Source organism: Malaclemys terrapin, chromosome 9, assembly GCF_027887155.1.
Source record: "Malaclemys terrapin pileata isolate rMalTer1 chromosome 9, rMalTer1.hap1, whole genome shotgun sequence".
NCBI lineage: Eukaryota > Metazoa > Chordata > Testudines > Emydidae > Malaclemys > Malaclemys terrapin.
The window spans coordinates 24403661-24475749 of NC_071513.1; the positions used below are offsets into that span (position 1 = coordinate 24403661).

General features: G+C 45.7%; 1 long non-coding RNA gene across 1 annotated transcript; it reads right to left on the reverse strand.

The window, feature by feature from the left end:
• Positions 1-5062: 5062 nt before the first annotated feature.
• On the reverse strand, positions 5063-57243 carry LOC128843501 (uncharacterized). The gene is made up of 3 exons (XR_008446280.1): positions 57136-57243; positions 6588-7608; positions 5063-5231 (listed from the first exon to the last, which is right to left on the reverse strand). It is a non-coding gene; the product is annotated as an uncharacterized LOC128843501 (long non-coding RNA).
• Positions 57244-72089: the final 14846 nt, after the last annotated feature.

A 72089-nucleotide genomic window follows, 5' to 3' on the forward strand; every position in this document is an offset into this window, starting at 1 on the left:
TGCTAGAACAAAGAATTACTGTGACATGGTGCCCACAGAGAACTCCTGGTGAAGGCAAATTTAAGATTGACAGTATGTAGCAATAATTAAAGGGGAAAAATCCTTACAAGAAAGTTTTCAGACCCAGTCCTTTAACTGAGTCCACACATGTGGATTCCTGCACCCACTTGAAGCCCTAGCTGAAATCAGTGGAGTTAGTTGCAGAATTAGGGCCAGAGTAATTTGAAGATTATAAAAAAAGGCCAGGAAATCCAGAGTTAACTTACAAGAAACCCAGACCTTTGAAAGTATGGAAATTCACAGCTTAAGGTACCCAAACAGTGTGAAATCTGCTCTTGTATACACATCACTGTGACAGAAAGTACCCGTGTCCACACCCCACACACTATTGTAATAATCTTTGTACAAAGTATGCCTTGTAAGGTATTATTTGAAAACTCATACATTGCTGGTCAATACCGTCCTGATAAAATATGGGTGGCACCTTTGTATGTGAAGTGATAAGATACCACTCTGGGGAGTTATTAAGATATGTTCCAAACTGAGGTTGGAGAACAGGTCTGTCTCAAACAAAGGAATGTGTGCTCTGCTTAATTTGCATTTAAGCAGTAGCAGAGTCATCATGCAGAAAGGGGAGGTAAAGGAAGCTCAAACAAGTGAGAACAAAGCATCAGGGAACATCTTTCTCCATAGACTTTTTGTCTCCTGGTACCCAGCTGGAAATGTTTTTCAAGAGGGGGACTGAAGCTATAAAAAGGAGAGAGAAACACCCCAAGGCAACCCCCTTCTCTGTCCTTGCCAATCGCATTCTCTGCATTTGAAGCAACAGAGGTAGCCTCCATTGTATTCTGGGGGAAGGGACGGCTTGGTCAGTAAGACTGCTGAAAGCATATGGTGGGAAACTTTGCTTGCATCTGATACAATTTGTTAAGTTAGGCTCCAGTAGTGTTTGAACTTTATTTTCTTGTAACCATTTCTGACTTTTATGCCTCATTACTTGTACTCACTTAAAAAAATCTCTCTCGTAGTTAATAAACTTGTTTTATTGTTTTGTCTAATCTGGTAAATTCAAACGGAAGTGTTTGGGAAACTCCATTTGGGGTGGTAACTTGTATGCATAGTATTTCTATTAAAGAAATAATAGACTTTATAAACTTGTACTGTCCAGGAGAGGGCTGAGCAATACAGGACATACGTTTTTGTGGGGGGAAATCTAGGACTGGGAGGATGTTGGGGTTACCCTGCAGTATAACCACAGCTGGTAAGAGCCAAGGTGCAGCTGGCTGGATCCAGCACACGCAGACGTAGCTGGGATTGACTTGCACGCTGGAGGCTGGTTGTGAGCAATCCATGTTGAAGGCTACAGCAGCAGGACATTGTAAAGGGCACCCCGGGTTAGAGGATAGGGGTGACACAGCCTCCACTAGTATGGATTGTGCCCTGGTATATCACAACCACCCTTCTTTGGCTGGAGGGTTAAAAATATGCACCAAAGAACATCAGTTTCATACATACAAGTCTCTAGTACCAAGCATGATGCTTTGCCACCCTTTTCATGCATGCACTCTGATTTCATGATGTGAACCATGGAGACCAAATAGATGTTTCTAAAGACACCTGGATAACTGGCTGGCACGTGGAATAATGGAACACAATCCTATGAGATGATGAGCACATTGCTTGCCTTCAGCACCTCCCAAGACACTGCGTTTAATGAAGAGTGGGGTGTGACTGCCTTCAGGATACTGTATTTTATCAGGAATGTGCAGAGTATTTATTTCTGTGTACAGTGCGTCACAAAGTTACCAGGCCAACTGCGTCTCTGGCCCCTCCTGGTTTCTCTGAACTACCCCCTCTAGTCTGAGGGTGTCATCTCTCTCTTGGCATAGAATCACCTGATTCTCCCACTTAGAGACTGGGTGATGGGTTGCAGTCCCTTAGGTATCAACCATGACACTTTAGCAGGTTTGGCTTAGGCTCAGACCCTGCAGTTTTCTTCCTTCCTGGGTGGGGTCAGTGGCATCCAGTAACCAAACAGCCTTTGTAGAGCAAAGTGTCGTTTCTTTAGAACAAAAGGATTTCAGGAAAAAAAAAACCTTAAACACAATAAAGCAGCCGAAATGCAATGCTTGCTTTCCCCTAATGTTTACCATTTCCTGGATCTGGGAAGGCCTGTTTTCTTTAGACTCCTCTACAGAGCCTGCTGCTCTCTGTGTTAGCCTGTCCCTCTCGACAACTTCTGGCAAGTGCTTCACCTGCACAGGAATCAACGCACTCTTTTATTGTTTGTAGCTCTTTGTGCTGATAGACCCCAGCATTGAAGAACAAGGTTTGCAGTACATTGGAGTCGAGATATAGGGCCATTGAAGCTACAGCAGGGCTATTGAAGCTTTCTAGCATGTACCTAGTTCTTATCTGGCAAGCCAGTCTTCTCACAGCTCTCTCATAGATCACATCAATGTGGTCACACAGGAAAGACTTATAACCCAATGCAGAATAATCACCTCTCACTGACCTGATCACATACTGCTTTCATGCCATTATTACACATCAACATTCATAGATTGACAATTCCTGCAGTATTCAGAACATTGTTACATTCCATCCCCATTTCTATCGCATGGTGTATGACCATGAAGATAGCTGGAATTGGGGGCTCCACTCTGTGATTAAGAGATAAAACTACTTGGATAGGGCAGTCAGTTTCTGAAATTTACCAGCTGTTCACTAGGAGGGCAGAGTTAAACTAGTTTTTTTGTAAGCTGTGACTGTCCATACTTTACAGTCTGTGTTTCCTATAAATTTAACTTTGACTCTGAAGTAACTGACTTGCTGAATGATTTGCTGAGTGCTTGATGCTGTATGATACATGGAGAAAAACACAGGCCTGGACAAGTAGTTTACAAGTGATTCTGGACAGACATATAATGCAGCAGTTGATTCAGGGTTGGAAGGTTCAGTCTCAGTGCAGTTCAGGTTATTTTTATGTATACATTTTAAAGGTCACTTCATACATGGATTGTCCTTGAGGGATTTAGAGGAAGAAGATCATTTTAAGGATGTCACCACAATGATGCTAGGCAACCTGAAGAACACAGAGGAATTATCAGACTACAGTCTACCTGAGAACACGACATCTGTGAAGGAAGTTTTGAGAAAATCAAGAATGACTTTGGGGAGTCTTGGGAAAGAACTGGAAACAGTAGGGAGGCAAATCTTCTCAGAGATCCTTGTGGTGCCAAGAATCACTGAAGGAACAAATTAATTCTGGAGACCAACATATGGATGTGCCACTGTTGTACAAAGGAGGTTTCATGGAGCATGGGAATGCCTTCTGTGATGAGACAGAACAATCTTCTCCACTCCATTAGATAGGGGTGCCAACCTCCTGGTTTCTAAAGTGGCAGGGCTTCTGAGGTAGTCTTTAAAATAGAGGAAAGAGAAAGGGGAAGAGAGGGAGGGAATGTGTGTCACTCAAAACAATTTACCAACATACGCAATGGAAAGAAGATGGAGCTATTCCAAAAAGATGAAGCTCCTTGGGACAGGGACCATCATTTTGGTTTGCGTTTGTGCAGCACCTAGCACAGTGGGGACCTATTCCATGAGAGGGGCTCCTGGGAACTACCACAGGATGATGATAGAGAGGAGGAGGAGGAAGAGGAGGAGGAGAAGACTGGAGCTGGACAAATACTATATCAGAAAAGTTAACTGCTTCTTTCTGTTCCTGAACCATCCACAGGCAGTTCACAATTTCTTGAATTTATTCATTAGCAGAAGGGTTTTTTTTTTTTTTTTTTTTTCCAAAACAGTTTTGGTAAAAAAATGGTGCTTGTTTCAAATTGGAGCTGTATGGACTGGGCACATAGGGTCGGTGTGTCTCCATATTGATACCACTCCTCTCATTCTGTTATCTAAACGCATGGAAACATGCTGGTTCTGTTCCATGGCTGGATGAATAAGAGTCGGTTCCTGGGGTGACTACATATGCATTTGAAATTTGCTTTTTGTGGACATGCTCCAACATTCCTTTAGAATTCACCAGTTTTCATTAACATTCCTCCCAGTAAACTAATTCATTAGAATATTCACAAGAAATCAATGCAAGCAAAGCAACTTCATTCCTTAACCCTCTCTCCCGAAACTTAATGATTATTTGAGGAAATCTTTTCCCCCAGGATTTGCCAGCAGTGGTCACACTATTTTGAGACCTAAAAATGGGATACCCCAATGGAAATCTAGCCGGGGTCACAATATTGCAAGACCTAAAAATGGGACAGCCCTAGGAAAATGTAAACCTGCTTAGAGTGTCAGTTCTTTGGGGGAAGGACCATCTTTTTGTTCTGTGTTTGTACATCACCTAGTACAATAGGGACATGGTCCATGACTGGGCTCCTAGATGAGAATAAAGCACAAATAGCCCTTCCTGAGAATCCTGACCTGATTGTTAGAGGGGTCCTGTAAAAGGTATTAGGGGTGCCAAAGACAACCCTGTCTCTGTAGCATTTCTATCCCTCTCGAGATAAGGGTTTGTGTGTGGAAAATGTCTTCTTTACCAGCTCGTCATTCGATCATACTCCTCTCTGGGCTTGATTCTGCCCTCGCCATCTGGAATGAACCCCCTTCCCACATGCCAATCAAAGGGAGCTGTGCTGCACAAGCAGGACTGGACTTTTAGATCATGTAACAGTTGGAAGCGGAGCATGGCAAAAAGCAGACAATTAATTAACAGCAAATGTACAGTTAATGGGGCTTCCCCCCGACCCTTTCCTAAACAATTTGTCAAAATGATTTCATAGAAATTTAGCTGATGGGGCACTAATTGCAGATGGTCCATCTTGCTCTGGATTTTCTTTCCCTTTCAGAACAGAAAGCTGATATTTCATTCTCAGATTTGGAATTAACTGCACATTTGGGGGATAGAGGTTGGGGGAGGGGAATATATTACTGCTCTTGCCCCTGCCCAAAAAATAGGACATCCAAGAACTGTAAGTAAAATAACAACAACATACAGAACTGACATAACACAAACCCGTCTATAAATATTCCTTTATTGCCTTTGTGTTCATCTAAATACACAGCAGAAAGTCCTCTTAGGCTAGGTTAGAGACTGTAATAAAGGCAGGCGAGGGAAGCAGGCCAAGTTGACTATTGGGGATGTAATTGCTGTATGTCATGTTGTTACGGAGTACGCTTGACAAACCCCTGACGTTGCTCTGCTTCCCAAAAAGCTGCAAAATAAGAAAAGGGCTGTTAAATTTTTAGTGTTTTTTTTTTTTTTTTTAAATTGCTCTAATATTAACGGAGGGAAAACAGCTGTTTACAGATTTAAAAGGCATTTTCTTGGTGAGCAGCCTGATTGCTTTCAAAGGTGCAGAGAACTATTAAAAGGCAAACCAGAAGAGAACCTGCTCCAGTGGTGGGCCCGGTGCTGAGTGCTCCTTGTTTGAAGTTAGCTTCTTGGAGGCCCCGGGTCAGCAGAGTATTTGAGCATGTGCTTAACTTTAAATATACGATTATGTCCCAATGAAGTCACATGCCTGGGTGCTTTGCCAAATTGGGGCCAGAAGATGCTCAAGTATCTCACAGAATTGGGCCAACTGTTAAACGCTACAGCATGACCTAAATGCATCCCAAGGGCAATGCAGCATCTCCACTCCTTTGGAAGTGCTCAGCAAAGTTTATCCCAAATCCCACACTTACGTTGTAACCTTAATACTATGTGTTGGATGCCACCACGATTCAGTAACCCAGGGCAGTGGCTTTGTCAGCACATTTCCCATTTGAGCTTACAGTCATTTTTCATTTACAGGTTCTGGCCTAACAGACCTAGTGGAGACAGGCTGCCGGGTGCTGAGAGCTTGCTGAGCCTTTTGGTGTAGACTCTGCTGGAGCAGCCATTAAACAGTGCTAGATCCTGTCTATCAGACACAAGATCAGTGCCCCACTTTTTCCTTCATAACTTGGGGAGTTTCCTGACATTCAAGGCAGTTCAGAAAGTTTGGGAGTGTTTAGACGCTATTATAATGCTAATAAATAACTAGATCAGAATGGTAGAGTCAAGCCCCATTGTGCTAGGCACTTCATAAAAGAAAGTCCCTGCCTTGAAGAGCTTACATTCTAAGAGGTGAAATGACTTGCTAGGTCATGCATCAGGTCAGTGGCAGAACTGGGACCAGACCCCAGTTCCCAATCCAGTGCTCTATCCACTAGACTCTGCTGCCCCCAACATTTGGTAATTGTTCTAGAAATCACACAATAAATACTGAACAGTCAGAGGTGAAAGGCCAGCTTCCCCTAAGCCCATTGCCAGTCTCTGAAAATGGGAATTCTCCAAGCAAAGTAGGATGCATGGCAAGAGGAAGCAGAACCTAGGTCACTGGGTCCAAACCAGCCTAGGTCACGAGTGACCAAAATCTTTACAGGGTGGTGGTTGTTTTGCAGCATGTAAAATGAGTTAGTGGGTCTCAGTGCGGCTCTTAGTAGAGAGACACATACTCCACAAAGCTGCACCACCCCTACTTCATTGGCTGCCTCAGCAGAGAGGCCAAAGACTGAAGGAACCTGCAGACTGAACTCTCTCTCACCCTTCGTGGTGGTCTCTCCAGATCAGGATGGAGGCACCCACGTGAGGCAGTGCACGGAGGAAATTCACCCGACTGCCGCTGCCCATGCTGTACGTGTTTTGAGGACCATGTCATTCTCCAGCGCTGTCAATCTAGCACCTGGCACTAAATACACATCTCAAAATAAATAGATAGTGTAAACAGTAATAATAAAGGGAAACAGTCATGGGCAAACAGAATCCAGCTGTGAGGGGAGCAAATCCTGGAGCTTCACAACTTTCCCATCCATCCATGAAGCAATTCACTAATTTTATTGAAACCAGATCGTCTGCCTCATCTTGTATGGGTTGCTTCAGCCAATTCGTCACGTCTAGCAGGCCTCCGGGGGCTGGCCCAGCATTGGAAGGGGAGCTGAGAAGATGATGGAAATGATGCAGGCCGACTGATTTTCCCAATCAGGGCATTGTCCATGTTCCCTCTTTATTTTTTTATATTGAGCTATTTCCACGAATTGGGAAGAGCATCAGAGACTCAGGGTTTGTGGCCCATTGAGTCCTACAAAAGATGCTCCTACATCTTTGCTTCCTATTCTTTTCTCCATACTATTTAAGTCCTTCCATTTCACTTATACCTGTGTCTGATTTGCAAAGATTGAGATCAGAACCATTCATTTTCTGGTTATGCAATATGACTGTGTGCGCATGCATGGGCATGCGTATTTGCATGGCTGTCTCCTGCAGGATGCAATGTGTATCACACTCCTAGTATGTATTTGTTTCAATTCCCTATGCTTAGCTGATGTGAAAGCCTGTGCTTTATAAAAGTCCTGAATCAGTTCTGACCTGCATGGAGCATGTACAGGCTTAGCAGACAGCTGTGGTATCTGTGAGTAGGCGCAGCCAAGAATTGCTAGTAAATCCATGTGAGTGATGGCAGCTTTCCCGGGAGTTGTCAGGAAGACAGCAATGGCTAGACTTGTTCTGGGACCATGATATTCACTCCCTTGAATCTTCCAGTAGGGACTGGGGAACTGCCCTTAGTGCTGTGAGAACAGAAAGAAAAAAGACATTACCTACTTTAAAACAGAACTAGAGAACAGTGTCCTACTGGGAAGGCAATCATTTTATTAAGTTCTGCCTATAATACATCCTGGTCCTCTCTAGGAAAAAAAGGACCAAGAACTCTGAATTTAACCTAACTCCACAATGAAAGCTGGTCACAAAATACAAGAAGTGATTCATAAATATTTTCATGAATCAAAGTGGTGGCATCTAGGCCACTCTCATATTATGCATGAACATTATTATCTGAATTGTGATGGTACTCAAAAGGCCCAGTCTATATCTGAACCCCATTGTGGGGGGAGGTGTACAAATACATGGACAGATGTGATGCCTGTCTAATCGGGCAAGATGCAACGTGTCAGTGTAAAATACAGTACAAAGGAATGGAGGACATGGTCAGTGATAATAAGATCACAAGTTTATCCAGGTTAGTGACATGCACAACTTCATGGTTTCAGACCACCTGAATTTAAAAATAAGTAGATAAACAAAACCAGCAGGCACAGAGAGTTATTTCCCTTCATTGAAGATTATAAAAACTTTTAATAGTGTTTCATCAAGGACGGTGAGGTAATTTTCACAAATGGCTACATATTTTAGCACGAACAATTATGCACCTCAAAAGTCATACTGGTATGAATCATTTGTGGTTCTCAAGTTTCACTCAGCCAACCAGTAAGCAGAGAAACACCATCATGTGATATAGGTGACCAGTTGTCATATTCCATGAACAAAGGGATCCGTTTACAAAAACCTGCCCCTGCCCCTCCCACCTATCCACACACTGCCATTTGCTTGTATAAACTCTTGGGCAAATGCTAACAAATAAACGCATTTGCAGATAGTTGGATGATTGCCTGAAGGATTCACAAGCAAAGAAATGGGGTAAGTTCACCAGATAAATGATTGGCAATGAATGATGCCTCCAGCGCTAATGACCACATCTGGGCAGGTCTGTGGAAATGCAGAGCACCCAGGGAACAGAAGGAGGAGCAGGATTTCTGCCTTTTGTATTTAAACTTTGCTGCGTTCCTTTCCTGACCCATGACTGCGACTGACATGAAAGTAAATCATTTTTTAAAAAGAAAAGCCAAGCATTGATACACGGCTTTGAGCCTTACGTTCTCTCTCCTGTCTCTGTCCGCAGGGGCAGGATTGTGAGGGCCGAGGACAACAAACACCTCACCTAACTCAATAGCGAGTTTGCTGAGCATCCCGAGAGCGCCACTGCTAGGCTTACATTGGAGTCCTCATCAAAGCTCTTCAGCTGGAAGCAGGCACATGGGCTGTTTCCATCTGCCCCTGCCAATACTCACACAGGGCAGGGCAGGTTGCATAATGGCCTTTCCTGTCCCACTCCTTTGCATTACAGCCATACTGTCACTGCCAGTTTCTTCCTGACAACTCCTTATTGAGGCATGTAGGCTGTGTACTCCTCCCACCTCCCCGCCTATGCTGGAAAGTTCAGCTCAGTTTTGGAGCTGCACTTTAACAGACCAGAGAACATTTCACAATTTATGGAATTGGGCAATTGATTTCAGATTCTTAAAAGCAGCTCAACTAAACGATTAAGCAGAGAAAGCCAGGCACCATGTTTTCTTTCTTCTAGCATGAGCCTCTGAACCCATAGAAGCAGTTCATGGTACTCAATGGGGGTGCAAACCTTTCCTTCCCAGGACAAAAGTTTACCAGAAATAACTTGTTAAAAACTAGTAGAATGTCACTCTAGGCAAAACTTTCACCGAAGAGACAATAGTGATCTCATGAGTGAAACTCTAAGCTATCATATTTCTTTTTAATTCAATGGAAGCAGGGTTTAAAAGTACACATTGTCAGAATAGAGACTATGTAGAGAAAAAAACCACCTATTCTAAAAATCACCTCCCTGCCTGTATTCTAAATTATATCTGCTGACTTTACTGGCTATAAATAGGGATTACTACATTTTCACTCCAGCTGCCTGTAAGCTTCCAAGCAAGCTGAACACTGGAGAGTGAAAATGAGTTCAAACTGTTATGTGAAACTGACAAGCCTAGATTCACTATACCAACTGAAAGAACAAAAAATATCAACCAGTATAAATGGCATAAGTGAGATTAAATTAAAAGAAACCCTCACATCATCAAAGTGATTATTAGTTTAGTTAAGGAGTTTTTACAGTATATATTAGGGCCTTATACAAATCCGGTATAAACCCATTGAAGTCAGAGGAATCAAACCAAGCACAAATGTGACCTGTAATGTATATCTTGATTGCTCCTTTAATTAATGCCCCATTGACCACTTTTTCTTGTTTCCTCAGCTCACTGTGGGGCTGAACTATATTCACACAGTAGTAGTAGTACTCGCCTCGACCAGCTCTGAAGACGATCCAAAGTCCCCCAGAAACACAAACAGCAGCAGACTTGGATTTGATTGACTTTTAAATTTAAATAAATAGAAATCTAGCAGGACTGTGGAGAGAGGGCTGCCACCTGCAGGCCTCTGATGTGTCAGGTTCTCTTCTGAAGCCTCTGTTAAACTGAAGATGATCATGAGAGAAAGCCCATAATCAGGGCAACAGCCTCATGAATACTTCATCAGGCCAGCATCCCTCAGAGTGATTCGTGCATCACTTACCGAAGAGCCTTGGCTTCTTCTCTGAAACCCTCCAGAGACCATCTAGATTCATATTCTTGGACCAGACAGTGGAAGTGAAGTTGAGAAACTTTGACAGTCTTTAGGGGGCATGAAAAAGTTGTTTGACAATTCTGTATGACGGGCTGTCTTCGCTCCAGAGCCGCTCTGTGTTGGGGTACAGCCACGGCAGAGCTGTACAGGCCATTGCAGTTCAGGATTGACGTGCACTGGCGGAGCTGTGGGGAAGCCCTGGATTAGGATACCAGTAGGGGCTTCAGATCAGGATTAAGGGGCATCAGAAGAATGAAGGGATTGGGAAGGAATCCAGGACTGGGATAGACAGTATGCGGTAAGACTGCATTTATACCCACTGCTTTTGGGCTACAAGCAGTCTTCTTCCTAAACATGGAAATTTACCCAAATAACAAAAAACATTTAAAAAGAGAACTGTGAGCAGTAGAAGAAAAATCGTCATTAAAGAACATGGGCTCCCTTTGGTGTTTCTGGCCCCAGGGCTTATAATTCCTGCTGCTGTAGGAGGAGGAAGATGACAAAGAGATATTCACACTGGGTACCCTTAGGGCATCAGACCTGTAAATTCCACAGCAGTGGAACCGGAGCTGTTCCTCATCTATTGTGTGTGGACAGATGTGCAGAGGATGCTATGACAGAAATACTGAGCTTAATCATCTTGTGTGATTCCTGGAGAAATGCAAAGCATTAGCTTATTAGTGTTGCTAAGAAACAAGAGCTAGCACCCAACTTAGTCAAACAAAACAAGCCTGAGACTGATACTTGAAAAATCAACGGCATCTTCAAATGTTGCTCTTGTTTCTTTGCCCCCTGATTGCATATTGAAAGTGTGCCGTCTCTTTTAGAAAGGTTCCTGGGCTTGGTGGAGGGTCCATGCCGTCCTAGCCTCTGGGATTGTCACTGACAATTCCACTTGGTGCTCTCAATCACGTCGCAGGAAAGCAGCTGCCAGGCCCGCGCAGATTTCACTTGAAAGTCAATCTCCCTTTTGCTAAACGAAGAGATCTTAGTATTCATAGAAAATGGGGATTTGTATATTTATTTATTTGTTCACAGGGAGCACAGATCAAGGGGCAGGATGGCTGTCTGGGCCAGGGTGGAGGGAGAGGGACCCAAACCAGCAGGTCTCCTTACATAAGGCACACAAGTAATCTTGTTTCTATAAAAAGAAATTACTCAGCCATATTTGAATAAAGCTCCTGGCAGCAAGATAACAGCTTAATCCTGCCTGCCACTTGCTACACAGCAAAATTTCCAGAATACTAGGCCTAAACCAGTATGCAATCCACGTTCTGCTACTGCTTTCCCCATCCCTGTTGCCCCCAGCTCAGAGACCATTGCTTAGATTGCATGGGGATAGGAGCAATAAAATGATATAAGACGACAGACAGAGCCTTTTGACATCAATGGAGCTGTTGTCACTTATGCCAGGAGTTGAGTCTGAACTAGTGTACCCTCATTTTTCTACCTTCCCAGGCTATTTTTAAGATTAGGGAGATCATTTTTTCATAAATACCCCCTCAAACAATCCTGCAGAAAAATCCCTCCTTTTTTAGGAAACAAATGTAAATGAAAATAAATTATGAATAATGAAAACTGCAATGTGTATCTATTTACATTTGTTTTCATCTCGGCACATGTAAATTAGCTCAGACCTTACTCAATCCTCCCTTTATAGAATCACAGATCTCAGAGCTGGAAGAGAACGATCAGACTACTCATGCGATTTCCTGGGGGGCCAATACAGGTTTCCTTCTGCCCCCTCCCATCCAAAGGGTCGATGTTGCCAGTTTCTCCCTTTGTTCCTATGCATCCAATCCAACCAGCAAACTCAGGGCAGAGCTTGGCTTCTTATTTTTAGTCCCTTATTAAATGAGGCTACATGGGAGGACCCATGTTACCCCTGTGGTGGATATGCTCATATGTGGACATATTTCTTGAGTTTGGGGGGAATGGGGAAGAGCCATGGTCCCCACACCTCCACAATGTACATTTAGTACACCTCTACCCCGATAATGCTGTCCTCGGGAGCCAAAAAATCTTACCGCATTATAGGTGAAACTGCGTTATATCGAACTTGCTTTGATCCGCCGGCGCGCGCAGCCCTGCCCCCCTGGAGTGCTGCTTTATCGTGTTATATCTGAATTCGTGTTATATCGAGTCGCGTTATATTGGGGTAGAGATGTACATAATTCAACAGCGACCTCCCCTCTTACTAAGGAACCCCCTTCCCCTCTCTATTTGATGTGATAATATCCTCATCCAGGTTGCTAACTGACTCCTTCAGGCAACGTGCATCACTTCACCACACTCTCTCTAGCTCCAGGAATAGCTGTCATCTAAGATGGACTCTACTGGGGGAAACCAGCCATGATGAAAATGCTGTTTGAACAGTCCTGGAGACAGGGTGGTGGGCATAAGCATGAATGGCCTGAATAGAATGCAGAGAAGGGCCAATGAGTCATTCATTTCTCCAGAGTGTGTCCCATCTGCGGCCATACAGTAACATTGGGTTAGCCCTTAGTGACAGAACACCTTTAGGGTCCACACTAAGCATATTGATCCCACAGAATCCAGGGATCTTAGCCAGAATGCAATGATAGGTCTGTGATAAGAGGGGGCAATGTGGAGTCACCTGGGGCCTGTTCACAATCTACTCATGTTTTCACTATTTGGCTCAGTCAAGGTTTTATATGAAATCTAGTTGAAACTAATTAGAAATCAGAATGTCTTTGCTGAGTAGAACTGGTTGGGAAACAATTTTCCAGACCCGCGAGAATTTGAGATTTCAACAAAAGTTCCTGTCCCAAATTGGGATGAAAAGTCAAAAATCATGAAAGGTTTTGCAAGCCAAAAATAAAAACAAACCTGCCCCAAAATACAATAAAAATTGGCTTAATCGAACTATTTAGTTTTGATGTAGACTTTTTAGTTGTTTTTACTATACATTAAATTTCAAACCAAAAAGTCATTTCGAACCAAAAACTGGAACTTTTTTGTTTCGACAGTGCTGAAACAGGATGTTCTGCAAACTTCGAAACTTTTCTTCTACATTTTTTCAGTATAGGAAATTCAAGGAAACCGACCCTATCCCACACAAAGTTCTGATTTCAACAAATCAGTGTTTTCTGACCAAAAAAAAGGTTTGCTGAAAGATTCCCGACCAGCTCTATTACCAAGTCTGCTCACGACAGCTGGTGTGGCTCAGTATACTAGTGGTGGGATAGGGAGTTTTTCACATCTAGGGCATCACTGAGTTAAGGTCAGCCCAGGATAGTAGCTTGCCTAATGGCAGTTCTGCTGCTTAGGAGAAATGAATTTGTGGGAGGTAGGGAGGCATCTCCACTCAGTTCCCAGGAAATGGGCACCCTTATCACACAAACCACCACAACTGGCCTTTTCCTTTTGGTCTCAGCAGAGAGGTCCTGGAGCGAATGGGGCACAGAGAATGAGCTCCCCTCTACTTCCAGTTCACAGTTGAAGCAGATTGCAGGGAAGTGTGCGGAAAAACAACTTGCCCAGGTCATCCCTGTTCTGTGGTTAGCTACAGGAGTGAAATTCCCAGAGCTCTTCCTTCCCACATCCACTTTGTCCATTTCCAGTAGAGACCTACCTCTGTCTAATGTTACAAAGCATTTTGCACTAGACTCATGATTCTCCTCTGCTGCCTAGGGACAAGCTGCAATGATACACCACTCTGTACGTGTGGTGGAGAGAGAGCAGCTCGCCTTTCTGGGGCGAGCATTGCGACCCTGGGGTGTATCCGGTGACAGTGAGCACAGCCAGTTTGCTGACTTGAATTATTTATTGGCAGTGCTGTGGCTTTTGTTACTGTCAGGACTCTGGGATTCAGTTACTTGACTGGTTTAGAGTGTCCCCCATGTGGGTAGCAGTAATGGAGGACCGTGTGGCGCTTTTCACAGTAACAGACTATTGAACGCTGCTGAGAGTGAGCCTGTTGATAACTGGGCTTCTGGGCAAGTGGGTGAGGGGCCTACTGCTCCTGCCAGCCCAGAGAATGCATGCAGTGGAACTACCAGAAACAAGACAGAAACCACTGATTCCTTTCACAGAGATCATGGAGGGACCTGTTCTAGGGATTAGCCACAAAGGTTTCAGCGCTGATGGGCACTTAAGGTTGCCAACCCTCCAGGATTGTCCCAGAGTCTTCAAGAATTAAAGACTATGTCATGTGACGAAACCTCCAAGAATACATCCAACAAAAATTGGTGACCCTACCTTTAACAGAAGATAGCCATGGCCAAAAGGATCATGGTGGAGAGGCTCTCAAGCTGCTGCTCTGCACATTACCTAAGAGGAGATGGGTCATCTCTCAATAAATGACTAGTTTAGAAGGTATTTTTTAAGGCCTGCTTACACTTCCAGCCAATGTAACAAATATCAGACAATAACATCTGCTGGCTGTTTGGTGGTTTCTGTGAGATGAATTGGTGGTCCCAGTCCAGTTCCTAGGGAGTGGATGCCTGAAAGTCACACTGTTACTTCTGACACTTAATGGAGACTCTCCTCTAGCTTGCATGGGCAATTTTAGATCTGAAAATCTCTAGTTCAAGATCCAGCAGAGCTGGATTGTGATGACTGTGCCCCCAAAATTCACGCAAAACAGGTGAGGGCCCACCAGAAGTGTCAACCCCCAGGAGATTGCATCATGAGCAATTCTCCAACTTCACCCAGGGCCGACAAGTGGGGGGAAAGCCGGTACAAATTACCAGGCCCGGCAGTCCGGAGGGGGTCCGGGGCCCAGCTTCTCCCCTCTCTCGTCGGCCCTGTTTAGCCAGTGCGGTCTGGAAGGGGGCCCGGGGCCTGGCTTCCCCCGCCCCCTCGTCGGCCCTGTTTAGCCAGTCTGCTCTTGCTGGGGGGCCCGAAAATTTTTTTTCACTGGGGCCCAAACCCGCTCTCGGTGGCCCTGACTTCACCTTGCACAGCATTTCAAGAGATCACCTCTCTCAGACCCATATTTATGTCTGCCCCCATTACGGCCTGGGTTTTTAAACTGGTTGTCAGAGGCTGTGCATCTTCCCTGCTTAATACCCCGCATAAATATTTGACTTTATGCACCAAGTCACATCTCCCTTAAAACAGAGGAGATCGAAAAAAAGCAGCAACACAAAACAAATCCAAAAACCCCAACAAACCAAATCAATTAACAGTCAAACTGGTTCCAGGAGTATTTGTTCAAAAGCCATAAGTAATGTACTTCCCTTGACTTTAGCGATCAATGCCGCTTACCCATATGCACTCTAATTAATAAACCTTTGTTCCCTCGGCCCTGATCCATACTGGCTTTTCAGACTCACTCATCCTGTGGTGCAGCCTCATACTGTACATTTCACGTTCCATTCCCCAGCCATCTGGGCCGGAACAACCTGCACATTTTATAGCCCCCTCACTGAGATCAGAGCGGGGGTGGGGCAGGGACACTTTCTGCTTTTCTTTGGAATATGGATCTGGCCTTTCCTGGGCAGGAAGCAGGCAGGAATACTGCAGAGGCAGCGAGTTTGGTCCCTGGAAGCAGAGGCCTCCTGGTCAGTTCCAGAGTGAGGGGGAGCACATCATATGACTCTCCAGGGACCCTCTGGCTAAATTCCAAAAGGCACTGCTGATCCCTCACCAAGGGACTTGCATCTACTTTTCAGCCATGGGGAGGAGGCAGGGGGGCTTTGAGTGTGTAGTTTGGAGTTGTGAGGAGAAATGCTTTCCATTTATTTCCTGGGAAGTGACTTCTGAACCCGTTCAGTAGCCTCTGGTTGTAGCCCTCTTTCTAGCCGCCACCTCTGGAATGTTCTCATGGGAATGGATGTCATCTCTTTGGCCACCGCATAGGTACAGGCCTGGCAGCAGCAGAGCGAGCTCTCCCTGGGTGCTGCCCTGCTATGTCTCTCACCCGTGCACCTGAGGAGACTCCTGTAAGGGTAGGAGAAGGGAGTTCAGTCTTCGCAGCCCATTCAACCCTTGCCGAGACCGACCAATGTTCCAGTCGTGCCATTCGTTTCTGTGACACGGCCACAAGGAAACGGGCTGGGAATCCCCAGCTCTCTGCATGACAGGCCACTGACACGTCAGATATTACTGGGTTTGGCCAATATTGATCTAGGCTGGGTGAGAACCCACTGACTGTCGCTGAACAAACAATGGGAACATGTAGTCCTGGACGTGTTTCCTGAGTCTGACACGTGGCTTGAGCCAACCATGTTTGTCCCAGCTTCTGCTGTTTTCCCCACGTGTTTCACGAGACCAGGGTTTGCAGACATGAATATTTGGAGAGGAGTTTTAATTCACGAAAAGATGGTTAGTTGTTTACAAATGGGCATATTCCTATGCAAATGAGTGTTATGCTTGAATGATTGTGTTGAGAATGAAGTGCTCTTCCAGTTACTCTGCATATACACTCAGTTGCAGTGTGGGAAAGGAAAATGCTCTGCACCCTTTTTCCCGCAGAGATTCCAGGTTCTAATGTCGTTTATTTCTTTATAAAGAGTACATGTCATCCAATCAGAGAAAAGAAACTTGTGATGTAGGTGACCAATCACATTGAACAAATGCTAAAAATCAAATCAAGGCTCACCAACTGCAAAGCCCATTAGCCAAAGTATTTGCTGAACAATTCTGAACAAGTAATAAAATTGTCAAAATTGTGATAAAGTCATGAACAATTTGCAAACAGAAGAGAGGCCAACCCCAAAGAAGTTGTTCACAGCTTAAAGCTGTGAGCTAGAGATGAAACGCTCTTTATCTTTTTCCCAGTCCCTTGAGCAAACCAGGGCCCGTTCCTCAGATCTCTGGACAAAGAATTACCAGCAGTAGCATGGCCTGAGGACCAAGGGAGATTTATTTCAAGCCAGCTTAATCCCTATTCTGCAATGCTAGGATATTTAACCTTCAGCAGAAGGAATGACCTTTTTCTATTGGATAGTAGATAATAATTAATGTTAGAAAGTCCCAAATTGATCAGACAAATAGAGGGCAATGAGGAGGCAAATTTCCAGATTTATAGAGTGTCTTAAACCACTTCCAACACCCTTGGCTGAGTAAGCAGTGTCCAGATAACAGCATTTCACAAGTGCAATTGCAGGTGCTGAATGGACAATTTAAAAGCAAATCACAAAATCCAACAGCAGCTTCCAAATCACTAAATCAAAAGTGTCTGAATGGATTATTGTGCAATGCACTCTTATGTGGCATTTAAAATGTCATCATTTTCCCTCCTCCCTTCCAGCTGCATTAAGCTCTCTCCTCCCTCCCCCACTCTTCGTAATTACATCTGGGCTGATAACTTGTGTCCTACTTCTTTCTGCGTGGATGAGATAGTATATCTAAAAACAAGGGTTTACAATGGGGATGACGACAAGGTCCGAATACCACCAGCAGCACAGCTGGGTGACACTGTAATAATTCATGCGATGGGGATGCGTGGTGGCTTGTATAGGTGAGACAAGAGGAGAACCCTGTTTTGTCCACAGCTCTCTCCATTTGTCTGTCTCTCTTACTTACCATGTCTCCGGCTGCAGCAGGATAAATTAGTCTTTAGTGTAAATCTGTCTGTAGCGAACAGTCAATGAGTTTTCCTAAGTGCATTTTTTCGTGTATTTTTAATAAAGGTCACTATGTTTACTGGCAAAGGGAATCAATACTGGTTCATAATTTATGAAGGATCCTACTGGTCTGTAATAACCTGGCGTCTGAGTACATAGCACATGAAAAGTACCTTATACAGCCTCTCTCATTAGTTCAGGGTTTGGGCCTGACTTCAGCCTCCATTCAAGCTGGTCCAAAAGCCCCTTGGTCCCACCCCCATGTAACGGGCACAAGTAAGACAAGGGATGTTGTACTTTAGGGGGACGATGTTTAACCTCAGTAATTCAGGCCTGAAACTCTCCCGAACAGTGAGAGAACACATTGCCTAATAACTCCAACAGTGGGACAATTGCAGTTCATGGGCTGACCTCTCCGAGTCTGGCAGCAGTACGTCATTGCCTGAGTCTTTCACTCCTTCTTGGGTAGTAGGACTATATGGAATGGCATGCAATCTCCAACACCCATCCATCAGCTTGAGCAAAGAGGGAGGGATCTCTGAGCCCGACTTCACATTCTGGCAGGTGAAATGGATGGGGAAGCACCTCACAGCATCATTTACCTTCCAGGAGCAGAACAAGATGGCAACTTAGCATCCAGTTTTAGCCTTCCCCCAGCTGCTTAGGGCCCAATAAAATCATATATGCTAGAAACAAAAGTGACCTAGCTCGTCCCATTCAGACCATCCACCTTGTGCTATGCAGAATTACTTCCTAGTGTACATTTTCTGCTATTTTCATCAAGTGAGGAAGTTTCCTGCACTTCCCTTGGGAGTCTATTTCGCAGCCCAAGAAATCTCTCACTATCAGGAAATTTTCCCTATAACTTCATCCCATTCCTCCTATTCACATTGCCATGTAACACAGCAAACAACCCTTCTCCCTCCTTGCTATTAGCATGTTTCATTTGCAGACCATTACCTCCTCTCTCCCGACCCCTTACTCATCACCTCGCCAAGCTCTATGGATTCCACTCTTTTACTCTTTCCTCACACCCATTCCTTCCAGCCTCCTCTGCATTCTTGGTTGAGCTGCTTGGAACTCATTTCAGTTTGTTAATATCAGATAGGTAACATGGAGCCCAGAGAAGCGAGAGAGGGGAACTATCACCTCCCTGATGCCTTCCTGCATGCACCCCAGTGTCACATCGGTCCGTTTTGCAGCATAGCATATCTATTTTAAGCTCAGGTCCGATTTGCTGGCTACTCTCACTTCTAAGCTTCTTACAGCCTTTCTGCTTCACCCTCCCACTCTGGATTGTTTTCTGGACTCAGGGCCCTTTTACCTGACTCAAACAGGCAATAAGTCTGTTCTCACCCTTATACTGAAGCTGATATCTAGCAAATTTCACTCACTTCGACTTTTCCCTCTGTGGGTTTGAGTCTGAAAGAGCCTTAGATTCGGAGCCCAGATCTGGTTTGCTATATGTAGTATTAGTGATAGTTTGTATTCAGGACTATGAACGCCCTAGAACCTTCAAAACAAGAATGCTCCTGTCCTCCCCAACAGTAGGAACACTCACTACACCACCCCTTAAGGCTGTTGTCCAGTAACAAACCCCTAAGAATCTGGCCTCTTTAATAGTCACAGGGTCCTCACCTTGCAGAGGCCAACCCACACAGCACACGTGGCTTTCTCTAACTGCTGCACCCTCCCCGGTACAGACACTAATTTACTTTCAACCTTCCCAACAACTGAGCAGGAAATTCATTAAAGCCATGATTGTAGACAGCCTATGCAGGTCTGAGCTGCACAGGTGTATCCTAGGTGAGCTTCACTTCCCCGTTCAGATGCTGAGCTTTCTGCCTTGGCCGCTGGAGAGCTACCATTAACGCTTTGGCAATTTGCAGCTCATCACATCTTTCCCTCTATTGAACATTTTTAAGTGGCTCTAACAATTACTTTAATACTTTGTTCAGCTTGTTTTAAATTGTGCCTATGTTCCATATGCCCCGTTAGTAAGCATGTATACACAAGCAAATGCTAGCACTACAGCAGCTGGTTTGATAAAACCATAACCAAGCGACTACCCCCAGAGACAGCATTCTGTTTCCTCTCTGCTTTCCATTGCTCTCCATTTCCTCCAAGCTGCTTTTATAGCCTAAGGGGAGCTGCTTCTTTGGCACGCCCCCTCTCTTCACCAATTACAACTTTCACTGGCGTGAGCTCAGTAAAGCTTCCCACCACCACAATCAGGGACTTCAGCAAGTGTAAACTCTCACCAGGTGCAAACCAAGAAGAGTAAGTAGGGAAAGAGAGGGCTGCAAGCAAAAGGACCAAGGGAGGGAGAGAGAGGTGGGATTGGAAAAAAACCCAAGGACACAAGCAAGACTGCTGAAACCACAACATTTCTGACAAAGGTACAACAAACCAGATATTTAAAGATATTTCAGTGCCTACGGATGCAGATAGGCACCTAGTGGGATTTTCAAAAGCATGTAGGTGGGAATACCTTTTAAATGCTGGCTCTATTGTCCCGGAGAGTGAAAAGGAGTCCCACTACAAGGGTGCCCCAGAAACTACAGATGGAGAAGACCAGTGAGCTCCCATTTAGTCCACCTGCAGCCAGTGCAGGACCTTCCAGTACAATCTGCAATTCAGTTGTTTATGGTTCAGGTTTCCTCCCCTTCTCTTGGGGGCCATTCCCCAGCCCGACACATGTCAGCACTGAAACATTTCCCAATCGCCAGCCTAAATCTTCCTTTGCTTAATTTAATTGTACTACTTCGTGGATCACAAACAATTCCTCATCTTCCTTTGTGCTTACCCCTCATGGACCCACGGTGGGCCAAACTTCTTCCTGGTGTAACTCCACTGGGTTACAGCCGGTAATGAGGTGGTTTTGGCTCACTGTGTATCTATCCTTTTGGCACGTAGGAAGTTTCTGGCTATTTGTTGACAAGCCTTGACACCTGTCCTGCCAATAGTCTTGCCCACCTGAACTGCTCCTTTCTATCCTCCAGGGCTCAATGAAAGTCTTTAGGACTTTACAGTGCCCAGGCTATATTTATGCCTAATGTAATTCCATTGTAGTTGATGATGTCCCACCAACGATCAAAATGGTACCACTTCTCTCTCTCTTTTGCATATTCAGTGCCACATATATTTCCTAGATTCTTTCACATCTGCTACACGAGCATAGTTAATTGTGATATTAACTCTTTACTAGCTAGCACTGGCCTCTAATGCTCATTCTGGCTCCTCCAGTCCATCCAATTAGTGTTGTGTTGCATTACTGACAACTATGCCGCTTTCCTTGACCCTCCCCTCTCTCTGCAGCTGCATGACCTTAGAACAAATTTTCCTTTAACCAATAATCTCCATGTTGACTGACCTGCCCAGCCACAGGAGACACCAGACTATATCCAGGGAGTCAGCCAGCTGGTTTGGAGATGGTAATGTGGGGGCACTCAAAATATGCACAAACCAGGGCTGCATCTAACTTGCCTACGATGGAGACAATCACTGCAGCTGCTTCCATCTTTAATATGGTACATGCCATGGAGACTACAGGTTCCAGCATGTGATGCTCCATCTTGAGCCAAGCAGAGACAAGAGATTACTCTGATCACGATGGAACATTGCATGCTAGGACCCATTGTCTGCACCAGCTGCTCCTTGATGTTGCAGGTGCAAGTGGGCACAAGCTGCACTGTAGAACTCCAGAGGGCCACAATTTGCCCACTATTGTAATTTTCTGCACCCCCTTCTCCCCCCGCACTATAATGCAGGGGCCATAGGGACTATGGCAATTGTGTTCTCCCTTGTTTCAGTCAGAGTCCTCTCAGCCTGGAATTTGCTCCCTTTGTTTTATCCTCTGTGGAAAGTGGCTATGATGTCTGCCTGAAAAATAATGTGCATGTGTATATGAGAGAGAGAGAGAGAGAGAGGGAGGGAGAGCCTAATGCTTTAATAGATTTGATTTCAGAGCAAGCTAGACGGCTGCAGTTCCCATTGTGCAGTTATGTTAACCTGGTTTTACATTGTAGGCGGAGATGGAAAGTGCGGTTATTTTTAGATTGGTAATACCACACACACAAAGGCATAAACCTTGCAGTAAACAACTGGGCCTGAGAGGGGCTAGGGCAGACTTTGAAGGGAATATTTGATCCTGTGGTTTTGATGATCAAACTGGCCATTAAAAGTGAAGCTGTGGGAGCTGATGGAAGCACTAGGGTCAAGCCACATAACCTCCTTCTGGAGTCGATTGTTTGGCAGCTAATTAAAGCTACCAATGCACTCTTGCTTCTTTCTTCATCGACATTTTTCTGTTGCTGTAAATTGATTAAACATAATGCAACATGGATGGTTGCTGAACCCACGTTACGTTTGTGCTTGTTAGGGATGAGTGATAACAGAGAGGTTTGAATGGTCTCTGAGCTGTATGGAGACACCAAGACATGGTGTGGGTATTCAGACACCAAGCCAGGCTATGGGTTATGAAGGTGTATAGTGATAGTAAAGTGAAATAATAACAATACTTGGCACTTTTCATCAATAGATTTCAAAGCACTTTTCAAAGGAAGGTAAGTATCATGATTTCCTTTTTGTGGTTGGGGAAACTGAGGCACGGAGCGGCAAAGAGATTTGGCCCTAGGTTACACAGTAGGTTAATTGCACATCCAGCAATAGACTCAGGTCTCTTGAATCTCAGTCCAATACCTTATCCATTAATTACACTGTAAAGTACAGGCGTTGGGTGACACCAAGGCCTGAAGCTAACTGACTATTGGGCTGTGTGGATGTGCCATGTGATATCTGTGGCAAGTTCTGCATTTGTAGGGTATGTTTAACTTTCAGAGAAGGTGAGAATATACAGTAGGGACAACCTGATGGCTTATTCCATTGGTGGAAGTCACTGTGTGCAGTAAGCAGGCATTTCTGAACTGGAGTCAACCTTTGGTTCATCTAATAAAGGATCCTGCTTGTCTCTTCCTAGAATTCAACTCTGCCAATGCATCCTCAACACTGATCTGCAGCACTCCTGCTATTCTGGTCTTGACCATGTCCCACAGCTCTGCCAATGCATCTCAATCCTGATTCACAACACTCTCTGCTATTCCAGTCCTAGAAATTCTCTTGGGCAGCCACTGAGTGTGGGGTGGATTTGTGATCCAGACAAATGGGGATCCCAGGATTTGAACCCAACTTTGCAGACGTGACAGGCTGGTGTGCCCCATGACATCTCTCAACCCCCAATCATTCCATGTTTGTAGAGGATTATTTAGGTACTACTAAGTTGCCCTCAGCTCTTGAAAAATCCTCCCTGCTGTTTCTTCCCCATCTGCTCCTGTCCCCATGCTCTTCATTTGGTGCAGGGACCAACATCTGTACATGCAAGAGACCCATTGTGGTGGTGTCAAACACTGGGGTCAGCGTTATCCAGACACATGGCAGAAAGAACCCGGGGCTTCTGAAGAAGCATGCCACTGGCAGTGTCCCCTCTTGCAGCAGAATCCATTAAGGAATTCTCTTTGATTTTTCCCAGATCCTACGGAGCCAGTGATAACTAGAGCAAATTAACATCTCACTCCAATGCAGAGCCACCTCCCATCTGAACAGACTGTGGCTTCTGGACTAAAGTTGAATGTACTCGCCCCTAGAACCAGGAGGTAAATGCTTATCTGTGAGCATTAGTGCAAATGTTCTTGGATTAGAGCATCCCCTTGGTATTTAGCCATAAGGCGTTAGGGGATTAATATCAGGATCCCCAGTTCTGATAATTCTGGAGCTGGCTCAAATAATCACTCACTTACTAACAAAGGTAAAAGTTGTGTTTTTCCCATCCAGCTGGCAGTGAAGATGGTTTTGTTGTCAGCTAATTGGCCTCCTGTTGCTCCTGGAAATGTTCAAAGCGTCAGTATTAAAAAGCAAAAATGGCACCAAAATGGCAGTTTGATTTCCCCCCCAGTTGCAATCGGATGCTGAAGACGCCTGTCAGACATGCATCGGCATGCAGAGTTATCCAGGAATGCGGTGCTACTCAGTGCCTCCTGACTCTCTGGATGGAATGGCCTGCTGTGGCTGGCAGGTCTGAGAGTGTTACAGTAATTGGGATTTTGTAGCCTCTTTCCCATCTCTCTCAAAGTACTTTACAAAGGTGGGCTAGAGTAGTTAGTTGAACAGATGAGGAAACTGAAGCACAGTGAGAGCAAGGGCTTTAACTCAGTCCAGGTCACCTGCAGTATCAGTTGCGGAGCTGAGAGGAAAACCCAGGAGTCCTGATTCCCAGCCCCAAACCTTAGTCCCCTAGACTGCAGCTGCCCCTTATATAGATTATCTATAGTGTAAATACAGCCCACTAACCAGCACTCCAGAGCCGCTCCCTCAGTGTGATGGGAGGTGCAGGGGTTAAGGGTGAAGAGTCTTGTACTATTTAGTCCTATGCATTTTTTTTTAAATAAATGAGTTTTGTGCTGAAAGTGCAGATAATCAAGCCCGGGTATTCCCTGCCTGAGAGCAGGTGAGGGCCCCTCATTGCTGAGGTTTCAGGTGAGGTCAGAGAAAACACTTGCAGGATGAGTGCAGACAGAAATCTTGCTCCATTCAGCAGGCCAGATAAGATAGGGCTGGTGAAGTCCCCCTGGGTTATCAGCCATGAGTGAACCATAATGACCTCCAGGTCAGCTATTTCCTGGCTGGAGGAGTTGAGCCTTGAACATTAACCCAGCTGTTCACTCATAGGCATGAAATGCCTGACCCCCAGAGACCATTATTGCTATTTTAAACCTAGCAGAATGTTTAATTTCCCTGATATGTCAGTGTTCCCTGTTCCCCTGTTCCCAGGGCTCTCTGCCTGTTGCTGTCACTTATGTCATTATTTCTTTGCAAACTAAGGCCTAGCCTACACTGGGGTGGGGATCGATCTAAGTTACGCAACTTCAGCTACAGTCGACGTACTTAGACCTACTCATCGCGGTGTCTTCACTGCGGTGGGTCGGCTGCTGCCACTGCTCCCCCGTCGACTCTGCCTGCGCCTCTCGCTGGAGTACAGGAGTTGACGGGAGAGCGCTCGGGGGTCGATTTATCGCATCTAAAATAAAAATCGACCCCCGCTGGATTGATCGCTGCCCGCTGATCCGGTGGGTAGTATAGACATACCCTTAGTCTTTATTGGGCTGTTCATGACAGTGACAAGGCAGGAATTTGTGCTCATAAGAGTAAAACATATGATGTCAAACCAGAGAGACCCAGTACAAGGGTTGACGTGACGCAGTCAGTGCTCAGGAAAGGCTAGTGGGAGCTGCTGCAGATCAAAGAGGAGGTGCGCTGAGAGAGCTGTGGGATGGCATAAGCGTGAACTAGCAGAAGGCATTTCAGATCAGGACTGGATGCCTGGGCAGAGCTGAGTAGCGGCCCAGGATTAGAATAGCAGGGAGTGCCACAGATCAGGACTGAGGGGCATTTGCATAGCTGTGTAAACATTGTGAGCCAAAGATTGAAATGAAAAAGATATGACTGAACGGTGGAAATGAATGTTTGTAAAAGCTGCGTTTGAAAGTTAATTAATTGCATGAAGTCACTCAGATTAGAGGTACTAGGGTAAAACATCCTGTTAATGTTATCGAAGGCACCTGAGCCCAGGATACTAGATCCACTGCTGAGAATGCCTTGCCCCCAACCATGGTATTGGAGGGACTTGCATGGCTGGAATTGTTAATGTCCTGGAAAAAGTCCAATCAATGACCTTTACCTGCACTTTGCAATGACTAAAATCCACCCCGATCCTAAAAGAGGCTCAATGAGGAGTACGGCTGGGAGAATAACTTTCAGCCAATAATATATACAATCAATTTCTTTTTGGCAAAATTGTCAATATGATTTTCTTGGATTTTACTCTTCAAAATGATTTGCTGAATACTATTAGTGAAAAATACTTGGTCTTTCTTGGGCCAGTTACTATGAATGTCTGAAATGCAACATTCAGTGTATGTTGTTCAGTTCTAATTGGACACCCAGATCACATAGCACTGTTTGGATGATCCCTGATTGGATGAATGACTTAGATCCAAGTTTCTGGGGCAAATACTCGTGTTTATACAGTCAGAATTCTCTTTTTGTGAATACTCAGCAATATTTGCTTAAAATTTGTTGTTTCTCTGAACATTCATGCCAACACACCTGTTTGGTGGGAAATTCAAGAAAGTAAATACAAAAGGAGTGTTAACCGAAGAGAACCAATATCACTTTTTATTCAAGCAAATATTTGTGGGAAAATTGGCAAGATATTTACTCCGCTGTAGTGAGGCCAATTTGGGAGAGGAAGGATGGTTCAATAGTTGGGATGGTCCCCTGGGACTCCAACAACTGGAGTCAATTCTGTGCTCTGCCAGGAACTTACCATGTGACTTTGGGCAAGTCACTTAGCAACTCTCTCTGTGTCTCAATTCTCCCTCTGTAAGACGGAAATATGCTTCCCTACATTCTGAGAATAGGCACATTAAAGATTCTGTAGTGCTCAGATACTATAGTAAAGGGGAAGTACTTTAGACAATCAGAGTTCTGGGGAGGCATCCAATAAAGGACTGTTTGATTTTTTTACTTTTAATATGGAGTCTTAGGCCCCGATTTTCAGAAGGGCGTCAACTCAGCTTCCTGTTAGGCACATACTTGAGCACAATTGTATTTACGCTTCTCCCTGCCTGCAAAATTGTGCTCCCAACTATCTGCAGGTGCAAACAGGCTGCTGCTTCTGAAAATTAGGCTCTTGCCGACAGCTTCTCAAAAATTGCTTAGGGCCAGATTTTCAGAAATGCTCAACAGCCTCAAATGGGGCTTGACTTTCCAAAAAAGCTCAGCTCAGCTCCCATTCACTCCTACTGAGACACTTATGGCCAGATTTTCAGAAGAACTCAGTACCCAATGTCCACTCAGCATGTTGTGCCCTTTTGAAAAATCTCACCTCAGTTGTGGCTGCTGAACACTTCTGAAAATTCTGGCTTTTGTGGATTAATATTGAAGGCTCTGACACACAAGAGCATAAGAATGGCCATACCAGATCAGACCAAAGGTCATCAACCCTTGAGGAATTCCACCAAGATTTCAACAATTTCCACCCCACCATCAACCTCAGCCTGGACCAGTCCACACAAGAGGTCCACTTCTTAGACACACAGTGCTAATAAGCGATGGTCACATAAACACCACCCTATACCGGAAACCTACTGACTGCAATACTTACCTACATGCCTCCAGCTTTCATCCAGACCATATCACACAATCCAAATTGTCTACAGCCAAGCTCTAAGATACAACCACATTTGCTCCGATCCCTCAGACAGAGACAAACACCTACAGGATCTCTATCAAGCGTTCTTAAAACTACAATACCCACCTGGTGAAGTGAAGAAACAGATTGACAGAGCCAGAAGGGTACCCAGAAGTCACTTACTAGAAGACAAGCCCAACAAAGAAAGTAACAGAATGCCACTAGCCATCACCTACAGACCCCAACTAAAACCTCTCCAGCGCATCATCAAGGATTTACAACCTATCCTGAAGGACAATCCCTCACTCTCACAGATCTTGGGAGACAGACCAGTCCTCGCTTACAGACAGCCTCCCAACCTTAACCATTGGCCAAACTGGACAGTCTCTATGCAAAAGAATAAATGGACACAAATCTGACATCAGGAATCATAACATTCAAAAACCAGTAGGAGAACACTTCAGTCTCTCTGGTCACTCAATAACAGACTTGAAGGTGTCAGTTTTGCAACAAAAAAACTTCAAAAACAGACTCCAAAGAGAGACTGCTGAACTCGAATTAATATGCAAATTAGACACAATTAACTTAGGCCTAAACAGAGACTGGGAATAGTTGGATCACTACACTAATTGAATTTTTTTCCCCCCATGTTAAGTTCTCCTCACACCTTCTATGGGTCATCTCGATTATCACTTCAAAGTTTTTTCTTCTGCTGCTACTTATAGCTCATCTCAATTGATTGGCCTCTTACAATTGGTATGCATACTTCCACCTTTTCATGTTCTCTGTATGTATAAATATCTTCTGTCTGTGTGTTCCACTCTATGCATCTGAAGAAATGAGCTGTAGCCCACGAAAGCTCATGCTGAAAGAAATTTGTTAGTCTCTAAGGTGCCACAAGTACTCCTGTTCTTTTTGCGGATACAGACTAACACGGCTGCTACTTTTAAACCATTTCAGACAGTTGACAAGAAGGTGTCAGTAACAGTACGGGGAAATTAATATTGGGGAAATTAGGTTTAGGTTTTGTAATGACCCAATCACTCCAAGTCTTTATATTAAGGCCTAATCTGATGGTGTCCAGTTTGCAAATTAATTCCAGTTCTGCAGTTTCACATTGGAGTCTGTTTTTGACTTTTTTTGTTGAAGAATTGCCACTTTTAGGTCTGTTATTGAGTGATCAGAGAGATTGAAGTGTTCTCCAACTGGTTTTGGAACGTTATGATTCCTGATGTCAAATTTATGTCCATTTATTCTTTTGCATAGAGACTGTCTGATTTGGCCAATGTACATGGCAGAAGGGTATTGCTAGCACATGATGGCATATATCACATTGGTAGATGTGCAGGTGAATGAGCCCCTGATGGTATGGCTGATGTGGTTATGTCCTATGATGGTGTCCCTTGAATAGATATGTGAACAAAGTTGGCACCAGGGTTTGTTGCAGGGTTTGGTTCCTGGGTTGGTGTTTTTGTTGGGTGGTGTGCAGTTGCTGGTGATTATTTGCTTCAGGTTGGGGAGCTGTCTGTAAGGGCGGATTGGCCTGTCTCCCAAGGTCTGTGAGAGTGAGGGATCATCTTTCAGGATAGGTTGTAAATCCTTGATGATGCGCTGGAGAGTTTTTAGTAGGGGTCTGTAGGTGATGGCTAGTGGCATTCTGTTACTTTCTTTGTTGGGCTTGTCTTCTAGTAAGTGACTTCTGGGTACTCTTCTGGCTCTGTCAATCTTCACTTCACCAGGTGGGTATTGTAGTTTTAAGAACGCTTGATAGAGATCCTGTAGGTGTTTGTCTCTGTCTGAGGGATCGGAGCAAATGTGGTTGTATCTTAGAGCTTGGCTGTAGACAATTTGGATTGTGTGATATGGTCTGGATGAAAGCTGGAGGCATGTAGGTAAGCATAGCAGTCAGTAGGTTTCCGGTATAGGGTGGTGTTTATGTGACCATCGCTTATTAGCACTGTGCATCTAAGAAGTGGACCTCTTGTGTGGACTGGTCCAGGCTGAGGTTGATGGTGGGGTGGAAATTGTTGAAATCTTGGTGGAATTCCTCAAGGGCCTCCTTCCCATGGGTCCAGATGATGAAGATGTCATCAATGTAGTGCAAGTAGAGTAGGGGCGTAAGGGGACGAGAGCTGAGGAAGCGCTGTTCTAAGTGAGCCATAAAAATGTTGGCATACTGTGGGGCCATGCGGGTACCCATAGCACTCCCGCTGGCTTGAAGGTATAAATTGTCCCCAAATCTGAAATAGTTGTGGGTGAGGACAAAGTCACAAAGTTCAGCCACCAGGTTAGCAGTGATGGTATCAGGGATGCCATTCCTGATGGCTTGGAGTCCATCTTTGTGTGGAATGTTCGTGTAGAGAGCTTCTACATCCATGGTGGCTTGGATGGTGTTTTTTGGAAGATTACCAAAGGATTGTAGTTTCCTCAGGAAGTCAGTGGTGTCTAAAATAGCTGGGAGTGCTGGTAGCGTAGGGCCCGAGGAGAGAGTCTACATAGCCAGATAATCCTGCTGTCAGGGTGCCAATGCCTGGGATGATACGCAAAAGAATAAATGGACACAAATCTGACATCAGGAATCATAACATTCAAAAATCAATAGGAGAGCACTTCAGTCTCTCTGGTCACTCAATAACAGACCTAAAAGTGGCAATTCTTCAACCAAAAAACTTCAAAAACAGACTCCAATGTGAAACTGCGAACTGGAATTAATTTGCAAACTGGACATCACCAGATTAGGCCTGAATAAAGACTGGGAGTGGTTGGGTCATTACAAAACCTAAACCTAATTTCCCCCTATGGTTACTCACACCTTCTTGTCAACTGTCTGAAATGGGCCACTCTCATTACCACTTCAAAAGTTATTTTTCCTCCCTTGGTATCCTGCTGTTAAATGAATTGTCTCATTAGACTGACCTCATACTTGATAAGGCAACACCCATCCTTTCATGTATTTATACCTGCTCCTGTATTTTCCACTCCGTGCATCTGATGAAGTGGGTTCTAGCCCACAAATCTTATGCCTAAATAAATTTTTTAGTCTCTAAGATGCCACAAGGACTCCACGTTGTTTTTGCTGACACAGACTAACACGGCTACCACTCTGAAATCTGTGATTTTGTTACCCAGTCACCAGTTTTGTGAGAATCCTTTGTAACACTTCGCAGTCTGCTTCAGACTTAACTATCTTGAGTATTTCTGTATCATCTGCAAATTTTGCTACCTCACCTCACGCAATGGAATCCTTTACCTGTCCATTTCTGCCCCCTAGAAGGCTTGTAATAGGAAGCATGGTAGAAGCTATGGGTTCGATCAAGTCCTTCAATTTGCTTCAGTGGGCTTTGGAACAGGGCTTTACAGAGCATTAGACACTGGACTGGGGAGACAAGCTGGAAGAAAAACCTAGGCAGGAAATTATAGAAAGCAGAAAACTAATGGTAAAATATCAAGCCCAGACTGGTGTTGAACCTGTCTGCAAGGGGAAAATATATATACAGATCTGGTTAATTCTGTGCAAATTAATTCTTACACTAGTATCTGGGAGACACTACTGTGGACTTGGTTTAGGAAGGACAACCCTGCCAAGAATTGAAATTTGGTTCAGTTTCCCAAGGGCTGAAGATTTTTCATCATAAAACACGCATCCAGGCATTCAGTCTGGGAGGTATTTCTCAACCGAGAACCACCAGAAGCCATTTGGTTCCAGTTATCCTCATGACAGTAATCCCCTTTAATCCTTCTTTGCAGGGCCGGCTCCAGGCACCAGCCCACCAAGCATGTGCTTGGGGTGGCGCCTGGTGGGGGGTGGCGCGGTGGGGCGCTCAGGCCCGAGAGCGGGGCCGCGACTGGGCTCGCCGCCCTGCTCCCGGCGCTCTGGCTGCCGGGGAGAGCGGAGCCCTGGCCAGGCTCTCTGCCCTGCTCCTGGCGCTCTGGCCGCCGGGGAGAGCGGAGCCGCGGCGGGCTCGCCGCCCTCCCCCCGGCACTTTGGCCCGGTCGGGGATTGCGGGCCTGCGGCCGGGCTCGGCGCCCTCCCCTGCTGCGCACAGGAGGGCGGCGGGTGGCTTTTTTGCCTAGGGTGGCAAAAAAGCCAGAGCTGGCCCTGCTTCTTTGTACCTTGCTCCTGTCTGCTTCTCTCCAGGTTGTCCTATTTTCATTTGGAGTATAAAAAAGCAACCATTAAAAATTGTTCTTCATTAAAATTTATTCTCCTCTCCTTCTCCTGCCTCTCCCTGCTGAAACTAAAAGTTCCTTACTAGGAATCTGCCCAGAGCACTCAGACTCAGAACCCTTTGACTAAGGGCCTGGGATTTTAACTGCTAAAGGAAGGACTCCTAGGCTGAAATCACATGGGTGCCAGTAGCAGCCTTCCCAGTGATTGGTCATCTCCATCCCACCATTTTTTAGTTAAGTGCTGCAGAATTCTCAAGTGGACTCTAATCTAGGCCTACCAAGAGCCAAGTCCTGGTTCTGGTTTAATGCAGAAAACCTGTGCCCTCTGCTTTGCTATGGATTCTGGCAATTCTCTGATTATTTAATAATAATGATAATGATTAATAACAAATACAGTAGAGCCTTACTAATTTGCACTACCGTCTGGGAGACCCATTGTGAGTTACTGAATTCTATGGATTAGCAAGCAACAGAGCCAACACAATTTTAAACAGCAAAGGTAATTCATCACCAAATGCCCTTTGTTCATTCATTTTGACAGCTGTAGGTTGCTTTCAATTAGTGATGCTATTTCAGTAAATGTCCTTGCAAATGTACTGTAGTACATTTTGTAAAGGAACGGAGGTCCTGGTAATACAACCCCCCCGGACAGCAGTGAGAAATGCTCTGAGGTCTTTGCAGAAGAGTGGGGAGAGAGCCATTTTTCGGTGTGAATTATAAAGTGTGTGGATTAGTGAGGTGCTACTGTGATAGCTTACATTTTAATAGCGCCTTTTGTCCCACAGCACAGAATCTAGCTATACACACAGGGATTGCCTCATTGTCCTCTGGAATGCAGCCACCTCAGAGGTGGAAAGAAGCAGATGTATAGCAGTGCACATCAACATCACATACTAGTTTAAGACAGGCAGAATATAGTTTCGGAAGTGGAGAAGAAGAATGTATCCAGTTGGAGCTACAGAGGGAATTCAGGACAGCAGAATGTATGTACAGGAGTAACCCACATTGAAATCAGACCTGTGTGTTTGCAGCTATCTCCCCTACTCTTGTGAATAGGCAAGGGTGCAGAGAATCATCTTATGGTGGCTCTACTCTTTCTTCTGAGGAGGACCTGGAAGGTTTTTATGGGCAATTCCTCATTCACCCCAAGAAGGGTCTGGCAATAAAACATCCTCTTCAACATGTGTGAAGCCTCTGGTAGAGGCTCTGAGGTGCTTGTAAGCTAAAGTGCCATCACTAAATTGACAATGCTCTGCCCTACATTCCTGCTCCCCGATTCTGCGGTGGCTTTGCTTAGCAGCACCCTCCCAAGGTTCTGGTGGACTTATAGGAGTATTACTCCCCTGTCAGGTGCACACAATACTGGGCCATTGAAAAAGAGGCTCTTTCAAAGTGCTGAATACAATGGCGAGCATGATTGCGGAAAGTAAGGCCATATTTAAGCACCTCCTGTAAATGAGTAGCCTGATTTTCAGAGGTTTTGAGCACCTGCAGTTCCCATTGACTTCTTTGCCTCATCACCTCTGAAATCCAGGCCACTTATTTGGAATTTTTTTGCCAGTATGTATCACTTGATTAAGCAACACGCAAGTGGGGGGAATAATACAAGTCTATGAAGTGGTTTAAACACCATGAATGAAAGACTGATCATTTAGAATAGAACTAGGAGGAATGGAATGATATTAAAAATAGAAAATATTTTCTCTTCTCCCTAGGTTTGATAGTGTACCCATCGTGGTCATGTCTGACAGAGGCTGATAAACTTCTTGATAGACTGGGAAAGTGAAACATATTAAGGCCATGCAATAGTCATCCAAGGGAAGAATTGGGAGCCTCCTTGCTTGGCTTTTAAATCTAGACTAGATAATGCGCCAGAAATCGTACTGTTGGAAATGATCCTTCCATATTCAATTTCTATGGTAACTAGTTGGAGTAAGATCAATCCAGACAAGATGGCAGTGATGCTGATGGGCAATGGAAAGCCTCTTGAGAAACTGATGGAGGTTATCAATGACCACAAGGGCTCAGGCCCTCGGTTTTATGTCTTATTAAAAAGAGGGCACTTCTGTTAGACAGCATCCTAAGCACCACGCTGGGGGAATGAGGTCAGTACTGGCAGAGAGAAAGAAAGCCATCTACCAATTCACCAGTGGTACTTCCTGCAGATTGTAGAAAGAGTGCCCCCTATTGATTCACCCACAACAAATCCTGCAAATAAACACTTGTTCATAAGGAAGAACATACCTCACTGAATCACCAGTAGCACCTCCTGAAGAACCCCAGTTTGTGTCTCCCATTTAAGTACCATGCTATGTAGTATATGAGATAGCTCAAGATCACAGTTATCCATTAGCCTTCCAATCTGGGTCTATATGCTGAGTGCATGACACTTGTAAACCAGAGATCCCCATAATAAGCTTGAGAGCACGGTGAACCGAAGCTGGTATTTGTCTTTGGTGACCTCTGAAATATTAAGCACCTCTTGTTAGCTCATCTTCTTTATCAGGCATGCTTCCCCCAGCCCCCCTACAATCCTTGCATCCCAAGAACCACACACGGATTTTCCAGGACCCCCTTTTATCTGATATGTTCCACTCCCGCCCCCTCCTCCTGAGTGAGAGATATTTTGTAAACACAACTGCATTAACAAGCCAGCTGCCCCCATGAATATTTCATGTTTAACATGCCCTCATTTCCCTCCGTTTAATGGATGCTCTCCCCATTATGGCTCTGCTTGTTTGAGTCGGATACCTTTTCAGTAGAACATAAAAGCAGCTCCCCTGTGAGGTAAAGAGGAAACCACTTAGTCCTGCAATTCAATAGCCCCAGACAGAGATGGGGTTCAAGCAGCCCAGCATAGCATGCTCGGCAGACTGGATTTCCTTTGAGAGCTCTTCTTTCTCTCTGTCCATTTATTTTATTATTATTACTACTGTTATGCTGACAATGATTATTATTATGACTATTAGTATGTTGCACTGAATTTTGCAGGTTTTCGCGTTTAAAAAGTCGCCATGTTTCCCCACCAGTTCTCAAATGGGAACACCCTGATACCGAGCGGTACCATTAGCAGAACCTTTTGGGTAATGGTGACTGACCCTGGGCCAAGCGGAGAGAAGGGAAGGGAGTGGGTACTGAGGCATTCGTATCCTTTTTTGTTCAGGCAGCCAGCCTCTAGTGATCAGAGGGAGGGTGGGTCCAGACTCTGATCCTGTGGGGCGCTGAGTGCCCACAACTGGTACTGAAGTTGGGCTCCAAGCACTTAAGTCCTGAGCTCCGTCATCTTACAGGACACAAGCAGCGTCGCTGGTAATTAAAACGTGCTGAGACTCTGCATGGCACACAGTCTGTGTCGTCTTAGATTGGCCTTTGCAGAAAAACTCTCCCAATACTAAATCCAGTGATCTAAAATGTACAGGGAACCTAGTGATTCTTTTGTGGGGAGGAAAAAGGGGGGCTGGAAAAATAACACCAGAAAGCAAGCGAACAATGGGAATTTTGCTAGCTAGCCAGAGGTGGTTTGCCATCTGGTGCCATGAAAGAGTAAAGAATGACCACAAGGAGAAAAAGCCAGCCTGCAGCCTCTTGGACCGGGTACACCTTCCTCCTGGCTAATGTGGCAGAACCTGCTGTGAAGAGATCACAGAATATGAGGGACTCAGTTCTTCTGCCACAGACTATTAACAATTCCTCTGTGGGTGCAAATCAGACCCCAGAGAGCTACCTCCAGAGCCCCCTTTTCCCCTAGTTCCAGATCCACAGGCTCACCAGTCACTTCCTCCCCTTACCTCCATAAGAAATAACATTCTCTTTAATTCTTTAACCTCTGGTGGAGAGGGTTAACCTCCCTTCACCTGGCTGGGGGAGCACGAGACTATATGAAGGAGGCCACGATCTCTCTACCCCTGCCGCTTTGCCCTGCTACTCTTGTAAGGTATCTACGCGTTCTTTATTGTAAGCGTCTTCATTACAGTTGTGCCTCTCAGCCAGAGAGTATCGAGTTACCTGCTCTTTCCGGGCCTGACACTTTTCCCATGGAGGGATGCTGCATTAGCTGGGAATGCAGCTTCTAAGCCTTGCCCTGCCCTGCAAGTCCCAACAACAGCAACAAACAGGAGACAAACTAATCATCAGCAAGAGGCATGGTTGGCCGGACTGGATATGACATTAGCATGGCCGCTAATGAGCTTCAGTGTAACCCCAGGCTCTGCAAGATGATAAGAGAAGATACATTAGCTGTAATAAAGGCCAGGATGCTAGAAGAAATGATTTAATGTGACAAGAAACCTCCATGCGTAGAGATCTAAAACTTTAAACATATATTGCATGTCCTGTGAATGTAAGGCAGTGGAATAAGCCCTGGCTGCATTCCAACTGGAGCAAGTACATGCTGCCTCCTAACCTTCCACCTGGAGTTTCAGTTGGATAGGCCATTCTTTCTCATTTCCTGTCCTAAACTGCCTCTGTCTCCCTCCCCAGAGGCAGCTGCATTTCAATGACCCCTTTTTGTCTTCATGCAATAGAACCCGCCTATTCTATTAACTGGTACAGTTCTGTTGCTTGGGGGAGGGGCAACAATATTAACAGCCTACACGGAGTATAAGGCTCCTGTGCTCTGCAGAGCTGTACTGCCTGGGGGCTTCTTCTGCATAGCCGCTGAGGTTGGGCTAGAGGGTGAGTGCTGGGGCAGGGGCAGTGGGTCTGTGACTTAATTAGACGCACCTGCCATTCCTGTGCCAGCACAACCCTTCCACACAGCCCAAGAAAGGTAGTGCAGACACAAGGATGGAGAAGTAGCTACAGTGTATCTGCAAAGCCTTGGGCAGTCTAGGGAAATCCCCCTTCTGTCACAGAGCTTCCCTGCACCAGGACTGCACACCACAGAGTGGAGTCACTTCCTCCAGAGAACTTCCCCATAAGAAAACCTTCACTGTGAGTACAGTAAGTAGGTCCCACTGCAGCTAAGCATCCATCTGTCTATCCAGAGCAGTGCCGAGGGAGGGCATAGAGTCTTGCTGGCTCAAGTTAGTCAGAACTCCTGGATTCTAATCCGAGCTCAGCCACAGACCTGCTCTGTGAGCTTTGGCAAGTCACTTAGGCCAAAACAGTCAAATCTAGATACCCAGAGTTAGGCTCCTAAACTCATATTTAGGCACGTAAATACGGAGTCTAATTTTCAGAGGTGCTGCCCTGTGCCTCAGTTGCTCCATGTATTATGTGAAAAGGGAAGGTCGATATCTTACTTACAGGGTCGTGAGGCTTAATTAGTTAATTAAATATTTTGAGACCCTCAGATCACAGTTACTAAAGTGTGCACAGTATTACTAAAGGCAACGATGTTTGTAAAGCTCACGATCCTCCATAATGACCAGAGTTACATCAGGTGTGTGAGGTACTCCTGCCCACTTGGTTTTCCTTGATGGGATGAGCCCATCAATGTCACAGTCCTGTCAGAAAACAACTCTCGGAGTGCCAGCAGGAAGTGTGATGCAGCGGTACCGTGGCATGGAGCAAGGCAGCAATTCGTTCTTTAGTTTTGATACAATTATAAATTACATGGAGTAGAAATGAAAACAGATTCCTGGCCAACAGCATGTTCCTGCCAAGACACCATCAAGGGACTGTGATTGGAATTAGATTTCTTTTCATGAAGGTGTGTTGACAGAACCCAATTGTGTTAGTATGCGATGGGAGGAGCCCCGGCCAAAACGCTAGTGTGGGATGGATCCAGTGTCGGGATTTCACTATGGGTCTGCCAGAGCTCAGCCATGGTATTCCAGGCAGCAGCATTCAGTAGTACCATGAAGGGAGGTTGTGCCAAATCGCTCAGGTCCAATACCACATGTACTGGCCATGACTGACTGCCCCAAGGGAGGACAGTTAGCAAGTGACATCAGTACAAGTGTCACACAGGGAAAGGATTCTCCCAGTACAGGACTGAATGAATTTCATACCACCTCCTTGAATCCCCCCGGCAGTTCCAGTTAGATTCGGGGCTCCATTTGCACCCTAAAATATTGTGCTGCTGTGTCCTGTTAAATAGCCAGAGCTGGCTGCCTTTCAGTGCTGGGTGAAGTGATTCTTTCTATATATACAGTGCATGGGAGCCTGTGATGGGGTGTTCACCCCACACACCCTGGAAAGGGTTAATGAGGCTGAGAAGGGGCCAGTTAACCTGAGAGGCCACACCTGAGGGGAATTAGGTTTGCTAAGCTACCCTTGATTGATGATGCAGCCCAGCTGAGAAGGAAGAGGTCAGGCTTGCATAAAGGCAGATAGTTGGCAGCCAAAAAGAGCTGCAGAGAGGAGGCCTACAGTAGAGAGGGAAAGGAAGAAACCCAGGCGGAAAGGAGAAGCCCTATCATTCAGGCCCTAAAGGAAGGGTTTATTCAGAAGGAGGTGGAGTGGAAGCCTGAGAGAGGCAGAATAAGAAAACGCTTGGGGAAACGGCAGCAAGATTTGGGATGGAGCAGACCTTGGCCACTGATGAGAGGGTCTCTCAACTAGAACTCAGAGGAGTGAGCAGGCCTAGGTTCCCCTACTGGCCACTGGGAAAGTGACACAGGACTTGGAAGCAGATCAGAAGACTTCCTGAGACTGAAGATAGACAGTTTGATACCCCAGAAGGGGAAAACAATAGCAATTGAGTCTGGAGAGAGAGAGACCAAAAGGTGAGCAATTGAAGGAGGGTGTGTCAGACTGATTGAGAGCTAATGCACAGATGAGCCCTATGGGTGAGTAGTGGACCCTGTGACAGAGCCCCAGTTTTAGTTCTCTTTGAAGGCAATGTTTCAGTGGTACCGGATCAGGCCTATAGTTTGGCAAGTGCTTTGGTAAGCATGGTGTGAGAGCTCTAGGAATAATCCAGCCTGGTATTTTTGCCTAGTCTGCCCCATTAGAGACCATATTATTGGACATGAAGAGGACTCAGCAGGAGGAGTGGAAGAGTATCTGGATCCTGATTCTGCTCCCACTGAAATTAATGGTCAAAGTCCTATTGCCTTCAGAGGATGCGGGATGAAGCCCTTCGAGCACTTTCCATGACAAGTAGGTCTGACCATTCTGGGATGTGCGGGGCAAAGGGATTATCCTTCTGTGCTGCACTTTTTCTAGCTCATCTCCTTAGAGATGATCAAAGCTTACTTGATGTGAGACATGCTGAAGCTTTTCCCCCTTCATTTTATTTTTTTTTGACTTCCAGCGGTAAGCACTGAGTAAAGCCTGAGGAGGGCGCTCGGGATTTGGCCTTTCCTTTGAAAGGAAAGGGTGGAAGGCTCAGGGGTTGGGGGTGGAGCCATTCGCTGGCATGGGGCCAGATACAATGGCAGCCTTGAGGTGATGACCAGGAGCACGTCCCAGCTGGCAGCAGTGTCATGCCTAGAAGGAATGAATTGGGGCTTTTGGTTCCTAATGGATAAAAGTCCATTCAGAGAACCCAGCCAGCATTTTCTCCTTGTTGGCAGTCTTAGTAGGGAAGCCACACACTGAATGGGTCATGGAAACTGAAGTCCTCTCTAACACCTAGAAGGTTTCTCTTTAGATCAAGGGTCAAGGCAAACGGGTGGGGCAGGGTGATATACCCATTCTGTGGGTAACTTGAAGACTTCAGTCTCCAGGACCTGTTGATCCAGTACTAAACTTTTATCAGTATTGTCATAATCTCCTGCTATGACTATGCTACAACACTGAAGGAAGCATTCCTGTAGTGGTCCTAAAGGGATGGACTGGATTTGTATTTCATATGATCCTACAGTTCGCATCCATCTGCAGTGCAGGAGTTAACCGTGGAAATCAGGAATCACTCCTGTGATATCACCAGTGCATCCAGTGCTAGGAATTGAGCAGAGTGCCCGGCCCTTAAAAAGCTGTTTGCCTGCAACAGAACTGATGTAGTTTTGTTGTTGTTTTTTAAGTAGCTCGCCATGGAGAGGGATCTCTTAGAAAGCAGCTTCTTTCTTATTATGACTGTGGCAGCAGCTTGGAGAGTGAGATTCCCTTTCAGATTGCTATAATTGGCTCGCCCCTCTCATGCAGGATCCCTGCTATGGGGAATGATCCACAACCACATCCACATGTGGCAGATCAAGCCTTTGGGTTGTATATAGAAACCAAACAACTTATCCCAGGGGCTTCGTGGAGAGGAAGGGGGCACCCCCTTTCCACTCCCCAACCATTCACCAATTGGGTTAATCTGTCAAATGGTGAACTCTGACTCCCCCTACCACCAGCTCTCCTCCTCCCCACCCCATTCCATGCAGCTCCTCTTCCTTTTGCATGCAGGATTCTAATCTAATTTTCTCAATGCAAATCCTGACGTGGAAAAACCTTGAAATCAAATCTACAGAAGTCTCCTTTCACAGTTCAGAGATTTGATTAAATTGCAAGCTTTGTTAATATTTGGTGTGACGGGGGTAGGAGGGGGAGGGAAGGGAGAAGGTGGAGAGGAAAGCAGGGGGAGCGTCTGGAGATGTCGGAGGGGCGGCCAGGGCCTTTTCAAATAATCTGTTTACCCCTGCAGCTAAGGAGCCCATTAGCAAGCGTTCTCATTTCTAATTTCCCATCGTGCTGTGTCCCGCAGACCTCACTATGTTTATTTGGAGAAGCAGAACAAAATTGTTTGTATAATTAGATCTGCTACAAGGGCTGCCCTTGAATGGTCCTCGGCAGGAAGCTTCATATTGCAAAAGGCCCCCACCATCAAGGACCCTGAGCTCCATCCTCCTTCGCAGAGAGAGCCATTCGGGGCAGCCAAAAACAACACACTCCAACTTGGATGGGCTACAGGGCCTAGATGGGGCCCATATGTTCTCCCTCCCTCCCCACTGATTTTACAGAACTGCATTGTTCCAGAGGCTGCCCAAAGCAAGAGATGCAAACTGGAGATAGGATTTTTCCTGAGAGATAAAGCAAAGGGACTGATTTGACTGCCAGTTCCTATTAGCTTTCCAAGATGCACTGTATATTTCAGCAATATACATTCCCTCCCATCAAGGTGAATGTCACCATCACATAAACTGGGAATGGAGGGGAGAGGAAGCAGATGTGCCTGAAGGCAGGATCTTACTGAATCACAGTGGGTCTCTAGGACTGGAACCTTGTAAAGATCACATTTGGAAGGAGATGCATGCTAAAGCCACTGAGAATCACCATCTAAATCCTCAAGCATCACTGTGAAAATGACCTGTTGGAAATGTGGCTGCACACCTTGTACATGCTCTGAGCTGTGAATTGCACCTGTAAACACCTGTAAATGGAAAGAAGTCACTCTCTTTGCTAGAGGGAGCTGCCATTTTGTGTCCCCATGCAGCCTGTGACAGGAGAAACACACACTGTGCTCTCTCTGGTAGAGACTAAACATGTTCTTTTTTTATTTTGTTGTTCAATCAATATAAAATAAGTAGTTCTTGGTGACTGTACATGGCTGCTTTTTGTAAGAGGAAGAATTCAATAACAACCAGCACTGTGATTTCACACACAGCATATGCCTCATGCAGTATTGTCACCTGCTTTTGAGATGACTCTAGCCTGAAACGAAGAAGGTGTTCCATTTAAAGTTTACACTGATGTGGAGAAAATGTTCTCAGTTCTTGTGCAATAAATGTTTAGTTCAGCCTTGGAAAAATAGCCAAGAAAATTTACAAGCCCTGGCCACAAAATATATTTGTCTGACAATTACAGTTAATGCTATTTGTTCACCAATGAAAACAATTATTCACCTCTGATAATGAGTATTGTTATTATCTGTTCTGCAGTAGCACTAGTTATGGACCAGGATCCCAGGTATAATTCTGCAAGGAAGGCTGCTTTAGTTTGTCATTTCATTAGTTACGTTTCTTATGTCACATTTCAGTGCTTTATAATAAATTTTACACAGGGCTTGAGGGTTTCTTGTGCCTATGCCATTCACAGTTTGTCTAGGATGCAATCGCTCCACTCTTCTAATTCACATCAAAACTATGAAAGATGCAACCTAAAATCAAACAGAGACGCTTGATGACATCAAAGCAAGTTTATCCAATGTGGGTGAAATTCACTCCTGTGCAGAGGCCCAGCAGAAGACTATGCACCACTTAGGGCTTGTTATAAAACAGCCATTCTGGGTCAGATGAAAGGTCCATCTAGCCCAGTATCCTGTATTCCAACAGTAGCTAATGCCAGGTGCCCCAGAGGGAATGAACAGAACAGGTAATCATCAAGTGATCCATCCCCTGTCGCCCATTCCCATCTTCTGACAAACAGAGGCTAGGAACACTATCGCTGACCATCCTGGCTAATTGCCATTGATGGACCTATCCTCCATGAATTTATCTAGTTCTTTTTTGAACCCTGTTATAGTCTTGGTTTTCACAACATCCTCCAGCAAGGAGTTCCACATGTTGACTGTGCGTTGTATGAAAAAATACTTCCTTTTGTTTCTCTTAAATCTGCTGCCTATTAATTTCATTTGGTGACCCCTAGTTCTTGTGTTACAAGAAGGAGTAAATAACACTTCCTTATTTATTTTCTCCACACCAGTCATGATTTTATAGACCTCTCTCATATACCCCCTTAGTTGCCTCTTTTCCAAGCTGAAAAGTCCCAGTCTTATTAATCTCTCCTCATATGGCAGCCGTTCTATACCCCTAATAATTTTTGTTGCCCTTTTCTGAACCTTTTCCAATTCCAATATATCTTTTTGAGATCGGGCAACCACATCTGCACACAGTATTCAAAATGTGGGCGTACCATGGATTTATATAGAGGCAATATTATCTGTCCCTTTCTTAATGATTCCCAACCGTCTGTTAGCTTTTTTGACTGCTGCTGCACATTGAGTGTATGTTTTCAGAGAACAATCCGCAATGACTTCAAGATCTTTTTCTTGCATGATAACAGCTAATTTAGACCCCATCATTTTATATGTATAGTTGGGATTATGTTTTCCATTGTGCATTACTTTGTATTTATCAACATTGAATTTCATCTGCCATTTTGCTGCCCAGTCACCCAGTTCTGAGAGATCCTTTTGTAGCTTAGTCTGCCTGGGTCTTAACTATCTTGAGTAGTTTTGTATCATCTGCAAATTTTACCGCCTCACTGTTTATCCTTTTTTCTGGATCATTTATGAATATGTTAAACAGGAATGGGCCATGTACAGGTCCCTGGGGGACACCACTGTTTACCTCTCTCCATTCTGAAAACTGACCATTCATTCCTACCCTTTGTTTCCTATCTTTTAACCAGTTACCAATTCAACTGCTATGGCAGTGCAGCTGTGCTGCTGTAGTGCCATAGTGTAGAGGCTGTTTACAGCGATGGAAGGGGCTTTTCTATCACCCTAGTTGATCCGTCCCGCCAAGAGGTGGTTGCTAGGCTGCTGGAATGATTCTTCTGTTGACCCAGCTGTATTTACTCAGATATTTAGGTCATCTTAACTACATCTCTCAGATGTGAATTTTTCACACCTCGAGTGATGTACCTAGGTCGACCTACATTTTAGTTATAGACCAGGCCTTAAAGCCCTTTGTGGTGAAGAAAACCTTGTTTTTCAGGTGGAAACAGAAGTAATTTATAAAGGTTACAGTCAAAGTACAGAAACAAGACCTTGTGACTCAGGTGACGAGTCAGTAACTTGAAATAGTGTTCTGAATATTGAATATTCATGACAAACAGGTTGCAAACAATCTGCAGACTCAGATATGCTCATGATAACTATTCATCTGACAATTTAATCAAAACTGTGATCTGTTTGCAGTGCGCCCACAAACAGAAAAGGCGGGCAAAATTTTTCAAATAAACTGTTTTGAATTAATAGATGGATCAACTTTCATCAGAACACAGATCAACTACCATGCTCCCCCATTATTATGATTAATGTATCTGTTCAGCACCAGATTCTGCCCCCCTTTATGTTGATTAGCACCTTATTCTGGGACTGCTTATGGAATAAGTTACTATTTAATATGAATGGTACCCAGAATTTGGGCACTTACATAATAGCACCCAAAGGTATTATAGGTGTTTCAAAACAGAAATAAAAGACAGTCTCTGCCCCCAAAGTTTATAATCTACATTATAGAAGCAGCAATCAGTGGGGGGACGGGACAATCTCAGTGTTGCTAGCTCTCTTGATTTTTATCATGAGAATCACAATATTTACTGTATTACTTAATGCAGCAACTGTTGGAGTTGTGAAGATGGGAGAATTTCAGGGTTGGGGTTTTTTTTAGAAACGATAAGTTTCTAAACCTCATGGTTATAAAGAAAATCTTAAAAAGCTGATCTGAGTGAACAGTAAAGGCTCAGAAACCAGAAGGTAAATAAAGAGAAACTTTTAAAAAAGAATCTCATGATTCTTAAGCTGATGTCTTGATTTTGGGGTCCTGAGTCATGATTTCTGAGTACATGCTGTTGGCCATCCTGCAAAGAGTGAAGAGGGGATAGCAATCTTCTGATCAGACACTTACACGGCCAAGGCATGTGCTGGTCAAAATTCTATTGTCAAAAAGTAATGTAAAAGAAAATGAACATTTTTCTGTTTTTTTTTTTAATGAAAAATCATAAACTGAATTTTTTTTCAAAAAAATGTTGGTAAAAAGGGTTTCCAAAAATGAAATTTTTTTACTAAATGTAGTTTTTGTTGAAAAAAATATTTTGTGGGAAATGGTGGTGAAATTTTCCTTTGAAAAATAATTGTCATTTTTCATTCAGTCCTGATGTGCACATATCATGGTAGCTCAGTTAGGCTTTCATTAATTATTATTATAATTATTGCCTAATCTGAGAAAAGAGAGCTCCGTGATCTATGAACATTTGGATTATTCACTGTGGCTGAAAATGACCCCTACAGAGAAGGCCAGCACCAACTGGGGCCAAAGGGTATGTCTACACTCCAGTTAAACACCTGTGGCTGGATCATGCCAGCTGGTTTGGACTAAGAGGCTGTTTAATGGGGTGTAGACATTCAGGCTAGCTTGTACACCACAACTGAACAGACCCTTAGCTCGAGCTAGCTGGCTCTGGCCAGCTGTGGGTGTTTAATTGCAGTGTAGACATACCCTGAGTAGCACAGGGTCCTAATGCTGGCCCCTTTGCACAGGGTTGAATTTCACTCATCATAAATAATTTGTTGTTGGCATTGTGGAAGAGGTGAGGTTTCAGGCTGGACTTGGGTGTGGGAAACCAGAACAGAGTGGACATTCCATGCTGAGGGGAGTAATGAAGAAAGGGAGAGAAACATGTAGGAGAAATCAACTACGAGGGCAATGGTAGTTAAAGAAAAGCATAGGCCAACTAGCTTTATTATCATTGTTTTGATTTCTATTGTGGTAGCAGCTAGGAGCCCCAGATATGATTAGGACCCCATCTTCCTAAGTGCTGTACAAACACAGAACAAAGAGACAGTCCCTGCCCCAAAGCATTTATAATCTGTGTACTGTGCTTCAGGTGCCAGGCTCTATGCATCTAAAATAACTGCCTTATTTTCAAGGGACGGAACAGTCATAAAGCCCTGTGTGTATGTCTGACCGGCATATATTGGTTTGACTGGTTATCTTATATGCTGCGACCAATTATAAAATATGCTGAAATTTCCAGGGACTTTTCAAAGGTTTCTAATGGGCAATGTCACATATCCATCCTTTCAGCTCTTATGGAATTCACTTCCGTGTCTCTAAGCTCCATTGCTATCAGGCGGGAGTGTTGTCAGCAGGGGACTGAGGGTTAGAACTCCTGCATTCTCTTCCCAGCTTTGCCATTCACTCGCTTTGAGACCTGGGAAAAGTCTGTCTCTGCGCCTCAGCTTGCTTGTTTGTAAAATGGAGATAATAATTCACCACCTGGACAGGTGTGTTGTGAGAACAGCTGGGAAAAAGGTGGCCAAAATATTCCTCAGAATGTCCTGTCCATTTTCTTTTGAAACGGAAGACCTTTTTGAAAGTCTCTAGCCACATATATCTGTAGCTATCTAATTTGTATTTCTGGGGTACCTAGGGCTCTAGCCACAGACCCTGGGACTAGCTGCTGTACAAACACTGACCAAAAGACATCCCCTAACCCAAGGAGTTTATAGTCTAGGACAGAGGTCGGCAATGTTTGGCACGTGGCTCGCCAGGGTAAGCACCCTGGCGGGCCGGGCCAGTTTATTTACCTGCTGACGCGGCAGGTTCGTCCGATCGCGGCCCCCACTGGCCATGGTTCTCCATACCGGGCCAATGAGGGTGGCGGGAAGCGGCGTGGGCGAGGGATGTGCTGGCCACGGCTTCCTGCCGCCCCCATTGGCCCGGGACGTGAACCGCGGCCAGTGGGGGCCGCGATCGGACGAACCTGATGCGTCAGCAGGTAAATAAACTGGCCCGGCCCGCTAGGGTGCTTACCCTGGCGAGCCGTGTGCCAAACGTTGCCGACCCCTGGTCTAGGATGGGAGACAACAAATGGATCAAGACAGATAGATGGGAGAGTACAAAGAAACAATGAAACAGTACTGGTCAACGTGGCAGGTAGCGCTCCAGCAGACTAATCGCTGTCAAGATGTTTTTGTAGGCATCACAGAAAGTAAGAGTTTTAAGGTGGGTTTTGAAGGAGGATAATGAGGTAGCTTTGTAGGTGTTTACAGGGAGCTCTGAGTTGTAAGGCTTAATTAATGTATATAAAGCACCTCTGAATGATGCTGGAGAAGTTGCTGCTATACTGTTATAACTGTATAATGTTCTACAGTATTTGCTCAGTGTAAAGTTCTTTGTGAGCTAATTAACCCCCAATAGGAAATAACAAGAGATGGGAACATATGAAAAAGTAATTTAGATGTTCAGGAAATACTCTAAACATGTTTGGCGCATATAAACATATGCTTTCAGCTTGTCTGCCTTCAAATAGATCCTAAATAATACAAATAAATACAAAGGATCAGAGGGTTTCCTTTGGATGATTAACTGTGGCATTATTATTGCTCATACACCCAAAGCATGACATTTCCAATCATAGCCTCTCTTCACTCACTATGAAAGGAATGATTGTCATATCCTGACATGTTTATCATGGTGAAGCTGAGCGAGGGCTTTCTGTCGATTCACTCTCCAGCTGTTAGAACTAACGGAATCTGATCTTATTAAAATCAAGCCCACCTCCCTCTTACTGTTGTAAAAGAAAAGAAAAATACATCAGGCCTGATTCTGCATTGGCTGGCACCCTATTTCATCAATACACCCTGGGATGTAAAATGAGCTGGTAAGCGCTCTAACGCTTAACACTCACTTTGCACTGTTGCAATGAGAGCAATGAGAGCAGGGTGCTGAGTCAGGCCCAGTGACCTTCTCTTGAGACGTGGATTAATTTCTGTGAGTTGATGTTGGGATCAGTGATGACTCGATTGATCCAAAGGGTCTTAATGATGAGATGTCTGCCATGCAAGGCCAATCCCACAGAGATATAACAATCTGACTGTTGTACATTTAAAACCATCTTGTTCCTCAGGAAGGTGCTAAAAGGATTAACTTGCTCCCATATCCCTCCTGCCCTGGCCACATGTACCATCCAGCACATTCATCATAAATAATATGGCAGCCTCTGCCAATTTATGTGTCACAGCTGTATTGAATTGTCTGACAAACTAGGGAGTCTGTGGCAATACCGACTGATTACAAAGTCATTTGAAATCCTGCTTGGCTTCCAAACTGGGGTAGTGGGAAGCATGCAGTGGCAGAAAGAGCTGAAGGACTGACTGTCTTGTGGGGCAGCAGGAAGAGGCAGTTGTCACCCAAGGATCCAACATATAGATCTGTCTCATGCCGCCATCACCCCAGTATATGAACTCCCCACAATATTTAATATATTTATCCTCACAACATCCCTGGGAGGTACGAAAGCACTTTCACCCCTATTTTACAGATGGGGAACTGAGGCACTAAGTGATTTGCCTAAGGTCACCCAGGAACTCTGTGACAGAGCAAGGAATTGAACCTGGATCTTTGGCTAGCACCCTAATCACTAGGCTATCCATGCATCCCTAGAGATGCACATTGCTCCAAAGCTAGCAGTGACTGGTAAGGAGAAGCAAGCCAGGCACACTGCAGGGACCAGCCTGTTCTCTCCTAAACGATGGTTCAGCTTGCACATTGTCTTTGTGATACCCTGAAGCAGAACCCTCTCTGCTAGGATGGTTGTGGCTCAGCATTCCAGGCCTTAATGTCACAATCTTTCTCTGCAGCGCTGGCCAGTCTCCCTTTAGCTGTTATGATTCTAGAACACATGTAAAAGACAATGTACTAGATGCATGTAGCGGGGCGGCCTGGCTTCCAGGCGCCCCAGGAAGGGACGAGCCAGAACAGCCGCCAGAGTGGGCGGAGCCACCGCGGCCTGTCCCCGCCCCCCGGAAGTCAAGGGGCGGGACAGGAAGTATAAAGGCCAGGCCACAGCGCTCAGTAGCTGGCCGGCAGCGGCAGAGGACAGACGCTGGTGCCCGAGCTCCTGTGGACCTGAGCCTGCCGAGAGCCCGGTATCCTGAGGAGGACTGGCCGAGCCTGCCGAGAGCCCGGTATCCTGAGGAGGACTGGCCGAGCCTGCCGAGAGCCCGGTACCCCGAGAAGCGGCCTGAGCTTCCCCCCGCCGAGGGCCCAGAGGGAGCGACAGACCTACCTGGTGCTCGGGGCCCGGAGGAGCCCATGATCTGCGACCCAGCAGACGGAACTCAGGAGGAGCAGGTACCCATGGAGGAGGAGATGGGAAGTGGCCCGGGGATAGCAGACCCCGAACCCATGTCAGTGTGTTGCGGTCAGGATCCCCGCTGACTGCGCGGCAGACGGACTGCTGCGGATAGGGCCCCGGGCTGGAACACAGTGGAGTGGGTGGGCCTGTGTTCCCCCCTGCCACCCCGCGCCAGGTGGCAGTCTCTCCTCCTCCTTGTCCAAGGGGCCTGGGCCCCTGACTGACTATTGGTTTGCTGCCCCGCCCTGACCTAGGGCCTGGGCTAACCCAAACTGACCCAGCCCCTGCTACAAGGCCTGGGCCACTGACTGACTATTGGTGTGCTGCCCCGCCCTGACCCAGGGCCGGAGCTGTTAATTGTGTGCTCAGTCCCTGCATAAGGGCCTGAGCCCTAAACTGCTAATTGTGTGCTCAGTCCCTGCATAGGGGCCTGAGCCCTGAACTGCCAATTGTGTGCTTAGCCCCTACCCAAAGGTCGGGGCCCTAACTGTTATTCGCTTTGTAGCGGGGCGGCCTGACTTTCAGGTGCCCCAGGAAGGGACGAGCCCCACCCCGGAACTACTACAATGCACCACGAGTGTGGTCCCTGGTTCTTCATCAGCAAAGGAGTCTCAGTAGGAGACAACTTATTATGATTTCACAACATGCCCTTGGATTGCTGCAGCCTCTGGGCAGGTCTGCACTTAAAACGCTGCATTGGTGAAGCTGCGCCATTGTCGTGCTTTAATGAAGACGCTCTATGCTGATGGAGAGAGCTTTCCCATCGGCGGAGTTAATCCACCTCCACGAGAGGTGGTAGCTAAGTCAGCAGAAGAAGCACTTGGGTCAGTATAACGATGTCGCTCAGTGGTATGGATTTTTCACACCCCCGAGTGATGAAGTTATACCAAAGTAATTCTGTAGGGTAGACCTGCTCAATGTGTGAAACATGCTAAGGGACATGCATCCGACAAAGTGGGCATTCACCCACGAAAGCTTATGTTCCAATACACCTGTTAGTCTTAAAGGTGCCACAGGACTCTCTGTTGCTTTTTACAGATCCAGACTAACACGGCTACCCCTCTGATACATGCTAAGGGACAAAGTCCCAAAATGTGGGAGACAAGAAAAGGGACAGTTTGTTGTCTAGATATCAGAGCAAAGGACTTGGTGGCAGGACTTCTGGGTTCTGTTCCCAGTAATTCCAGTGGCTCACTGGGTAATACTGAACAAATTACTTCACCTCTCTGTGAAGGTGGGAATAATGGAATGTAACTTTCTTGTAGGAAAGGGGGGTGGGTTATGAGGATTAATTAATATATGTTTAGTGCTTTGAGAGCCTTCGCTGAGAGAGAGAGAGAGATTGATGAAAGGTGCTAGGGAAGGGCAAAATATTCTCATTAATAAAGAAAATAGCAGAGCAGGGACCCTGAAATGAGAAGGGATTCATTTCTGCAGTCCAAATAACTTTGTCTAAAGTCCCCAGCTGCGCACTGAGTCATTTTAGAGGTAGTACAAGGTTTATATGTGGGATGGAGGCAGCCGTCACTCATTTTGAGGGTCTATCCTTCCTTAGGTGAGGAACAGACCTTCAAATTGGCAGGGATGAAGCTGGAAGAAGGTCCAAGAGAAGGATCGGAAGCACCCAGGAAGAATGAGAATTTCTGCAGCCACACTGAAGGTGAGAAGGATATTCAACCTGAGGAAGGAAAGCCCTCCTTGAACAAACTCCCTCTCTCTTTCTTACTCTCTCAAGATAGGCATAAAGTACAAGCCACCTCAGCAATTTAATGGAGCAGAACCTGGCTTTAAGCTGTTCCCATAAATGTTTACAATCTCCTAATAATTAACATTTAATGTTGTATTAATTCATTGATGGGCTTTCATTTCCTTTTTAACAGCATGGCAATTTTTCTTCTCCACCTTTGCTCTTTTGTTCTTAAAAGAGGAGAAAGCAAAGAAAAAGCAGCAACAGAAAAAAAAATGTGTGACAGGATGGGCTTATTCTGTTTCCTTCCTTCTTCTTCCAGGGAATAATGGTCCCTGGGGAACTGAGGTTGGAGAACAGAAGGGTCTTCTCTGTAACATGGAGGACTAGGGGGAGGGGAGATATGCAGAAATCCAGTTTTTGCGGTGGATTCTGAGGAGGACGCTCAACCCCCCAGGCAGGGGACATGTCTCTATTGACCCTCATGGGCCATCTCGGGAATGGCACTGAGTCTAGCGGACACAAGGGCCTGGTTTTCGTTTACGCTAAGGCCCCTTTTACACTGCACTGGTAGCATAAAGGGGATTTAAGGTGAATGTGAATGTAGCTACCACCCACTTCAAGGCCCCTTTACACTGCCAGAGGGGTGTAAAGTGGCCTTTAATGTAAATACAAATCAGGCCACATGTCTACCCCTCACGCTGGCCAGAACTATGGATCCAACATAGAAACATGAAGGGGATTAAAATGAGGGGAAATTGGGGATTGCAGAGAAAAACCCCAGAACCAGTGTGTTTTAAAAAATGCTATTCGTTTTACGTGTCCTGTTGAAATGCTTTCAGTGCTGCCCAGATCACACATGTCCCACTCCCCTCCCCCTCTCGTTGCCTCTCTGGCTGAGATGTTTATTTAAGTGTCCTGAAAACTTTATCTGGAAATCAATTCCCTTCTCTTTCCCTTGTTCGCCCTTCCACTTTCCCTTCCTCCCATTCATCACTTTGAAAAATGACCCATTTTCTCTCTCTTACTTGGTTCCCCCTCCTCACCCCAAGCTTTCCTCAGTCCTTGTTGTTGTGATCCTCGACAGGAAAGACTCCCATGTCATTAATTAATGGTGGTTATTTGGGGAAGTCACAACTAAATAGCCAGGCTGGAGTTCAGGGTGACAGATGGCCCTTCTCACAGAATGAAAAATCTCATTCGTTCCATGGGTGCTGCTGTCATGGGGCTCGGACTCTTTACAGCAAGCCAGCCTGGGCCTTTAACCCCTCCACTGCTGCACAGAGATGCCCATCTGAGGGGATACGACCAGGCGTCCTGTGCAGTGACAACCCCTCCTAGGGCTTCAGGCACTCCAGTTCTTGTAATGAAGTTAAATAAATCTGCAGACAGCCTGAAACAATACCTCTGAGAGATGTGAACTGCCCCATGCATCTCAATGGGCTGTTAACGCCAACACCCACTGCTTTGGGGGTCCCATCAATACTACCCCAGTGGAGGTCTGTGTGTGGCAGGAGAAGAGTGCAGGTGTACAGCCCACTCACACCAGCCACAAAAAGGCCTCTGTACTTACTTCTACATCTGACCCCATCTCTCTGGGGAGACCGGGGACCCTTGCTACCACCCCTACTGCTCTTAAGGGCAGACCATGCTGATGCTGGGGAGAAAAGGGGGTGGCTCATGGTCCCATTGTCCTCTATAGGCTGGGCTCCTTGGTCAGACTATGTTTTCCATTGGTGCACAATAATCTCCCCTTATGCAGAGGTGAGGGGGTGCACCATGGGAGTTCCTGGCCACAGTGCATTATGAGAGACGTAGTCCTGCTAGCAAGACTAGCCCATAGTGTAGAATGGGGACACAAGACAGCCAAACTACAACTCCCATGAGGCATTTCAGCAGCATAGCCAAATCAAAATACTTTGGTTTTTCCCCAGTGTAATAGGGCAATCCATCAATTATTGAGCACCCTGGTGCCCATGCATGACTAAGTGGGGTTTCTGCCTCTCTAGCACCTTCCTGTTGATGTTGGTGGTCACTTTCTTCTGGCACTTTAGCCTCCTGGCCAGGCACATACTCCCTGTTTTGGGGTACCACATTCCTACATTTATAAAAGATAAATCAGCACCATCAGGCACACTTCAGGCCCTCAGGACTTCCCCTGGTGTCCCCACTGCTAAGCCATTCAGTCACTACCAGCTCAGATATTTCCCACTCTGGCTGGCTCCCCACTAAATTCCCATCACAATCCCTCAATCCCTAGTTATGGGGCCCTGTTTTGGGCTCCCCACGCAAAAATCTCTGTTTCTTGCTGACCCTCTTTTGGGCCTGGTTCCATGCCTTCCTCCAGACTTTGATAACTTCCCAGCCTACTTCTCTCAAGTTTTGCAACCCACCTGGCTTCTCTCAGGTTTCCTACTGAGCCAGGAACCCTGGCCTCCCATCCAAGCCTCCCTGCTTCTGGCCTGGCCTGGCCTGGCCATCTACTCTGAGGGCTTCCTACTGTTGACACAACCCTTTCCCAGGTATATCAAGGCAGCCCTAATTAAGACCAGACACACCCCTTTCCTAGGTGTAGCAATGCTGTTCTAATTAAGACCCTGCCATTTGCATTAACCCCTTCCTGGGTCCTGTTCCTTCCTACCTAAAGTCTCCTTGGGCCACTATCCTTTCAAGAACATGGCACTGAATCAATCCTGAGACACACAAACAATTTCAGTTTTCAGGCATTCAACGTTTTGACAAAAAATTGAAAATTCCCACAGAAAGCAAATACTTTTTGTGAAAAATTTCACTTTGTCAATAACCCACTCTTCTATTGAAAAAGAGTTTTGATGGAAAATATTTGATCTTCCCCTATTGCTAATATTATTATAATGCCCCAACAGAGATGGAGGCCTCATTCTGTTAGGCACTGTACAGACCCAGAGTAAAAGACAGTGTCTGCTCTGACGAGTATACAAGAGAAGTTGAACAAAAGAGATTCTCATTAAGGCTATGATTTAGTCATGGAGGTCACAGCAGTCATGGATTCGGTGACTTTACTGTACCTCTGTGACTTCTTCAGCTGGGGCTGGAGCCAAGGTTCTGCTCCGCTGTCCTGCAGCTGGGTTTACAGCCTGCACTGTATGCCCCTGACTCACGGTGGGGGCTGCGACTGCGTCCGTGCGCCCCTGCCCCGTGGCTTCCGCCAGGGGCTGCAACTGGGGCCATGTGCTCCTGCCCCATGGCTTGCAGTGAGGGCTGAAGCCCACCATGTGCCCCTGCCCCGCAGCTTGTACAGTTATTTTCAATAAAAGTCGCGGACAGGTCACGGGCTCTATGAATTTTTGTTTATAGCTGGTGACCTGTCTGTGACTTTTATTAAAAATAACCGTGACAAAATCTTAGCCTTAATTATCATCCCCATTTGACAGATGGGGAACTAGGGGGTAAAGTGAATTGCCCAAGGTTGATCAAGAAATCTGTGGCAAAAGCAGAAATTGAACCAAAATCTCCCAAGTCCCATCTCAGTATCTTCACCACAAGACCATCCTTCCTCTTCACAGAAAGCACCGCCTTTCATCCTTGAACCTAACTCACCTTGCTGTGAGAGAGGGATGGGAGCTCATTCAGCCTCCCTCAGAAAAGAAATGAAAGAACTTTGTGTTGGGACAGAAAAAAGCCCATGGGAATGGGGCTTCATTCACCATGAAGGTCTGATGTGGCATTTTCTGCAGTGGCTTCAGGTTGACACACTGGCAAATGAGGGGCAAAAATGATCACAATCAGAAATAAACGCATACATGAATTTTAAAAATGAAGCCATTTCTCCACCTCCCACCCTCATTTGGGAAGTGTAAAAATGCACACTTAGTTCAGCTTGACGTGCAAATGCAGATGCCGTCTGCTCTGCGTTTCCATGACTAATCTCATCTGCACTCAGGACCCCCTCCCCCAACATCTGTTCCCCATATTCTGTGCCTAGCTAGCAAAAGGGAGGAAAAATAGAAAAATAAGAGATGGGAAAATGCACAAAAGCTGTGGAAAAAATGTGCAACAGGAGTTAGAAATTCCATTTTATGTCTTGGGGTCTGTCACCTTGGTGTTGTGAGCTCAACCCTATAAAGCTGGGATTAACAGCTCCAGTGTCCTAGAGCTGCAGTAGAGCCTAATGGAACACACCTGGCCAGCACCCACCTCTGTCTCTTTCTGACGATTAGCAGGTTTTGATCTGAAATGACTTTATTTACAAATACATAGTGTTTCCTCTGAGTGCTGAGCCTTGTGCTAGGGCATGGGACTTCCTTTTCTGGCTCTGGTCCCCTAAGGTATTTGCCAGGACCAGTGCAATAAAATATAATTAGGACTATGCTTGTACTTGTGGCAGAGTCTAACGCCAATGATATCATGTTATCTGACAAAGAGACTGCAATCCCCTAGCAATAAAAGCTGGCAAAGCTCACTTGACGTTGTAACAAAGGGAGGCTGTCAAGGTTGGCTGGCATATTTTACTTATGGTTTTTTACATCTAGTCACAAAACCCATGTAATTCTGCAGATGTGGTACTTACCCTAAACAAATGCTGCTGAGGGAAATTTCTCCAAGGCACAAGGAACAGTTAAGCACTTAACTCCCACTAAAAGGCATCTGGAATTAGTCCCCAAGTGCCAGCTGTGCCTCTGAGAAATCTCTTCGGGCTGCCTTTTCTTTAAAGTTAGGGCTCACAGCCCACCACTAACATGTAGTACAGCTCTTATGGGCAACCCTACAAAAACAAAGCGTTGTGTGCAGCCCTGTATGCCCTATAAAAACAAACCAGTAGGCATATTTGATGAAGGACAAACAAGTTTCTACCACAAATCTCTTTCTATACTTTCTTCCATGCTGTCCCTTGTGCAGGAAACTGCCTCCCTCAATTAGTCCATAATGCCACTCCCCACCAATCCTCCAAATCCCACTCCAAGACTCATTTCTGCTGTGACAGCAGCAAGAAGTCAACCAGCCAACAATGGCTGGGTGTGTAGCAGGTAGGGATAGATTGATATTAGCAATGATTTCATTTTCTAGATTATAGGAACAGTGTTATGTTCAATAACAGTGCATAAAGCAATTATTTTTTAAAAAAGCATATGAAGATTACCTTGTAAATTCCTTCTGTAGTTGACAATTTGTGGTCAGCTAGATCTCACCTAGACTTTGTGTCATGTGGGTAGGAGAATTCGTGCAAAACTCACCAGAGCTGTGTGTGGAGGCCCAGGACTGGAAGAACTGAGGTGTGCGGCAGGTCAGGACTGAGCATCAGTAAAAGTGACAAGACTGGAGGACTGAGGTGCATCAGGATAAAGGTGGGAGGGAGAAGTGGAATAGCAAGCAGCGCTGCAGGTCAGGGATGACGTGCACTGTCATAGGGTGGGTGCAACTGGAGGCATTTGGTGTTGTGAATGGGCAGATGTTGGACCTTTCTTTTTCTCTCCCCACCCTCCACCCCTGACATTCCCCACCGTTCCCCAGTGATGATGATCTAGCAATGGTATTTTATGTCAAATGGCCATCTGAGGCCTACAGCCCATGGGACTTTCACTAAACAGAGACAGAAAGGGAGTCCTCAAGCTGAGGGGCTTGGGTCAGATCCCTGCCAAAGATACTCTGTGTTTGAGAACAATTTCCTTTTCCTTGCTAACCCTTTGATTTTTATCTGCCTTTTTCCTATAGTTTTTCTTTGTCAGTAATTAATCATTTTTTTTCTTAATGAGGAAGCACCAATTTCCTTGGGAAGAAACACAGTCTGCACATTTCAATCGGTGGCTGGACTGGTGTACACGAAGCATCGGATAGGCCAGAGACCCTGCCAGCGAAACATTCCGTGACACAAAGGCTGTAGTTCAATGGTGTCAAGTCCATTGATGTTGATTGAGCGACACAGGGGTTGGATATGGCCCCAAAGCTGGGATGGGGGAGAGAAGGTCCCTTCCTTGCATGCTCCCCCATCAACCATTAATATAAGGATAAGCATGGTTAGGAAAACTAGGTATGTCAGAGTCCCCAAAGAGATCTTGGAAGAGACCCATCTGGGGCCCAGATCAGCATAAGGGAATTGAAATTCAGGCTTTTCATAATTTTCTATTAAAAAATCTGTTGTCTTTATGAAACATTAATTAACAAACAGTAACATGAAAAGACTCCGTCGAAGCTGATGGGCACAACATTTGACCTGCTCTCTGTGTGTATCATCATTTTTTTTTCCTGTCTGTCTGTGAAGTCCTGGTAAATATTTATCTTTTTGTTTTGTTTTTCAAATCAAGTTCTTGAGTGCTCTTTTTTTCTCAGCTGAGCACACATGGGCCACCCTGCACTGACTAAACAGTACGTACAGCCCAATGCACACGAGCAGCCGCACCACTGAGTGTGAACAACTCATTACTCGTGAGCAACTCTACAACAACAGAACAGTGTACGCTGCCCTATATGTGTGGGCTACCCCACAAAATTAAACCAGCCAGCATCAAGACATAGACACTGCCCATCTCTCCCTTTTTGATGTCAACTTTTACATTCACACATCATTTCCCCAGGCATTTTCCAGTCCTTGAGGGACTCACACCACCCTCAAAAATAATTTGAACAGTTTCAGGTTCCCTCAGGTCACTTGAGCACCAAACATATTGTAATACTGGATCTGACAGAGCCCACGTTTGTTGAATTTCAGAGCACCACTGCAAAGCCTACATCTAGTCCTGTTTTTTTTCCTGGGAGGGTGATATGTGAGGGTGGGACTGTGTTTTGTTTCAGCTGGGGATGTATAGATAGACACCAGACAGGCAGACATTGATTCAATGGTGTACATATAATTGTATCGTTATTTGTTACACATGCACCTACAAACCACATTCAGAACATTTTTATGGCCTGCAAATAATAGCAACAACATAAACATTAAGGACCCGATTCAAAACCTGCTGAAATGAATAGGAGTCTTTCCATTTACTTCAATGGATTTGGAATATGCCCCCAAATGGCAAGTAACTTCTCCCAATTTAATGTGCACATATAGATGAGACCACACCACCTCCAGTGTTCCCTTCCCCCCCACCTCCCCCAAATCTCTAGTGTCTCCATTTTCTCCCTCCACAACCCATACAATCCACCCTGCACATTCTGGGTCACTTTTTGCTTTCTTATTTCAGCCTCCCACAGAGCTCTGAAGGCAGGGTAGAATTATGGAAGCTGAAACAAAGTGCTTGCTGGAATGCTGATGAATGGGACTTCCCTCATATAATTCCAACACATTCCGGACTTCCTCTGAGAATACCAGCTGAAATGAAACATCAGTGTAATAAGGCAGCAAAGAGTTTATCTGCTTCTTTTGGGAGCTTCCATCGCTCCAAGTCCTCCTACACGTACAGTTATGGAAAAATAACTCAGATGAATCAACCCCTGACGGCTTGTCACTGCTCCCAAAGGTTGGGTCTCTCCCTTCAATGCAGAGAGGCATGGGAAGAGCAGATAGAAAGGATATGATGCAAATGGAATTACTCACCCATCACTGACATGTTGCTGGTGCTTGTTTTCCCCTATAGGGACTTGCATTCATTGAAGTTGATCGCCCATACACAGACCTGCCATGCAGGGTCATTCACTGACAGATATTTGCACTCTCCTCCTGAGCGTATCTCAATTGCAGAAAAATACCCATGAAGAGTAATGTTGGTACAAAGTCTGAGCCACCCCCAGCTGTTGTTTTCTTTAGAGTTTTTTTTTTTTTTTAAATTGCCGTTAGATGAAATCTTACAAAGGGTCAGAAGAGAACCGATGAGTCACTGTCAGGCCTCTATCCCATCTCATCTCATCCCAGCTCTGCCTGACCCCATACCATTCAATCCCATCCCAGCCTAGGAGCAGAGTGGGAAAAGGCTTCTTAGCGATCTAGTCTGTCTTCCAGCCTATTATATCCCAAAATTCCATCTGTACCTAAACCGTTCCATCCTATCTATTCTCATCCATCCCCCATCTTACTGTCTTTCCTCTTGGCTAACTAATCCCCCCCATCCCAATGTCACACCTCATTCCTCTTTTTAATTAAGCCCACTAACCTACCCTGGCCCTACCCTATCTAGCCTCCAGGATCTCAGTCCGGAACATCTTGGCCCTTCTATCTCACCCTGACCAGTGGCATTCATATATTTATTTCAGGTCACAGAGGAGCCAACACTTGTAAATGTTTTGTAGAGGTCTGGCTACAGAATCTTTAGAAGTGGGGAATGATGTCTTCTCCTTTATCATGATAGAAATTACTGAGACAAATGCATCCAATGAAGTCAGTGGAGTAGCACCTGGGATTAATTTAGTCCCTTATGTTTCCTATGTTGAGAGCTATGAGGAGACAAAAAGTGTTCTGTCTGTGTTAAAATGCATGGAATACTTCAGATGTAGAAGGTGCATGAGGGAGAAGGACTGGCTGGCACAGTGGCTTAATGAAGTGATGGCTGTAATGTAGAAAGTATGGAGACCAGGGCTCAAACCCTGCTCAAGTCACAAGCAAAATCACTTTGCTTGTCTCAGCCTACTGCAAAAAAACATGATGGTGATCTCCTCAGTGATACTAGTGTGCAACCAAGGCTGTAAATGGAGTAATGAACAAGGATATACATCTAGTAGAAACCCAGTAGGAAAGTAAACCTAAGGCTTGTCCAGTGAAAGAGGCCAGAAACATGGAGATCAGATGGTGGAGAAAATGGGGTATGTACAGTAGCTGTGGCTTTAGCATCTTTCACCAGCACTCAGTTCCCTGAAAGAAAAGGACAGATTTAGAAGGGGAATAAGTTCCATTTCCAAAATTCTGAGGGGGGTTGAACGCCAACAGAGTTAAAAAAGCACATGAAATGGTAGAGTTCTCTGCTGGCATCTGTCTGAAACGGCAGGTCTCTGCTCATCCTCCTTGGTCCATGGTAGTGAAATGAACAATGTGCTATGAGATACAGATGCAACCACTCAAAAACTGACTCCCAGGCACTTCAACATGCATACGAGCCCTGATTGAAAAATGCTGATACCCAAGTTTGATACCAACTTGGCTTTAATTGGAGAATTATTTGCAACTCTTTTCCTGGCAACAACAACAACAACAACAATCTCTCTGTGATGGGTTGAAACACTGCCAGGCACATTTTTCAAGTGAAAAGAAAGCAATAAAAGGAGAACCCCCCCCCCCCCCCAAATCTCAGCAAACAGCTGCAGCAAACCCTGGTGTTTTGTTTTTATCTTTGCCGAGTGCTGGGCCCATCTCTCGTCTTGTGAATCCACCGCCTCTTAATTACCCTTCAAAGCCACAGCAGTGGGGAGGGATGCAGCTGGGACTCTTTTTCTCAATTCTCCTTTGGCGTGCGGCTGGGAAGCAGGAGTCCAGCAAGGATTCGACGTGCCTGAAAGCTACAGAGAATGGAACAACTTGGAACCAAATGCACTAATTGCTTTTTTCTTTTTTCTTTTTTTTTAACTTTGCTGGTGTGGGTGGGGAGGAGGGGAATCCTCCCGTTATCCTGGCTTTATTATTAATAAATAACACTTTTCACCTCTGCAGCACATTTCGCCCAAGGGTCATCAAGCTCTTTACAATAATTAACTCACGAAGCCTGACAAACCTTTGCCTGAGAGCTAATGGTAGTGATAACATAAACAACGCTTCCCATGTTGGATGCACTTTAAACTCATTAGGTAGATGAGCAGGATTATACCTATCTCACCTCTGGTGAAACTACCCAAGGCACAGAAAGGTTAACTGACTTGACACCAGGGCGAGGATTTGGACATAAGAGGCATAGCTCTCAGGCCCTTGGTCAAGATCACATCACAAAAAAGCAGAAATGGTCCCACTAAGTCCATCCCACCCCACACGCAGGATTTTTTTCCTATAGGCATTTGAAGTGACAAATCTACTTTTACATCTCAAGCATGGGGAATGGGGCTTTCATTCCATTGTTTAGAAGATAATACCACGGTGTAACAGGCCAGTTAGGGAATTTCCCCAGATACTCATCCTAAACTTTCTCTTCTTAGTTGCATCCCAACTCTCCGAGATGAGCCCCCTTACTCCACCCTGAATAACCCCCCTCCCTCCTTTGTGTTTGTGCACCCACATTCACATATACTGTATACCCCCTCACTTTTAACCACTTCCTTCCACACGGGTCCCATTTCAGGATGACTGGTCTTTTGGGGTAATGGAACTACAAATGAGCAAAGATTCATTAATTGATTTGGCTGGCGAAGCAACCTAATGGCAGTATATGGTGCTGCTTCCATCTAGGCTCTGAGTATGAGTCCCATGCTTAGATCCTGAGCTGCCTGGGATGGCAGGAACTGGGATCCCTGCAGAAACAGCACAAGGGGTAAAGGAAAATGTTGTGTGGGTCACTTTTCAGTTGGGGGGGTTATTGTTTTCTTAAAATCAATACAAACTCTATGATAGACACAAAAGTGCCTTACACCAATATATCTTATTCCCCTTCTCTTACCAGAATAAGCTATACCAGTTATAGACAGCATGACTTTGGAGTCTACATCTCTGGAGTAGGACTCAGATGTCCTAGGTTCTATTCCCATCACTGGCCTGCTGGTTGACCTTGACCGCTCTGTGCCTCAGTTTCCTCATCTGTAAAATAGGGATAATGATATTTCCCTCCCTTTGTAAAGCATTTGAAATCTTCTGGTGAAAAGCAGTAAATAAGAAATAGGTATTATTATTATTTATATTGGTATAACTGTATCCACACGGCAAGGTAATACCCCTTTAACTATATTGGTATAGTTTAAGTGGTACAATTTTTGTGTATAGGTATGCCCTAGGCATTACTACAAGGGAGGAAGAGACACTTAACCACCATTCCTAACCTCCTAAAGGGTTATTTAGGTTGTTTGGTCTGAGGTTTGGGGTGATGGTTCAGCTCAGTTCTTTGATGTGAACCAGTTCATCTCTCTCTATTTATAGAACCTTTTAGGTATTTTCAGAAGTAACATATTCTCCCTGCAAAATGTGCTAGTTTATCTTGACTGTAGTTGTTGGCATTAAGAGGGGATATGATACAAGTAGGTCAAATCAAGAATGTTATAGAGAAAATAAATCAGGAGCCCCTACTTATTTACAAGAACAGGGTGGCATTCAATGGAATAAATGCAATACACATTAAAAGGAAATGTTTGTTTTTACATAGCATGCGATCAGCCTGGTGAACTCATTGTCTCAAGATATGATTGAGGCAAGCAGCCTAGTAAGATTAAAAAAGGAACTAGGTATTTATATGAATAATGAAATCATCTACAATTATATTAGATAGTAAAGCATATGGAATATAAATGGAGGTGAATGAAAATTGAAATTTTCTTCCCCTGGGAAACTTTGATATTTCCACATTCGTTTTTCATCCCAAAATCAAAAGTTCTGAAAAATTTCTATTAGGAAATATCTAAAACATTGATCAAAATGAAATATTTTAACAATCTCAAATCAAAATGTTTTTGTTTATATAATTGAATCAAAGTGTTTAGTTTTGAGCCAGTTTGCCATTAAAGTGCATCTGCCTATGTGGGTACTATGCCGCATGGGAGGTGTAGTTTGGGTGTCTTCTGCCCCCATTCTCCTCTATGGGCCAGGGTCGCTGGCTGGACTGCATCTCCCATGATGCAGCATATGGGTTGCTCAGTGTGGAGACTATGGTGCATCATAGGAGATGTGATTCAGCCAAGGAGCCCATTCCCATGAAGGAGAATGAGCCCACGAGACAACTCCCATGAGGCACTGTGGTGCCACAAGCAGATGCAGTTTAATCATGATCTGGCTCAAAATGAAACATTTCAGTTCAGTCTGATAAACCAAAATGTTTTGATTTGGGTTGAACCGACTCAAAACAAAATATTTCATTTGGATTTTCCCCAATGAGAAATTGAAAGTTTCAGCAAAATCAAAATTTTTGCACAGAAAATTCTGATTTTGTGGAAACTACATTGTATGTCCAAAAATAATTTTGACAGAAATTTTCCAACCAGTTCTAAATACAACCTCCCCCTCTTCAGGGCATGAGCCAAACATAAACTGCTTGGAGTTAGGAAGAAACTTCTATGGACAGATTATTCCATAACTGTTCATTATGGGATTTCTTGCGATGTCCTCTAAGGCGGCTGGTACTGGGCACTGCCAGAGACAGGATGCTGGAGTAGATGGATCACGGGGCTAATTCAGATTGGCAACTCCTATGTTATAGTTTGTCCTGTGTCATGATGTTGCATTATAATGCCACAAGCAGCACAAGGCCCTAAGTGACACTGTTGAACCAACCCCAAAGACTTCTCTGGCAGACCCTTTAATATGCTGGCTCACCAGGGACTGGATTCCCAGGCTGAAATCAGCATAATCCCACAAATACCCGGACGTGTAGCAAGCTCAGTTCAAATGAAAGCATTTATGGTCCGGAGTCTGGCAAGCAACATTTGAAACTATGTAGCAAAAACAAAACAGAGCCAGACAGCATATATTTCCTTTGCTTTGAAAGGCAAAACTCAAAATTAAAGGATTTAAACCTTTTTAATTTTTTTTAAAGGAATTAAAACAAAAATTCACATCTGGAATGACAACTTCTAACCCTAACCCCACCACCACCCCAAATTAATTAGGGCTTGTAATGGAAATGCTGACAGACTCATAACTCCAATCTTTCAAACACAGTCCTAGCATTAAGCTGCTGCTAAAGCCCTCTAAGAAGTGGTATTGGAGTGACATCATTTTAAAAGCATTAGCACAGAAACATGCACACAATGGCATGAAAGCACATAACACAACTCCCAGAGGCCCTAGTGAATTCAGGATGCATACAAGGTGACATTTCATCCCTCACCTGATATGGTGTGTGCATTCCATACAGGAGCTGCCGGAGGACTAAGAGCTGGAGCTCCTGGCCCCATCTGTAGGTGCACAAGGCCTGAGATGCAATGGAAATGCTGTATTTCAGCCACACAGATGGGAGAAGGAGAATGGGAACTCACAACCCCCGCAGGCCATGTTGTTTTTGCACAAGACTATGTGCGTGGGGAAGGAGTGAGGGCACAAGCAATGGCGCACAGTGTGGATTTACTGACCCAAAGCCTTGCTGAGGGGACTCATAGAGACCTGTGGATGCTGATGCTCCCCAAAGGTTGCAGTAGTGGCTGCAGCCTGGTTAGGTGCATGGTCCATATCCTAGCCCCTGACTGGAGGAGAAGGATTCTGTCTTCCCTCAGTTCCCATGTATTTCCTGCAGGCAGAGAGAGCTTTTGTACTTGAGCATTGCTTATGGGATAAAGGCTTGTCTTGAGAGAGGGGAATGAGGAACTCAATAAGATATTGCAACTATCTGAGGATATAAGCACCTGGTGAAGAGGAATTGTTAATGAGGTCTGACGGGTGGAGCTAGGAGGAGTGGGGTGAAAGTGAGCAAGGAAAAATTTGTGCACATCTTTAAAAAAAACACTGACGGTGGGTTTCAGAGACTGTAGCATGGTCTCCCATGAGAAGTGATGGATGCCTTGGCCCTGGAATGAGAAGCCCTTCAGGCTGGGCTTTGCCTTCCCCAGTTTGAGTCAGATACAGTTTGAGCTTTAACCTCCGCTCTAGACTGGGGCTGGAGCTGTATTTACAATACATGTCAGTTTTGCAAGCTCCCTATCAGATGTGCTCAGCCTCCACCAATCTCTGGCGATATTTACAAGCAGGCTGGACAAAGCACTAGAGAATATGGACCAAGGATCAATCCTGAATGAGCCAGAGGGATGGACTCTTCTTTCTTGCCACTTCCTTCTTCAGAGTTAATGATGTTTATAGCCTTCTTCCAAAATGTCTGATCCTATGCCAGGCTGTCATGCACATTGGTCTCTCTGAGGGTAGCTGATGTACTGAGTTGATGTACTGAGGCTTTGGTCTCCCTCTTGCTTGACTTCCATCCCACAGTCACTGCAAGAGTCATGCTACTGATATAGCTCTTTGGTCTCCACTAGGTATGCCCATACCAACCTAGCCTAGCCTCCCTCAACTTGTCTTCAATTGGATCAACCTGCATTAGGCACCTTACACCTCGTTTCGTTTCCTATCACGAGGCACCCAATCATTTGGCTGTCTCAACATCTTTGTTTCCGTGGTGGAGAGCATACTGACATCCTCTCTTGTGTCAGGCCAAGTCTCTGTTCCGTACATTAGAATGCATCGAATTACGGTTCTATACCTTTTAACTTTATTGGCACCTTTCTGTCACAAAAAACTGGGGTCAGCTTTAGTACACTGCTGGGATTCAATCAGCAACCATGGATGCTAGGTATTTACATTCTTTCACTCTTCTAAGTTCTCTGCCTGAGATATCCTTTATGTGAGTCCTCCTCCCTCTGTTATCATGGCCTTGGGTTCTTATCATTGTTCACTCTAAGTCCAGCCAGCTCAAAACTATGTTGATGCTGTTCAAAGTTGGTTGGCAGGATCTCCTGCATATATCACTAAGTCATCAATGAACAGCATGTTCCAAGGCCCTTTGTATATTCTCATTTACCACATCCATGATAATTGAAAACAAAAGGGGCTCAGGGTTGATCTCTGATGCAGGCCAATGTTTACTGGAAATTCTCTACTGTAGCTCCATTTAGTTCTGACTATGGTAGTCGTTCCATGATACATAGATACATAGCCCAGGTAAGATGGCTATATCCTTCTGGCACACCTCTCCATCACAAACTCCACCAAATTAGTTCTCTTGGTACATGATTGCATGTTTTCAGTCAGAGGGATGGACTAGCCATCCCAATTGGTTTTTGGTTCTCTAGTTTGGCTGATACATTTGAGTGGGAGTTACAGAGTGAATCCTTTGAAACTTCATCTGGAAAGCAAAACAAGCACATTCCAGTTTTTCCCGGGTTCTGAAAGGGGCATCCATGTGACTGATGTTGATTGGAGAGTTTTCAATCAGCTCCAAAGGGGACAGGGTAGGGTGGCCAACTTTTTATTGGCACAAAACCGAACACCCTAGCCCTGCCCCTTCCCCGAGGCCCTGTCCCCAGTTCACTACATTCCCTGTCCCTCAGTGGCTCGCTTTCCCCCACCCTCACTTACTTTCACTGGGCTGGGGCAGAGGGTGAGAGCTCTCACTGGGAGTGTGGGCTCTGGGGTGGGGCCAGAAATGAGGGGCTCAGGGTGAGGGAAGGGGCTCCGGGCTGGGACTATGAGTTGGGGTGCGGGAGGGGGGTCAGGGTTCTGGGCTCTGGGGTGGGGCATGGGGGCTGAGGGATTTGGAATGTGGGAGGGGGCTGCGGGTTGAAGCGGGGGTTGGGGTGTGGGATGGGTGAGGGCTCTGGTTGACTAAGGCAGGTTAGTCTCTATCTGTCCTGGGGCACCGCACTGCACCCCGGAAGTGGCCAGCAGGCCCGGCTCCTGGGGGTGGGGCAGGAGGCTCCACAGGGTGCTTTCACTTGCAGGCACCTCCCCCAGCTCCCATTGGCCAGTTCCCAGTCAATTGGAGTGCGGAGCCGGTGCTCAGGGCAGAGGCAGCATGCGGAGCCCTGGCCACTTCTGGGGCACAGCGTGGTGCCCCAGGACAGGTAGGGACTAGCCTGCATTAGCGCCGCAGCACCGCCAACTGGACTTTTAATAGCCCGGTCGGCAGTGCTGATCAGAGCCACCAGGTCCCTTTTTGACCAGCATTTTGGTTGAAAACCGGACACCTGGTCACCCTAGACAGGGGAGTGGTTGCCAAACTGGCAAAATGACGACAAAGTTCCAAAGCGATGGGGAGAATTTGGAAAATGGGCCTGAACAATGAACAGCTGGAAAGCAGCTGCCCCTTCTACAACCTACCCGATTCCTCTCTGCTATTTGACAAATAAACTGACATCACATACAGGCATTATATTTAAACCAGGAAAATAAGCTTTCCTCTTCAGTAAGTGAAATGTGGATGACAGTGAGGCTCTGGAATGTAAAACCTCTTTCCCCATAGCAGGCCCCCTGAAACGAGACCTATCTCTTGTCTGTTCCCCATCAATTTCGTGGCTGTGGAGCCCATAGCCGTGACCCATTAGGTACCTGAGATGCTGGATACAGCCCTGACAGCCTGAAGAGCCTGATGCCAGACAGGGGAGGGTTTAGTTTGTAACTACAATGAGATAGGGGTGTCAGGAGGCAAGGGGGATGACTGTGTGGCAGAAATTGGAGTGAAATTTCACAACACCATTCGGTCCAGCTAAAAAATACTTGAGACTGAGCCTTCCCCAGACTGCACGTCACAGGCTCTGGGACGCTACTGAGTAGCATCAAAGGTAGCCAATTCCGTCAGCAGTGCATGAGGCACAGGAGTACCCAGTTCACTCCCCCAGCTGTGTGGGCCCCGCAGGGCTCACAGGAGTGAAATGGGACTCAAAGTCAGCAGAGGTGTTGAGGAAGGAGGAGCCCCATTTGCAAAGTCACTTTTGGGACTCTAGTATCAGAGGGGAGCTGTGTTAGTCTGGATCTGTAAAAAGCAACAGAGAGTCCTGTGGCACCTTTAAGACTAACAGATGTATTGGAGCATAAGCTTTCGTGGGTGAATACCCACTTTGTCAGACGCACGCATCTGACGAAGTGGGCATTCACCCACAAAAGCTTATGCTCCAGTACATCTATTAGTCTTAAAGGTGCCACAGGACTCTCTGTTGTTTTTGGGACCCTAACCACTCTTTAAAATGGAGCTGACTCTTCAGTGTAGACTCCCAGGGCCAGGTTCATCCCTGGGCTGGTGCTGGCCCAGGCTTAAGAGAAGGGAGCTTGTGCCTTCTTTAATCAGGGCTCAGCGAGGTCCCCGGTGCAGATTAGGGTTGCCCTAACTTGTGCACCTGTTTCAATTGTCTCTATGGACCACTGACCAGGACAAAAGTCAGCCTTGACCATGTCCCCTCCCAACCCAATCTGCCTCTTCCCTCCTCTGATCTGCCTCCACTCCTCCTCCAGAATGCCACTTATACCTAGGGCTGCTGCAGAGGCAGTGCAGAGCTGGCAAAACTATCTGTGTGGAAGGAGTTTCCTGCACTGCGGGTGTTCTCCAGGGGCCTCACACCTTCCCTGCCGCCCCTATGCCCCATCTCCATTGGTATAAAAGAGGTACAGGGCAATAATGAATCGGGATCCATATTTTTATTCTACACATGCATTGTTAGTTGTTTCCCCACTCACAATAATGTTTTGTGTTCCAACATCTCAGACCTGCTGAATATTTTATGCCAAAACATTGAGCAAAAAATGATGAGCCCTGGATGTGAAAACAAGGTCCTGCAATAAAATGAAACAGATGCTGTAAGGAGCTTCCTGGGGATCGCATGAGGCAGTCTGGGATGGGAGGAAGCAGGGAAGAGGGCTGGTCTGTTCAGTTAACATACTGGCAGGATCTCCCAGTGTGAAGTCAAATGCTAGAGAGGTCTGGGGGAGAAGTATCATTTCAATTCCACGTAGCGTCTGGTTCAGACACTCGGCACAAACCACAGTTCGCATCTCAGGCTCACCCAGTTATGGCTAATTGGCAGCAGCTTGCAGCTTACCGCCAACTTTATATAATGAGCGTAGAAATATGCTTTGCATTATGGGGAGGAGGGTTTACCTTGTTCTGCTTAGAAAAGCAACTTTGTGAGTTAACTGAAACTCTCCTGTTCTTATTGACTGAACTTCTGGGGAGCAGCAGTAGAATTGGTAATTATAACTGTTAAAGACTGTTGGCTGTGGCAGATGAATAGGGATCAGACATCATGGCCAGCATAATACACTGGAACTAGCATAACACACAGAACTGGACTTTGGCCAGGATTCTTGGGTCTGGGTAAGTTCTACTCTGCACAAGACTTGGAAGGTGGGAGGCAAAGATGCCTTAAGGAGCATTTGCACTTCCCTGAGCCAAGAGGGAGCTGGTACTGCCCACAGCAAAAGTTAGAGGAGTCCCAGGGCTGCTCTAACTTATCCTGGTTGGTAAGAGCCCCATAGGGGCAAATATATAGCTGGGGATCACTGGATTGCAAGATTCTTGCACCACGCTTCTTGCTGTCAGCATTCCCCTGGTGTTGTGTCTGAGCTGAGCTAGTTGTGGCTAGGAGAAGACTGGGTCAACATTTGTTTCTCAAGGCATTTTTTCAGCCTGTTGGTTGAGATTTTCCAGGTTTCTAACCAAAAATGGAAACCGAAACCCAATTTTTGTTCTGTAAAAATGTTAGGTTTTCAGTAAAAAGTGAACCAAAATTGGTTTTCAAAAACTGATTTTTTTTCCAGTTTTTAGATGAAAACCAAAATATATATTTTTGGGAAATTTAAGAAAAACATGTTTTTTCAAGATTGCCTGTGAAAAATAATTGCCATTTTTTGACCAGCTGTATCTAGGAGTCACATTTTGCAGATTTCATACACGGGGCGAACAAGCTGGAAGTCAGTAAGTCTGGCTCTTTCACACTCATCCCTGTGATACCTGAGAGCAGAGGCCCCCATCTACGAGGCATTAAGTGATCCATCGGAAGGTCTCTTTTGTTCCAGGCACAACACAAAATCCAAGACATTAATTCCCACTTATCTCACCCTGCTCCTGCCTTCCCCTCACACACTGTTCCATCAACCAGAGAAACAGCATCTTTTTCAGTTTGGAGATGTTGATCCGCAGCAATGACTTGTCAAGTCAGGGAGCTCATTTTCATTTGGTTTCTCTTATTAATTTGAAAAATCTCTCTTTCATAATGGGACTCAAGGGCTGCAGACGCTGTTATAATTAGTTCTTTGTTGTAATAAATTAGGGATTCTTCCATGTGGAAAGCAAAGGGCACAAGGAAGGCCTCATATCCCTTGGGACAGTTAGCAGCTCACGTAGTGGTTGAGGGATATTGCTGTATATTAGGGAGCAGTTTCAAAGGGATGACTGGGCAGTCTTCCAGACATGTGATTGACATGCTGCCTTGTGCAGGGGGGCACAGGAGCTGGGAGTGCTGCTGAGGGAGATGGACAACCCATGAGGAGTGAGGAAACCAGGAAATCTCCTTCCCTTATCTTTTCTGAGTGACCCCCTGCCAACTGAATCCATAGTGACACTGACTGGCTCTTACTAGCTGTGGGAGAGGCCTTAGCTAGAAAGCTGGCTGCAAAGACCCTGATGGAGAGGAAAAAAGAGGAAATGCAGGGGTCTTTGCACAATATACACACACACACTATCAGGTAAAACCAGATACACCAGTGCACAGGAACCCCTAGGTCAACAATTCAAATCCAGCCTAGATCAATACTGATGGTAAGTTGTTACCATGCAACAGCTGTTTGGTGGGCTGATAGGTCTCAGTCCAGTTTCTGATGGACATTAATCCATACCACAAAAACCACTGCCACAGCTGGCTTTCATATGTCCCCTAGGTGATAGTCTCAAGTGAGTCGAGGGATTGAACGAGCCAAGAAGACTGAAATATTGTCCCACTCCCAGAGATGATCCCTCCAAGTCAGGAGTGATATTGCAATGAGAATGGGTGGAAATGGAGGGTGAGGGGTCAGTACTGTCTCTCCTCATGCACTGCTTGTTCTGGGGTTAAGCCTCCAAGGAAGTCAGTTTTGCTGCTTTTACCAGCAGAATAGGAGACGCCAGCAGTGTATTGGGCTGTCTACTTGATGGCAAGGCACCAAGAGAAACCACCAGATTCCAGAACACTGAGAGGTAAGGTGAGAGCTCCAGCAGCTTTCCCCAGGGGGACAGACAAGAGGGTAACATGAGGGATACAGTATGTCCCAGTGTGTTTCTCGCTCCCTTGTGCTTTCCTTCCGGTGGGGCATGAGTGGCCATCCACAAGACAGCCCCATCCCAGTGTATTTAGTTCTCATCTCTCCTCTCCCCATGGTTGGTGTCTGTGTGTCTTTGTTCTCCTCTATGCCACAGCAATGAGCCCGGAATGCTGATGAGATGGACCTTAGGCAAATCCCCCTTGAACAATTTTGTTTGCCTGATGTGACCAGCCACTCTGCCTTTTTGGTACCCAGCGCAGGTAGCAGCAGTGGGAAAGTTGGCAGCTGCTGTATCCCCAACCACCTCTCCATTGTTCTTTGACTTCCCTGCTCCAGAATGCAAGACTTTTATTTTACAGTCAGAATCAGTCCACAGCTGAGCATTACCCTGGGAACCATCAAAGGCTTGTGTAATTTACGAGTTGTCCAAATCATTTCCTATTGCTAGTTACAAGATTGCTACAGCCAGACAATGCCTTTTTATACTGTGGTGGCTCTCCTGGGCTCCAAAGAGATTGCACTCTCTCACACACCTCTCTCTTCACATGCAGCCCTTGGATACATTGCACACCCAGCTCACAAACAATTAGCAGTCACATTGGCGACATGTTCAAAAGAGACAGAAAGTTGGAGGGAGGTGGATACAAGCTGTCCAGGGTGGGACTTTGCACTGAGTCTGGGGTTTTATCCCCTCTCTCCATTTGGTATTATATCTGGCTCCCCATTCAATAGCAGGTTACTATGGAACGTTCTTTCATCTCTTGCACACCCCTTCCACATGCAGCATGCCTCTCACATACAATACACTCACCTCACCCACAGACACCCACATAACATACCAAAAACATACGTCAGAGCCATCTCCCTCCCCTCACATCTATTATACCAGCCTCTCTCCTTCTCAGTCACTCTCTCGCACACACATACTGAGTAAAGACTATTCTGTGCAAGCCTTAGGCCAGACAGCATCTGGCTCTCCATCTGAATCTCCTGCCTTTCAGCTAGTGGCTATAATCTCTTCTTGTGTTGGGACTTTCAGAAAATCCACCCAAGCGGTGCTCTGAGCATGCTCGCTAAACAAACCTGACTTGTTCTTTTCCTTCAAAGTTTTTGGTCCCTTGCAATTGTTCAGACTTTGGTAACATTAATGTGCAAGCTGTAAAAATAGAGCCTGATGCCAAAAGACCCATCTAACACGTCTTTGAACTTTATGTCAGCCTCCTGGCAGCTGTAGGCCTCTCTCCATTGCTTTGCGGGGACTGCTTAATCCTCCGGGTGACTGAGCCAGCTTTTGTGACTATGGAAAGCCACAGAGTGAGAAAAAATGAAAGAGGGCAGGTATGGTGGGAAAGCCAGAGAAAGAGCTGACACCTTGAGCTGGAAGGTGTTTAAGATGTGACTGGCTGCTGATGCTGGTGCCATGGTGTCGGGAACACAATGAAGCTGCATGGTTGTCTAAACACCTCCAGCCTGATCAGCAACTGGGAGATGTCAAAAGAAATGAGACTGGACATGGAATAAGCCATTCCCCACCTCCTTTGTGCTGCTGGAAATGCCTCTTCACCTCCCGGTTTCAATGCTCATCTGAGTGGGGCAGGAGAATGGTTCGCTGACAAATCCCAGCCTGGGAGTTCAGAGCAACGAGGGACAGACTGACATGAAGGATCCTCTGGATCTAGTGGAAGTGAAGTAACACAGAGAGCCAGGATAATCGGAGAACACAGCCCCTGCAGCTACACTCCCACCCGGGAGCATCCTGTGGCCTAGACCTTTCCATGGAGGTTCCCAGGAGCCGGGGTCCTTCCTAAAGACCACGGCATTCTCCAAGAAGGAGTGATTCAGCAGCTGCATTGGGACAGAGCTAGCTTAGCCCTCCTGCCCCACCTCACTCTGTGGCACCAGGAATACTGAGACATAAGCCCCCCCAAATAGGGTGACCAGATGAGAGGAAGAAAATATTGGGACACATGGGGGCAGGGTGTCCACCGGCAGAGCAAAAACCAAAACCAAAAAAACCCCAGTGCTGCCGGCGGAGCGAAATATCAGGACAAATTGCGTCCCGACCGAAGATCGGTCAGGACGTGGGATAAACACCTAAATATCAGGACGTCTAGTCACCCTACCCCCAAAATCCCCTGCTCGAGCCTCTGGAGCTCCCCTGATGTCAGTAGTTGTGCATCTTGTGCGAGTTTGTGGGGATGGGAGGTTGATATTTTGGAGAGGGGAGAGGAGGTAACATCTGCGGAAGGGAGCTGGGGAATGGGCAGGGACTGAGCACAGCTAGGGGCTTAATCAATGGCAATGGGAGGAGTGAGAGTTGGGGCCCAGAGACTGGGTCTGCAGCTGCCCCAGCAAACAATATGGCCTAGGGGAATGACCTCCACTACGCCTAGAGCCCCTTTATCATCAATAGTGATTTTCCAGTCTCCCTTGTCCCTATAGACAGGGAAAGTATGCCGAGAAAGGGGGAGCTTCTCGGCAGGGAAGTACGGAGCGGACCCAGAGTAAGAGGCGGGCTGAGGTAGGCCCGGAAGTCGGAGGGCAGGGCCCAGGGGATAGTATAGCGAGGATTTTAATGGTGGTTGAGAAACGATAGCAAAATGATTATAGTCATTTGGGTTTGTAGATGAGGGCTGCCTGGGCCAGAGGCTAACAACAGCTGTGGTGAGGGGCAGCTGGACACCACACATGGAACTAACCAGACATGGCCTATCACCTGCCTG